Genomic DNA, 70,942 nt, shown 5'->3' with positions numbered 1-70,942 from the left:
GCACGTGGTGTCCCGCACACATCCAGGGGAGCCCCGTTTCCGCCTCCTAGCTCGAGATGAGGGATCCTTTCCTTGTTTCGTAGGGAAAGAATTCCCGACGTTCCCGTCGCATCTCAAGAGGAGGCGCTCTCCACAGGAAAGGCGAGAGGAACTCCAGGGTCATGCCACCATTCCAAGAGTCCCCCAGATGTGTCAGTCCATTGCAGAGGAACCTGTTTTCCCTGCACTGCCTTGACGTTCAAGCCGAGGATCGACTCCCACCACGTGTGCACGTGGGACAGCCCTGTGGGAAAGCCTCGTGGGAAAGCCTCGTGGGAAAGACTCGAGGGAAAACCATAGATCCTTTGATCCACGCGGCGGACTGCGTGACACTGCTGCTACAGCTCTGGAGGAAAGCGCAAGTGCATGCCCGCATTCGAGACGAGGACTGACTCCCCTGGGGAGACTCCAGAATTACCCCAAGATCCATGTCAGCACTGGAGAGGAATCCTCAGGTTCCGGCCCCGACTCCACACAAGGTCTTAGGCCCCGGCATCGACAGGAGAGGAATCCCGAGAGGCCCCCGAGGAACTCGCATGGGGACTGGCCTTTCCTGAGGCCACCAGAGCGGGTCCCTGAGGTCCCCGTCGTAAGTCGAGAGCACCTGCCGCAACTCGAAAAAATCCAGGAGGTTTTGCCCTCCAGGCGCGATGAGGCCCATTTCCGCTGAGGCTTCTCGAGGCTAATCTCGTCTAACCACTGGAACTTCCAAAGGGTGCTTCACACCCTTGCTGCAACTCAAGAAGTTCCCCGACATACCCGTCTCCACTCGAGAGGAAGCACGTGGGTCCCGCACACATCCAGGGGAGCCCCGTTTCCGCCTCCTACCTCGAGATGAGGGATCCTTTCCCTGTTTCGTAGGGAAAGAATTCCCGGCGTTCCCGTCGCATCTCAAGAGGAGGCGCTCTCCACAGGAAAGGCGAGAGGAACTCCAGGGTCGTGCCACCATTCCAAGAGTCCCCCAGATGTGTCAGTCCATTCCAGAGGAACCTGTTTTCCCTGCACTGCCTTGACGTTCAAGCCGAGGATCGACTCCCACCACGTGTGCACGAAGGACATCCCTGTGGGAAAGCCTCCTGGGAAAGCCTCGTGGGAAAGACACGAAGGAAAACCATAGATCCTTTGATCCACGTGGCGGACTGCGTGACACTGCTGCAACCGCTCTGGAGGAAAGCGCAAGTGCATGCCCGCATTCGAGACGAGGACTGACTCCCCTGGGGAGACTCCAGAAGTACCCCAAGATCCATGTCAGCACTGGAGAGGAATCCTCAGGTTCCGGCCCCGACTCCACACAAGGTCTTAGGCACCGGAATCGACGGGAAAAGAATCCCGAGAGGCCCCCGAGGAACTCGCATGGGGACTGGCCTTTCCTGAGGCCACCAGAGCGGGTCCCTGAGGTCCCCGTCGTAAGTCGAGAGCACCTGCCGCAACTCGAGAAAATCGAGGAGGTTTTGCCCTCCAGGCGAGATGAGGCCCATTTCCGCTGAGGCTTCTCGAGGCCAATCACATCTAACCACTGGAACTTCCAAAGGGTCCTTCACACCCTTGCTGCAACTCAAGACGTTCCCCGACATACCCGTCTCCACTCGAGAGGAAGCACGTGGTGTCCCGCACACATCCAGGGGAGCCCCGTTTCCGCCTCCTAGCTTGAGATGAGGGATCCTTTCCCTGTTTCGTAGGGAAAGAATTCCCAGCGTTCCCGTCGCATCTCAAGAGAAGGCGCTCTCCACAGCAAAGGCGAGAGGAACTCCAGGGTCGTGCCACCATTCCAAGAGTCCCCCAGATGTGTCAGTCCATTCCAGAGGAAACTGTTTTCCCTGCACTGCCTTGATGTTCAAGCCGAGGATCGACTCCCACCACGTGTGCACGTGGGACAGCCCTGTGGGAAAGCCTCGTGGGAAAGCCTCATGGGAAAGACTCGAGGGAAAATCATAGATCCTTTGATCCACGCTGCGGACTGCGTGACACTGCTGTTACCGCTCTGGAGGAAAGCGCAAGTGCATGCCCGCATTCGAGACGAGGACTGACTCCCCTGGGGAGACTCTAGAAGTACCCCAAGATCCATGTCAGCACTGGAGAGGAATCCTCAGGTTCCGGCCCCGACTCCACACAAGGTCTTAGGCCCCGGCATCGACGGGAGAGGAATCCCGAGAGGCCCCCGAGGAACTCGCATGGGGACTGGCCTTTCCTGAGGCCACCAGAGCGGGTCCCTGAGGTCCCCGTCATAAGTCGAGAGCACCTGCCGCAACTCCAGAAAATCCAGGAGGTTTTGCCCTCCAGGCGAGATGAGGCCCATTTCCGCTGAGGCTTCTCGAGGCCAATCAAATCTAACCACTGGACCTTCCAAAGGGTCCTTCACACCCTTGCTGCAACTCAAGACGTTCCCCGACATACCCGTCTCCACTCGAGAGGAAGCACGTGGGGTCCCGCACACATCCAGGGGAGCCCCGTTTCCGCCTCCTAGCTCGAGATGAGGGATCCTTTCCCTGTTTCGTAGGGAAAGAATTCCCGGCGTTCCCGTCGCATCTCAAGAGGAGGCGCTCTCCACAGGAAAGGCGAGAGGAACTCCAGGGTCGTGCCACCATTCCAAGAGTCCCCCAGATGTGTCAGTCCATTCCAGAGGAACCTGTTTTCCCTGCACTGCCTTGACGTTCAAGCCGAGGATCGACTCCCACCACGTGTGCACGTGGGACAGCCCTGTGGGAAAGCCTCGTGGGAAAGCCTCGTGGGAAAGACTCGAGGGAAAACCATAGATCCTTTGATCCACGCGGCGGACTGCGTGACACTGCTGCTACAGCTCTGGAGGAAAGCGCAAGTGCATGCCCGCATTCGAGACGAGGACTGACTCCCCTGGGGAGACTCCAGAAGTACCCCAAGATCCATGTCAGCACTGGAGAGGAATCCTCAGGTTCCGGCCCCGACTCCACAGAAGGTCTTAGGCCCCGGCATCGACGGGAGAGGAATCCCGAGAGGCCCCCGAGGAACTCGCATGGGGACTGGCCTTTCCTGAGGCCACCAGAGCGGGTCCCTGAGGTCCCCGTCGTAAGTCGAGAGCACCTGCCGCAACTCGAAAAAATCCAGGAGGTTTTGCCCTCCAGGCGCGATGAGGCCCATTTCCGCTGAGGCTTCTCGAGGCTAATCTCGTCTAACCACTGGAACTTCCAAAGGGTGCTTCACACCCTTGCTGCAACTCAAGAAGTTCCCCGACATACCCGTCTCCACTCGAGAGGAAGCACGTGGGTCCCGCACACATCCAGGGGAGCCCCGTTTCCGCCTCCTAGCTCGAGATGAGGGATCCTTTCCCTGTTTCGTAGGGAAAGAATTCCCGGCGTTCCCGTCGCATCTCAAGAGGAGGCGCTCTCCACAGGAAAGACGAGAGGAACTCCAGGGTCGTGCCACCATTCCAAGAGTCCCCCAGATGTGTCAGTCCATTCCAGAGGAACCTGTTTTCCCTGCACTGCCTTGACGTTCAAGCCGAGGATCGACTCCCACCACGTGTGCACGTGGGACAGCCCTGTGGGAAAGCCTCGTGGGAAAGCCTCGTGGGAAAGACACGAAGGAAAACCATAGATCCTTTGATCCACGCGGCGGACTGCGTGACACTGCTGCAACCGCTCTGGAGGAAAGCGCAAGTGCATGCCCGCATTCGAGACGAGGACTGACTCCCCTGGGGAGACTCCAGAAGTACCCCAAGATCCATGTCAGCACTGGAGAGGAATCCTCAGGTTCCGGCCCCGACTCCACACAAGGTCTTAGGCACCGGAATCAACGGGAAAAGAATCCCGAGAGGCCCCCGAGGAACTCGCATGGGGACTGGCCTTTCCTGAGGCCACCAGAGCGGGTCCCTGAGGTCCCCGTCGTAAGTCGAGAGCACCTGCCGCAACTCGAGAAAATCCAGGAGGTTTTGCCCTCCAGGCGAGATGAGGCCCATTTCCGCTGAGGCTTCTCGAGGCCAATCACATCTAACCACTGGAACTTCCAAAGGGTCCTTCACACCCTTGCTGCAACTCAAGACGTTCCCCGACATAGCGGTCTCCACTCGAGAGGAAGCACGTGGTGTCCCGCACAAATCCAGGGGAGCCCCGTTTCCGCCTCCTAGCTTGAGATGAGGGATCCTTTCCCTGTTTCGTAGGGAAAGAATTCCCAGCGTTCCCGTCGCATCTCAAGAGAAGGCGCTCTCCACAGGAAAGGCGAGAGGAACTCCAGGGTCGTGCCACCATTCCAAGAGTCCCCCAGATGTGTCAGTCCATTCCAGAGGAAACTGTTTTCCCTGCACTGCCTTGACGTTCAAGCCGAGGATCGACTCCCACCACGTGTGCACGTGGGACAGCCCTGTGGGAAAGCCTCGTGGGAAAGCCTCGTGGGAAAGACTCGAGGGAAAACCATAGATCCTTTGATCCACGCTGCGGACTGCGTGACACTGCTGTTACCGCTCTGGAGGAAAGCGCAATGCATGCCCGCATTCGAGACGAGGACTGACTCCCCTGGGGAGACTCCAGAAGTACCCCAAGATCCATGTCAGCACTGGAGAGGAATCCTCAGGTTCCGGCCCCGACTCCACACAAGGTCTTAGGCCCCGGCATCGACGGGAGAGGAATCCCGAGAGGCCCCCGAGGAACTCGCATGGGGACTGGCCTTTCCTGAGGCCACCAGAGCGGGTCCCTGAGGTCCCCGTCGTAAGTCGAGAGCACCTGCCGCAACTCCAGAAAATCCAGGAGGTTTTGCCCTCCAGGCGAGATGAGGCCCATTTCCGCTGAGGCTTCTCGAGGCCAATCAAATCTAACCACTGGACCTTCCAAAGGGTCCTTCACACCCTTGCTGCAACTCAAGACGTTCCCCGACATACCCGTCTCCACTCGAGAGGAAGCACGTGGGGTCCCGCACACATCCAGGGGAGCCCCGTTTCCGCCTCCTAGCTCGAGATGAGGGATCCTTTCCCTGTTTCGTAGGGAAAGAATTCCCGGCGTTCCCGTCGCATCTCAAGAGGAGGCGCTCTCCACAGGAAAGGCGAGAGGAACTCCAGGGTCGTGCCACCATTCCAAGAGTCCCCCAGATGTGTCAGTCCATTCCAGAGGAACCTGTTTTCCCTGCACTGCCTTGACGTTCAAGCCGAGGATCGACTCCCACCACGTGTGCACGTGGGACAGCCCTGTGGGAAAGCCTCGTGGTAAAGCCTCGTGGGAAAGACTCGAGGGAAAACCATAGATCCTTTGATCCACGCGGCGGACTGCGTGACACTGCTGCTACCGCTCTGGAGGAAAGCGCAAGTGCATGCCCGCATTCGAGACGAGGACTGACTCCCCTGGGGAGACTCGAGAAGTACCCCAAGATCCATGTCAGCACTGGAGAGGAATCCTCAGGTTCCGGCCCCGACCCCACACAAGGTCTTAGGCACCGGCATCGACCGGAGAGGAATCCCCAGAGGCCCCCGAGGAACTCGCATGGGGACTGGCCTTTCCTGAGGCCACCAGAGCGGGTCCCTGAGGTCCCCGTCGTAAGTCCAGAGCACCTGCCGCAACTCGAGAAAATCCAGGAGGTTTTGCCCTCCAGGCGAGATGAGGCCCATTTCCGCTAAGGCATCTCGAGGCCAATCACGTCTAACCACTGGAACTTGCAAAGGGTCCTTCACACCCTTGCTGCAACTCAAGAAGTTCTCCGACATACCCGTCTGCACTCGAGAGGAAGCACGTGGTGTCCCGCACACATCCAGGGGAGCCCCGTTTCCGCCTCCTAGCTCGAGATGAGGGATCCTTTCCTTGCTTCGTAGGGAAAGAATTCCTGACGTTCCCGTCGCATCACAAGAGGAGGCGCTCTCCACAGGAAAGGCGAGAGGAACTCCAGGGTCATGCCACCATTCCAAGAGTCCCCCAGATGTGTCAGTCCATTGCAGAGGAACCTGTTTTCCCTGCACTGCCTTGACGTTCAAGCCGAGGATCGACTCCCACCACGTGTGCACGTGGGACAGCCCTGTGGGAAAGCCTCGTGGGAAAGCCTCGTGGGAAAGACTCGAGGGAAAACCATAGATCCTTTGATCCACGCGGCGGACTGCGTGACACTGCTGCTACAGCTCTGGAGGAAAGCGCAAGTGCATGCCCGCATTCGAGACGAGGACTGACTCCCCTGGGGAGACTCCAGAAGTACCCCAAGATCCATGTCAGCACTGGAGAGGAATCCTCAGGTTCCGGCCCCGACTCCACACAAGGTCTTAGGCACCGGAATCGACGGGAAAAGAATCCCGAGAGGCCCTCGAGGAACTCGCATGGGGACTGGCCTTTCCTGAGGCCACCAGAGCGGGTCCCTGAGGTCCCCGTCGTAAGTCGAGAGCACCTGCCGCAACTCGAAAAAATCCAGGAGGTTTTGCCCTCCAGGCGCGATGAGGCCCATTTCCGCTGAGGCTTCTCGAGGCTAATCTCGTCTAACCACTGGAACTTCCAAAGGGTGCTTCACACCCTTGCTGCAACTCAAGAAGTTCCCCGACATACCCGTCTCCACTCGAGAGGAAGCACGTGGGTCCCGCACACATCCAGGGGAGCCCCGTTTCCGCCTCCTAGCTCGAGATGAGGGATCCTTTCCCTGTTTCGTAGGGAAAGAATTCCCGGCGTTCCCGTCGCATCTCAAGAGGAGGCGCTCTCCACAGGAAAGACGAGAGGAACTCCAGGGTCGTGCCACCATTCCAAGAGTCCCCCAGATGTGTCAGTCCATTCCAGAGGAACCTGTTTTCCCTGCACTGCCTTGACGTTCAAGCCGAGGATCGACTCCCACCACGTGTGCACGTGGGACAGCCCTGTGGGAAAGCCTCGTGGGAAAGCCTCGTGGGAAAGACACGAAGGAAAACCATAGATCCTTTGATCCACGCGGCGGACTGCGTGACACTGCTGCAACCGCTCTGGAGGAAAGCGCAAGTGCATGCCCGCATTCGAGACGAGGACTGACTCCCCTGGGGAGACTCCAGAAGTACCCCAAGATCCATGTCAGCACTGGAGAGGAATCCTCAGGTTCCGGCCCCGACTCCACACAAGGTCTTAGGCACCGGAATCAACGGGAAAAGAATCCCGAGAGGCCCCCGAGGAACTCGCATGGGGACTGGCCTTTCCTGAGGCCACCAGAGCGGGTCCCTGAGGTCCCCGTCGTAAGTCGAGAGCACCTGCCGCAACTCGAGAAAATCCAGGAGGTTTTGCCCTCCAGGCGAGATGAGGCCCATTTCCGCTGAGGCTTCTCGAGGCCAATCACATCTAACCACTGGAACTTCCAAAGGGTCCTTCACACCCTTGCTGCAACTCAAGACGTTCCCCGACATAGCGGTCTCCACTCGAGAGGAAGCACGTGGTGTCCCGCACAAATCCAGGGGAGCCCCGTTTCCGCCTCCTAGCTTGAGATGAGGGATCCTTTCCCTGTTTCGTAGGGAAAGAATTCCCAGCGTTCCCGTCGCATCTCAAGAGAAGGCGCTCTCCACAGGAAAGGCGAGAGGAACTCCAGGGTCGTGCCACCATTCCAAGAGTCCCCCAGATGTGTCAGTCCATTCCAGAGGAAACTGTTTTCCCTGCACTGCCTTGACGTTCAAGCCGAGGATCGACTCCCACCACGTGTGCACGTGGGACAGCCCTGTGGGAAAGCCTCGTGGGAAAGCCTCGTGGGAAAGACTCGAGGGAAAACCATAGATCCTTTGATCCACGCGGCGGACTGCGTGACACTGCTGTTACCGCTCTGGAGGAAAGCGCAATGCATGCCCGCATTCGAGACGAGGACTGACTCCCCTGGGGAGACTCCAGAAGTACCCCAAGATCCATGTCAGCACTGGAGAGGAATCCTCAGGTTCCGGCCCCGACTCCACACAAGGTCTTAGGCCCCGGCATCGACGGGAGAGGAATCCCGAGAGGCCCCCGAGGAACTCGCATGGGGACTGGCCTTTCCTGAGGCCACCAGAGCGGGTCCCTGAGGTCCCCGTCGTAAGTCGAGAGCACCTGCCGCAACTCCAGAAAATCCAGGAGGTTTTGCCCTCCAGGCGAGATGAGGCCCATTTCCGCTGAGGCTTCTCGAGGCCAATCAAATCTAACCACTGGACCTTCCAAAGGGTCCTTCACACCCTTGCTGCAACTCAAGACGTTCCCCGACATACCCGTCTCCACTCGAGAGGAAGCACGTGGGGTCCCGCACACATCCAGGGGAGCCCCGTTTCCGCCTCCTAGCTCGAGATGAGGGATCCTTTCCCTGTTTCGTAGGGAAAGAATTCCCGGCGTTCCCGTCGCATCTCAAGAGGAGGCGCTCTCCACAGGAAAGGCGAGAGGAACTCCAGGGTCGTGCCACCATTCCAAGAGTCCCCCAGATGTGTCAGTCCATTCCAGAGGAACCTGTTTTCCCTGCACTGCCTTGACGTTCAAGCCGAGGATCGACTCCCACCACGTGTGCACGTGGGACAGCCCTGTGGGAAAGCCTCGTGGTAAAGCCTCGTGGGAAAGACTCGAGGGAAAACCATAGATCCTTTGATCCACGCGGCGGACTGCGTGACACTGCTGCTACCGCTCTGGAGGAAAGCGCAAGTGCATGCCCGCATTCGAGACGAGGACTGACTCCCCTGGGGAGACTCGAGAAGTACCCCAAGATCCATGTCAGCACTGGAGAGGAATCCTCAGGTTCCGGCCCCGACCCCACACAAGGTCTTAGGCACCGGCATCGACCGGAGAGGAATCCCCAGAGGCCCCCGAGGACCTCGCATGGGGACTGGCCTTTCCTGAGGCCACCAGAGCGGGTCCCTGAGGTCCCCGTCGTAAGTCCAGAGCACCTGCCGCAACTCGAGAAAATCCAGGAGGTTTTGCCCTCCAGGCGAGATGAGGCCCATTTCCGCTAAGGCATCTCGAGGCCAATCACGTCTAACCACTGGAACTTGCAAAGGGTCCTTCACACCCTTGCTGCAACTCAAGAAGTTCTCCGACATACCCGTCTGCACTCGAGAGGAAGCACGTGGTGTCCCGCACACATCCAGGGGAGCCCCGTTTCCGCCTCCTAGCTCGAGATGAGGGATCCTTTCCTTGCTTCGTAGGGAAAGAATTCCTGACGTTCCCGTCGCATCACAAGAGGAGGCGCTCTCCACAGGAAAGGCGAGAGGAACTCCAGGGTCATGCCACCATTCCAAGAGTCCCCCAGATGTGTCAGTCCATTGCAGAGGAACCTGTTTTCCCTGCACTGCCTTGACGTTCAAGCCGAGGATCGACTCCCACCACGTGTGCACGTGGGACAGCCCTGTGGGAAAGCCTCGTGGGAAAGCCTCGTGGGAAAGACTCGAGGGAAAACCATAGATCCTTTGATCCACGCGGCGGACTGCGTGACACTGCTGCTACAGCTCTGGAGGAAAGCGCAAGTGCATGCCCGCATTCGAGACGAGGACTGACTCCCCTGGGGAGACTCCAGAAGTACCCCAAGATCCATGTCAGCACTGGAGAGGAATCCTCAGGTTCCGGCCCCGACTCCACACAAGGTCTTAGGCACCGGAATCGACGGGAAAAGAATCCCGAGAGGCCCTCGAGGAACTCGCATGGGGACTGGCATTCCTTAGGCCACCAGAGCGGGTCCCTGAGGTCCCCGTCGTAAGTTGAGAGCACCTGCCGCAACTCGAGAAAATCCAGGAGGTTTTGCCCTCCAGGCGAGATGAGGCCCATTTCCGCTGAGGCTTCTCGAGGCCAATCACGTCTATCCACTGGACCTTCCAAAGGGTCCTTCACACCCTTGCTGCAACTCAAGAAGTTCCCCGACATACCCGTCTCCACTCGAGAGGAAGCACGTGGTGTCCCGCACACATCCAGGGGAGCCCCGTTTCCGCCTCCTAGCTCGAGATGAGGGATCCTTTCCCTGTTTCGTAGGGAAAGAATTCCCAGCGTTCCCGTCGCATCTCAAGAGAAGGCGCTCTCCACAGGAAAGGCGAGAGGAACTCCAGGGTCGTGCCACCATTCCAAGAGTCCCCCAGATGTGTCAGTCCATTCCAGAGGAAACTGTTTTCCCTGCACTGCCTTGACGTTCAAGCCGAGGATCGACTCCCACCACGTGTGCACGTGGGACAGCCCTGTGGGAAAGCCTCGTGGGAAAGCCTCGTGGGAAAGACTTGTGGGAAAACCATAGATCCTTTGATTCACGCGGCGGACTGCGTGACACTGCTGCTACCGCTCTGGAGGAAAGCGCAATGCATGCCCGCATTCGAGACGAGGACTGACTCCCCTGGAGAGACTCCAGACGTACCCCAAGATCCCTGTCAGCACTGGAGAGGAATCCTCAGGTTCCGGCCCCGACTCCACACAAGGTCTTAGGCCCCGGCATAGAAGGGAGAGGAATCCTGAGACGCCCCCGAGGAACTCGCATGGGGACTGGCCTTTCCTGAGGCCACCAGAGCGGTTCCCTGAGGTCCCCGTCGTAAGTCGAGAGCACCTGCCGCAACTCGAGAAAATCCAGGAGGTTTTGCCCTCCAGGCGAGATGAGGCCCATTTCCTCTGAGGCTTCTCGAGGCCAATCACATCTAACCACTGGAACTTCCAAAGGGTCCTTCACACCCTTGCTGCAACTCAAGAAGTTCCCCGACATACCCGTCTCCACTCGAGAGGAAGCACGTGGGTCCCGCACACATCCAGGGGAGCCCCGTTTCCGCCTCCTAGCTCGAGATGAGGGATCCTTTCCCTGTTTCGTAGGGAAAGAATTCCCGGCGTTCCCGTCGCATCTCAAGAGGAGGCGCTCTCCACAGGAAAGGCGAGAGGAACTCCAGGGTCATGCCACCATTCCAAGAGTCCCCCAGATGTGTCAGTCCATTCCAGAGGAACCTGTTTTCCCTGCACTGCCGTGACGTTCAAGCTGAGGATCGACTCCCACCACGTGTGCACGTGGGACAGCCCTGTGGGAAAGCCTCGTGGGAAAGACTCGTGGGAAAGACTCGAGGGAAAACCATAGATCCTTTGATCCACGCGGCGGACTGCGTGACACTGCTGCTACCGCTCTGGAGGAAAGCGCAAGTGCATGCCCGCATTCGAGACGAGGACTGACTCCCCTGGGGAGACTCCAGAAGTACCTCAAGATCCATGTCAGCACTGGAGAGGAATCCTCAGGTTCCGGCCCCGACTCCACACAAGGTCTTAGGCCCCGGCATCGACGGGAGAGGAATCCCGAGACGCCCCCGAGGAACTCGCATGGGGACTGGCCTTTCCTGAGGCCACCAGAGCGGGTCCCTGAGGTCCCCGTCGTAAGTCGAGAGCACCTGCCGCAACTCGAGAAAATCCAGGAGGTTTTGCCCTCCAGGCGAGATGAGGCCCATTTCCGCTGAGGCTTCTCGAGGCCAATCACATCTAACCACTGGACCTTCCAAAGGGTCCTTCACACCCTTGCTGCAACTCAAGACGTTCCCCGACATACCCGTCTCCACTCGAGAGGAAGCACGTGGGGTCCCGCACACATCCAGGGGAGCCCCGTTTCCGCCTCCTAGCTCGAGATGAGGGATCCTTTCCCTGTTTCGTAGGGAAAGAATTCCCGGCGTTCCCGTCGCATCTCAAGAGGAGGCGCTCTCCACAGGAAAGGCGAGAGGAACTCCAGGGTCGTGCCACCATTCCAAGAGTCCCCCAGATGTGTCAGTCCATTCCAGAGGAACCTGTTTTCCCTGCACTGCCTTGACGTTCAAGCCGAGGATCGACTCCCACCACGTGTGCACCTGGGACAGCCCTGTGGGAAAGCCTCGTGGGAAAGCCTCGTGGGAAAGACTCGAGGGAAAACCATAGATCCTTTGATCCACGCGGCGGACTGCGTGACACTGCTGCTACCGCTCTGGAGGAAAGCGCAAGTGCATGCCCGCATTCGAGACGAGGACTGACTCCCCTGGGGAGACTCCAGAATTACCCCAAGATCCATGTCAGCACTGGAGAGGAATCCTCAGGTTCCGGCCCCGACTCCACACAAGTTCTTAGGCCCCGGCATCGACGGGAGAGGAATCCCGAGACGCCCCCGAGGAACTCGCATGGGGACTGGCCTTTCCTGAGGCCACCAGAGCGGGTCCCTGAGGTCCCCGTCGTAAGTCGAGAGCACCTGCCGCAACTCGAGAAAATCCAGGAGGTTTTGCCCTCCAGGCGAGATGAGGCCCATTTCCGCTGAGGCTTCTCGAGGCCAATCACATCTAACCACTGGAACTTTCAAAGGGTCCTTCACACCCTTGCTGCAACTCAAGAAGTTCCCCGACATACCCGTCTCCACTCGAGAGGAAGCACGTGGGGTCCCGCACACATCCAGGGGAGCCCCGTTTCCGCCTCCTAGCTCGAGATGAGGGATCCTTTCCCTGTTTCGTAGGGAAAGAATTCCCGGCGTTCCCGTCGCATCTCAAGAGGAGGCGCTCTCCACAGGAAAGGCGAGAGGAACTCCAGGGTCATGCCACCATTCCAAGAGTCCCCCAGATGTGTCAGTCCATTCCAGAGGAACCTGTTTTCCCTGCACTGCCTTGACGTTCAAGCCGAGGATCGACTCTCAGCACGTGTGCACGTGGGACAGCCCTGTGGGAAAGTCGCGTGGGAAAGCCTGTTGGGAAAGACTCGAGAGAAAACCATAGATCCTTTGATCCACTCGGCGGACTGCGTGACACTGCTGCTACCGCTCTGGAGGAAAGCGCAAGTGCATGCCCGCATTCGAGACGAGGACTGACTCCCCTGGGGAGACTCCAGAAGTACCCCAAGATCCATGTCAGCACTGGAGAGGAATCCTCAGGTTCCGGCCCCGACTCCACACAAGGTCTTAGGCCCCGGCATCGACGGGAGAGGAATCCCGAGAGGCCCCCGAGGAACTCGCATGGGGACTGGCCTTTCCTGAGGCCACCAGAGCGGGTCCCTGAGGTCCCCGTCGTAAGTTGAGAGCACCTACCGCAACTCGACAAAATCCAGGCGGTTTTGCCCTCCAGGCGAGATGAGGCCCATTTCCGCTGAGGCTTCTCGAGTCCAATCACATGTAACCACTGGAACTTCCAAAGGGTCCTTCACACCCTTGCTGCAACTCAAGAAGTTCCCCGACATACCCGTCTCCACTCTAGAGGAAGCACGTGGTGTCCCACACACATCCAGGGGAGCCCCGTTTCGGCCTCCTAGCTCGAGATGAGGGATCCTTTCCCTGTTTTGTAGGGAAAGAATTCCCGGCGTTCCCGTCGCATCTCAAGAGGAGGCGCTCTCCACAGGAAAGGCGAGAGGAACTGCAGGGTCGAGACACCATTCCAAGAGTCCCCCAGATGTGTCAGTCCATTCCAGAGGAACCTGTTTTCCCTGCACTGCCTTGACGTTCAAGCCGAGGATCGACTCCCACCACGTGTGCACGTGGGACAGCCCTGTGGGAAAGCCTCGTGGGAAATCCTCGTGGGAAAGACTCGAGGGAAAACCATAGATCCTTTGATCCACGGGGCGGACTGCGTGACACTGCTGCTACCGCTCTGGAGGAAAGCGCTAGTGCATGCCCGCATTCGAGACGAGGACTGACTCCCCTGGGGAGACTCCAGAAGTACCCCAAGATCCATGTCAGCACTGGAGAGGAATCCTCAGGTTCCGGCCCCGACTCAACACAAGGTCTCAGGCCCCGGCATCGACGGGAGAGGAATCCCGAGACGCCCCCGAGGAACTCGCATGGGGACTGGCCTTTCCTGAGGCCACCAGAGCGGTTCCCTGAGGTCCCCGTCCTAATTCGAGAGCACCTGCCGCAACTCGAGAAAATCCAGGAGGTTTTGCCCTCCAGGCGAGATTAGGCCCATTTCCGCTGAGGCTTCTCGAGGCCAATCACATCTAACCACTGGAAATGCCAAAGGGTCCTTCACACCATAGCTGCAACTCAAGAAGTTCCCCGACATACCCGTCTCCACTCGAGAGAAAGCACGTGGGGTCCCGCACACATCCAGGGGAGCCCCGTTTCCGCCTCATAGCTCGAGATGAGGGATCCTTTCCCTGTTTCGTAGGGAAAGAATTCCCGGCGTTCCGTCGCATCTCAAGAGGAGGCGCTCTCCACAGGAAAGGGGAGAGGAACTCCAGGGTCGTGCCACCATTCCAAGAGTCCCCCAGATGTGTCAGTCCATTCCAGAGGAACCTGTTTTCCCTGCACTGCCTTGACGTTCAAGCCGAGGATCGACTCCCACCACGTGTGCACGTGGGACAGTCCTGTGGGAAAGCCTCGTGGGAAAGCCTCGTGGGAAAGACTCGAGGGAAAACCATAGATCCTTTGATCCACGCGGCGGACTGCGTGACACTGCTGCTACCGCTCTGGAGGAAAGCGCAAGTGCATGCCCGCATTCGAAACGAGGATTGACTCCCCTGGGGAGACTCCAGAAGTACCCCAAGATCCATGTCAGCACTGGAGAGGAATCCTCAGGTTCCGGCCCCGACTCCACACAAGGTCTTAGGCCCCGGCATCGACGGGAGAGGAATCCCGAGAGGCCCCCGAGGAACTCGCATGGGGACTGGCCTTTCCTGAGGCCACCAGAGCGGGTCCCTGAGGTCCCCGTCGCAAGTCGAGAGCACCTGCCGCAACTCGAGAAAATCCAGGAGGTTTTGCCTCCAGGCGAGATGAGGCCCATTTCCGCTGAGGCTTCTCGAGGCCAATCACATCTAACCACTGGAACTTCCAAAGGGTCCTTCACACCCTTGCTGCAACTCAAGAAGTTCCCCGACATACCCGTCTCCAATCGAGAGGAAGCACGTGGGTCCTGCACACATCCAGGGGAGCCCCGTTTCCGCCTCCTAGCTCGAGATGAGGGATCCTTTCCCTGTTTCGTAGGGAAAGAATTCCCGGCGTTCCCGTCGCATCTCAAGAGGAGGCGCTCTCCACAGGAAAGGCGAGAGGAACTCCATGGTCGTGCCACCATTCCAAGAGTCCCCCAGATGTGTCAGTCCATTCAAGAGGAACCTGTTTTCCCTGCACTGCCTTGACGTTCAAGCCGAGGATCGACTCCCACCACGAGTGCACGTGGTACAGCCCTGTGGGAAAGCCTCGTGGGAAAGCCTCATGGGAAAGACTCGAGGGAAAACCATAGATCCTTTGATCCACGCGGCAGACTGCGTGACACTGCCGCTACCGCTCTGGAGGAAAGCGCAAGTGCATGCCCGCATTCGAGACGAGGAATGACTCCCCTGGGGAGACTCCAGAAGTACCCCAAGATCCATGTCAGCACTGGAGAGGAATCCTCAGGTCCCGGCCCCGACTCCACACAAGGTCTTAGGCCCCGGCATCGACGGGAGAGGAATCCCGAGAGGCCCCCGAGGAACTCGCATGGGGACTGGCCTTTCCTGAGGCCACCAGAGCGGGTCCATGAGGTCCCCGTCGTAAGTCGAGAGCACCTACCGTAACTCGACAAAATCCAGGCGGTTTTGCCTCCAGGCGAGATGAGGCCCAATTCCGCTGAGGCTTCTCGAGGCCAATCACATGTAACGACTGGAACTTCCAAAGGGTCCTTCACACCCTTGCTGCAACTCAAGAAGTTCCCCGACATACCCGTCTCCACTCTAGCGGAAGCACGTGGTGTCCCACACACATCCAGGGGAGCCCCGTTTCGACCTCCTAGCTCGAGATGAGGGATCCTTTCCCTGTTTCGTAGGGAAAGAATTCCCTGCGTTCCCGTCGCATCTCAAGAGGAGGCGCTCTCCACAGGAAAGGCGAGAGGAACTGCAGGGTCGAGACACCATTCCAAGAGTCCCCCAGATGTGTCAGTCCATTCCAGAGGAAACTGTTTTCCCTGCACTGCCTTGACGTTCAAGCCGAGGATCGACTCCCACCACGTGTGCACGTGGGACAGCCCTGTGGGAAAGCCTCGTGGGAAATCCTCGTGGGAAAGACTCGAGGGAAAACCATAGATCCTTTGATCCACGCGGCGGACTGCGTGACACTGCTGCTACCGCTCTGGAGGAAAGTGCTAGTGCATGCCCGCATTCGAGACGAGGACTGACTCCCCTGGGGCGACTCCAGGAGTACCCCAAGATCCATGTCAGCACTGGAGAGGAATCCTCAGGTTCCGGCCCCGACTCCACACAATGTCTTAGGCCCCGGCATCGACGGGAGAGGAATCCCGAGACGCCCCCGAGGAACTCGCATGGGGACTGGCCTTTCCTGAGGCCACCAGAGCGGTTCCCTGAGGTCCCCGTCGTAATTCGAGAGCACCTGCCGCAACTCGAGAAAATCCAGGAGGTTTTGCCCTTCAGGCGAGATGAGGCCCATTTCCGCTGAGGCTTCTCGAGGCCAATCACATCTAACCACTGGAACTTCCAAAGGGTCCTTCACACCATTGCTGCAACTCAAGAAGTTCCCCGACATACCCGTCTCCACTGGAGAGAAAGCAGGTGGGTTCCCGCACACATCCAAGGGCGCCCCGTTTCCGCCTCCTAGCTCGAGATGAGGGATCCTTTCCCTGTTTCGTAGGGAAAGAATTCCCGGCGTTCCCGTCGCATCTCAAGAGGAGGCGCTCTCCACAGGAAAGGCGAGAGGAACTCCAGGGTCGTGACACCATTCCAAGAGTCCCCCAGATGTGTCAGTCCATTCCAGAGGAACCTGTTTTCCCTGCACTGCCTTGACGTTCAAGCCGAGGATCGACTCCCACCACGTGTGCACGTGGGACAGCCCTGTGGGAAAGCCTCGTGGGAAAGCCTCGTGGGAAAGACTCGAGGGAAAACCATAGATCATTTGATCCACGCGGAGGACTGCGTGACACTGCTGCTACCGCTCTGGAGGAAAGCGCAAGTGCATGCCCGCATTCGACACGAGGACTGACTCCCCTGGGGAGACTCCAGAAGTACCCCAAGATCCATGTCAGCACTGGAGAGGAATCCTCAGGTTCCGGCCCCGACTCCACACAAGGTCTTAGGCCCCGGCATCGACGGGAGAGGAATCCCGAGAGGCCCCCGAGGAACTCGCATGGGGACTGGCCTTTCCTGAGGCCACCAGAGCGGTTCCCTGAGGTCCCCGTCGTAAGTCGAGAGCACCTGCCACAACTCGAGAAAATCCAGGAGGTTTTGCCCTCCAGGCGAGATGAGGCCCATTTCCGCTGAGGCTTCTCGAGGCCAATCACATCTAACCACTGGAACTTCCAAAGGGTCCTTCACACCCTTGCTGCAACTCAAGAAGTTCTCCGACATACCCGTCTCCACTCGAGAGGAAGCACGTGGTGTCCCGCACACATCCAGGGGAGCCCCGTTTCCGCCTCCTAGCTCGAGATGAGGGATCCTTTCCCTGTTTCGTAGGGAAAGAATTCCCGGCGTTCCCGTCGCATCTCAAGAGGAGGCGATCTCCACAGGAAAGGCGAGAGGAACTCCAGGGTCGAGACACCATTCCAAGAGTCCCCCAGATGTGTCAGTCCATTCCAGAGGAACCTGTTTTCCCTGCACTGCCTTGACGTTCAAGCCGAGGATCGACTCCCACCACTTGTACACGTGGGACAGCCCTGTGGGAAAGCCTCGTGGGAAAGCCTCGTGGGAAAGACTCGAGGGAAAACCATAGATCCTTTGATCCACGCGGCGGACTGCGTGACACTGCTGCTACCGCTCTGGAGGAAAGCGCAAGTGCATGCCCGCATTCGAGACGAGGACTGACTCCCCTGGGGAGACTCCAGAAGTACCCCAAGATCCATGTCAGCACTGGAGAGGAATCCTCAGGTTCCGGCCCCGACTCAACACAAGGTCTCAGGCCCCGGCATCGACGGGAGAGGAATCCCGAGACGCCCCCGAGGAACTCGCATGGGGACTGGCCTTTCCTGAGGCCACCAGAGCGGTTCCCTGAGGTCCCCGTCGTAATTCGAGAGCACCTGCCGCAACTCGAGAAAATCCAGGAGGTTTTGCCCTCCAGGCGAGATTAGGCCCATTTCCGCTGAGGCTTCTCGAGGCCAATCACATCTAACCACTGGAAATGCCAAAGGGTCCTTCACACCATAGCTGCAACTCAAGAAGTTCCCCGACATACCCGTCTCCACTCGAGAGAAAGCACGTGGGGTCCCGCACACATCCAGGGTAGCCCCGTTTCCGCCTCATAGCTCGAGATGAGGGATCCTTTCCCTGTTTCGTAGGGAAAGAATTCCCGGCGTTCCCGTCGCATCTCAAGAGGAGGCGCTCTCCACAGGAAAGAGGAGAGGAACTCCAGGGTCGTGCCACCATTCCAAGAGTCCCCCAGATGTGTCAGTCCATTCCAGAGGAACCTGTTTTCCCTGCACTGCCTTGACGTTCAAGCCGAGGATCGACTCCCACAACGTGTGCACGTGGGACAGCCCTGTGGGAAAGCCTCGTGGGAAAGCCCCGTGGGAAAGACTCGAGGGAAAACCATAGATCCTTTGATCCACGCGGCGGACTGCGTGACACTGCTGCTACCGCTCTGGAGGAAAGCGCAAGTGCATGCCCGCATTCGAAACGAGGATTGACTCCCCTGGGGAGACTCCAGAAGTACCCCAAGATCCATGTCAGCACTGGAGAGGAATCCTCAGGTTCCGGCCCCGACTCCACACAAGGTCTTAGGCCCCGGCATCGACGGGAGAGGAATCCCGAGAGGCCCCCGAGGAACTCGCATGGGGACTGGCCTTTCCTGAGGCCTCCAGAGCGGGTCCCTGAGGTCCCCGTCGCAAGTCGAGAGCACCTGCCGCAACTCGAGAAAATCCAGGAGGTTTTGCCCTCCAGGCGAGATAAGGCCCATTTCCGCTGAGGCTTCTCGAGGCCAATCACATCTAACGACTGGAACTTCCAAAGGGTCCTTCACACCCTTGCTGCAACTCAAGAAGTTCCCCGACATACCCGTCTCCAATCGAGAGGAAGCACGTGGGTCCTGCACACATCCAGGGGAGCCCCGTTTCCGCCTCCTAGCTCGAGATGAGGGATCCTTTCCCTGTTTCGTAAGGAAAGAATTCCCGGCGTTCCCGTCGCATCTCAAGAGGAGGCGCTCTCCACAGGAAAGGCGAGAGGAACTCCATGGTCGTGCCACCATTCCAAGAGTCCCCCAGATGTGTCAGTCCATTCAAGAGGAACCTGTTTTCCCTGCACTGCCTTGACGTTCAAGCCGAGGATCGACTCCCACCACGTGTGCACGTGGTACAGCCCTGTGGGAAAGCATCGTGGGAAAGCCTCGTGGGAAAGACTCGAGGAAAAACCATAGATCCTTTGATCCACGCGTCAGACTGCGTGACACTGCCGCTACCGCTCTGGAGGAAAGCGCAAGTGCATGCCCGCATTCGAGACGAGGACTGACTCCCCTGGGGAGACTCCAGAAGTACCCCAAGATCCATGTCAGCACTGGAGAGGAATCCTCAGGTTCCGGCCCCGACTCCACACAAGGTCTTAGGCCCCGGCATCGACGGGAGAGGAATCCCGAGAGGCCCCCGAGGAACTCGCATGGGGACTGGCCTTTCCTGAGGCCACCAGAGCGGGTCCATGAGGTCCCCGTCGTAAGTCGAGAGCACCTACCGTAACTCGACAAAATCCAGGCGGTTTTGCCTCCCGGCGAGATGAGGCCCATTTCCGCTGAGGCTTCTCGAGGCCAATCACATGTAACGACTGGAACTTCCAAAGGGTCCTTCACACCCTTGCTGCAACTCAAGAAGTTCCCCGACATACCCGTCTCCACTCTAGCGGAAGCACGTGGTGTCCCACACACATCCAGGGGAGCCCCGTTTCGACCTCCTAGCTCGAGATTAGGGATCCTTTCCCTGTTTCGTAGGGAAAGAATTCCCGGCGTTCCCGTCGCATCTCAAGAGGAGGCGCTCTCCACAGGAAAGGCGAGAGGAACTGCAGGGTCAAGACACCATTCCAAGAGTCCCCCAGATGTGTCAGTCCATTCCAGAGGAAACTGTTTTCCCTGCACTGCCTTGACGTTCAAGCCGAGGATCGACTCCCACCACGTGTGCACGTGGGACAGCCCTGTGGGAAAGCCTCGTGGGAAATCCTCGTGGGAAAGACTCGAGGGAAAACCATAGATCCTTTGATCCACGCGGCGGACTGCGTGACACTGCTGCTACCGCTCTGGAGGAAAGTGCTAGTGCATGCCCGCATTCGAGACGAGGACTGACTCCCCTGGAGCGACTCCAGGAGTACCCCAAGATCCATGTCAGCACTGGAGAGGAATCCTCAGGTTCCGGCCCCGACTCCACACAATGTCTTAGGCCCCGGCATCGACGGGAGAGGAATCCCGAGACTCCCCCGAGGAACTCGCATGGGGACTGGCCTTTCCTGAGGCCACCAGAGCGGTTCCCTGAGGTCCCCGTCGTAATTCGAGAGCACCTGCCGCAACTCGAGTAAATCCAGGAGGTTTTGCCCTTCAGGCGAGATGAGGCCCATTTCCGCTGAGGCTTCTCGAGGCCAATCACATCTAACCACTGGAACTTCCAAAGGGTCCTTCACACCATTGCTGCAACTCAAGAAGTTCCCCGACATACCCGTCTCCACTGGAGAGAAAGCAGGTGGGGTCCCGCACACATCCAAGGGCGCCCCGTTTCCGCCTCCTAGCTCGAGATGAGGGATCCTTTCCCTGTTTCGTAGGGAAAGAATTCCCGGCGTTCCCGTCGCATCTCAAGAGGAGGCGCTCTCCACAGGAAAGGCGAGAGGAACTCCAGGGTCGTGACACCATTCCAAGAGTCCCCCAGATGTGTCAGTCCATTCCAGAGGAACCTGTTTTCCCTGCACTGCCTTGACGTTCAAGCCGAGGATCGACTCCCACCACGTGTGCACGTGGGACAGCCCTGTGGGAAAGCCTCGTGGGAAAGCCTCGTGGGAAAGACTCGAGGGAAAACCATAGATCCTTTGATCCACGCGGAGGACTGCGTGACACTGTTGCTACCGCTCTGGAGGAAAGCGCAAGTGCATGCCCGCATTCGACACGAGGACTGACTCCCCTGGGGAGACTCCAGAAGTACCCCAAGATCCATGTCAGCACTGGAGAGGAATCCTCAGGTTCCGGCCCCGACTCCACACAAGGTCTTAGGCCCCGGCATCGACGGGAGAGGAATCCCGAGAGGCCCCCGAGGAACTCGCATGGGGACTGGCCTTTCCTGAGGCCACCAGAGCGGTTCCCTGAGGTCCCCGTCGTAAGTCGAGAGCACCTGCCACAACTCGAGAAAATCCAGGAGGTTTTGCCCTCCAGGCGAGATGAGGCCCATTTCCGCTGAGGCTTCTCGAGGCCAATCACATCTAACCACTGGAACTTCCAAAGGGTCCTTCACACCCTTGCTGCAACTCAAGAAGTTCTCCGACATACCCGTCTCCACTCGAGAGGAAGCACGTGGTGTCCCGCACACATCCAGGGGAGCCCCGTTTCCGCCTCCTAGCTCGAGATGAGGGATCCTTTCCCTGTTTCGTAGGGAAAGAATTCCCGGCGTTCCCGTCGCATCTCAAGAGGAGGCGCTCTCCACAGGAAAGGCGAGAGGAACTCCAGGGTCGAGACACCATTCCAAGAGTCCCCCAGATGTGTCAGTCCATTCCAGAGGAACCTGTTTTCCCTGCACTGCCTTGACGTTCAAGCCGAGGATCGACTCCCACCACTTGTACACGTGGGACAGCCCTGTGGGAAAGCCTCGTGGGAAAGCCTCGTGGGAAAGACTCGAGGGAAAACCATAGATCCTTTGATCCACGCGGCGGACTGCGTGACACTGCTGCTACCGCTCTGGAGGAAAGCGCAAGTGCATGCCCGCATTCGAGACGAGGACTGACTCCCCTGGGGAGACTCCAGAAGTACCCCAAGATCCATGTCAGCACTGGAGAGGAATCCTCAGGTTCCGGCCCCGAATCCACACAAGGTCTTAGGCCCCGGCATCGACGGGAGAGGAATCCCGAGACGCCCCCGAGGAACTCGCATGGGGACTGGCCTTTCCTGAGGCCACCAGAGCGGGTCCCTGAGGTCCCCGTCGTAAGTCGAGAGCACCTGCCGCAACTCGAGAAAATCCAGGAGGTTTTGCCCTCCAGGCGAGATGAGGCCCATTTCCGCTGAGGCTTCTCGAGGCTAATCACGTCTAACCACTGGAACTTCCAAAGGGTCCTTCACACCCTTGCTGCAACTCAAGAAGTTCCCCGACATACCCGTCTCCACTCGAGAGGAAGCACGTGGGTCCCGCACACATCCAGGGGAGCCCCGTTTCCGCCTCCTAGCTCGAGATGAGGGATCCTTTCCCTGTTTCGTAGGGAAAGAATTCCCGGCGTTCCCGTCGCATCTCAAGAGGAGGTGCTCTCCACAGGAAAGGGGAGAGGAACTCCAGGGTCGTGCCACCATTCCAAGAGTCCCCCAGATGTGTCAGTCCATTCCAGAGGAACCTGTTTTCCTGCACTGCCTTGACGTTCAAGCCGAGGATCGACTCCCACCACGTGTGCACGTGGGACAGCCCTGTGGGAAAGCCTCGTGGGAAAGCCTCGTGGGAAAGACTCGAGGGAAAACCATAGATCCTTTGATCCACGCGGCGGACTGCGTGACACTGCTGCTACCGCTCTGGAGGAAAGCGCAAGTGCATGCCCGCATTCGAGACGAGGACTGACTCCCATGGGGAGACTCCAGAAGTACCCCAAGATCCATGTCAGCACTGGAGAGGAATCCTCAGGTTCCGGCCCCGACTCCACACAAGGTCTTACGCCCCGGCATCGACGGAAGAGGAATCCCGAGACGCCCCGGAGGAACTCGCATGGGGACTGGCCTTTCCTGAGGCCACCAGAGCGGGTCCCTGAGGTCCCCGTCGTAAGTCGAGAGCACCTGCCGCAACTCGAGAAAATCCAGGAGGTTTTGCCCTCCAGGCGAGATGAGGCCCATTTCCGCTGAGGCTTCTCGAGGCCAATCACGTCTAATCACTGGAACTTCCAAAGGGTCCTTCACACCCTTGCTGCAACTCAAGAAGTTCCCCGACATACCCGTCTCCACTCGAGAGAAGCACGTGGGGTCCCGCACACATCCAGGGGAGCCCCGTTACCGCCTCCTAGCTCGAGATGAGGTATCCTCTCCCTGTTTCATAGGGAAAGAATTCCCGGCGTTCCCGTCGCATCTCAAGAGGAGGCGCTCTCCACAGGAAAAGCGAGAGGAACTCCAGGGTCGTGACACCATTCCAAGAGTCCCCCAGATGAGTCAGTCCATTCCAGAGGAACCTGTTTTCCCTGCACTGCCTTGACGTTCAAGCCGAGGATCGACTCCCACCACGTGTGCACGTGGGACAGCCCTGTGGGAAAGCCTCGTGGGAAAGCCTCGTGGGAAAGACTCGAGGGAAAACCATAGATCCTTTGATCCACGCGGCGGACTGCGTGACACTGCTGCTACCGCTCTGGAGGAAAGCGCAAGTGCATGCCCGCATTCGAGACGAGGACTGACTCCCCTGGGGAGACTCCAGAAGTACCCCAAGATCCATGTCTGCACTGGAGAGGAATCCTCAGGTTCCGGCCCCGACTCCACACAAGGTCTTAGGCCCCGGCATCGACGGGAGAGGAATCCCGAGACGCCCCCGAGGAACTCGCATGGGGACTGGCCTTTCCTGAGGCCACCAGAGCGGGTCCCTGAGGTTCCCGTCGTATGTCGAGAGCACCTGCCGCAACTCGAGAAAATCCAGGAGGTTTTGCCCTCCAGGCGAGATGAGGCCCATTTCCGCTGAGGCTTCTCGAGGCCAATCACATCTAACCACTGGAACTTCCAAAGGGTCCTTCACACCCTTGCTGCAACTCAAGAAGATCCCCGACATACCGGTCTGCACTCGAGAGGAAGCACGTGGGGTCCCGCACACATCCAGGGGAGCCCCGTTTCCGCCTCCTAGCTAGAGATAAGGGATCCTTTCCCTGTTTCGTAGGGAAAGAATTCCCGGCGTTCCCGTCGCATCTCAAGAGGAGGCGCTCTCCACAGGAAAGGCGAGAGGAACTCCAGGGTCGTGCCACCATTCCAATAGTCCCCCAGATGTGTCAGTCCATTCCAGAGGAACCTGTTTTCCCTGCACTGCCTTGACGTTCAAGCCGAGGATCGACTCCCACCACGTGTGCACCTGGGACAGCCCTGTGGGAAAGCCTCGTGGGAAAGCCTCGTGGGAAAGACTCGAGGGAAAACCATAGATCCTTTGATCCACACGGCGGACTGCGTGACACTGCTGCTACCGCTCTGGAGGAAAGCGCAAGTGCATGCCCGCATTCGAGACGAGGACTGACTCCCCTGGGGAGACTCCAGAAGTACCCCAAGATCCATGTCAGCACTGGAGAGGAATCCTCAGGTTCCGGCCCCGACTCCACACAAGGTCTTAGGCACCGGCATCGACGGGAGAAAAATCCCGAGAGGCCCCCGAGGAACTCGCATGGGGACTGGCCTTTCCTGAGGCCACCAGAGCGGGTCCCTGAGGTCCCCGTCGTAAGTCAAGAGCACCTGCCGCAACTCGAGAAAATCCAGGAGGTTTTGCCCTCCAGGCGAGATGAGGCCCATTTCCGCTGAGGCTTCTCGAGGCAAATCACATCTAACCACTGGAACTTCCAAAGGGTCCTTCACACCCTTGCTGCAACTCAAGAAGTTCCCCGACATACCCGTCTGCACTCGAGAGGAAGCACGTGGTGTCCCGCACACATCCAGGGGAGCCCCGTTTCCGCCTCCTAGCTCGAGATGAGGGATCCTTTCCCTGTTTCGTAGGGAAAGAATTCCCGGCGTTCCCGTCGCATCTCAAGAGGAGGCGCTCACAACAGGAAAGGCGAGAGGAACTCCAGGGTCGTGCCACCATTCCAAGAGTCCCCCAGATGTGTCAGTCCATTCCAGAGGAAACTTTTTTCCCTGCACTGCCTTGACGTTCAAGCCGAGGATCGACTCCCACCACGTGTGCACGTGGGACAGCCCTGTGGGAAAGCCTCGTGGGAAAGCCTCGTGGGAAAGACTCGAGGGAAAACCATAGATCCTTTGATCCACGCGGCGGACTGCGTGACACTGCTGCTACCGCTCTGGAGGAAAGCGCAAGTGCATGCCCGCATTCGAGACGAAGACTGACTCCCCTGGGGAGACTCCAGACGTACCCCAAGATCCATGTCAGCACTGGAGAGGAATCCTCAGGTTCCGGCCCCGACTCCACACAAGGTCTTAGGCCCCGGAATCGACGGGAGAGGAATCCCGAGACGCCCCCGAGGAACTCGCATGGGGACTGGCCTTTCCTGAGGCCACCAGAGCGGGTCCCTGAGGTCCCCGTCGTAAGTCGAGAGCACCTGCCGCAACTCGAGAAAATCCAGGAGGTTTTGCCCTCCAGGCGAGATGAGGCCCATTTCCGCTGAGGCTTCTCTAGGCCAATCACGTCTAATCACTGGAACTTCCAAAGGGTCCTTCACACCCTTGCTGCAACTCAAGAAGTTCCCCGACATACCCGTCTCCACTCGAGAGGAAGCACGTGGGGTCCCGCACACATCCAGGGGAGCCCCGTTTCCGCCTCCTAGCTCGAGATGAGGGATCCTTTCCCTGTTTCGTAGGGAAAGAATTCCCGGCGTTCCCGTCGCATCTCAAGAGGAGGCGCTCTCCACAGGAAAGGCGAGAGGAACTCCAGGGTCGTGCCACCATTCCAAGAGTCCCCAAGATGTGTCATTCCATTCCAGGAGAAACTGTTTTCCCTGCACTGCCTTGACGTTCAAGCCGAGGATCGACTCCCACCACGTGTGCACGTGGGACAGCCCTGTCGGAAAGCCTCGTGGGAAAGCCTCGTGGGAAAGACTCGAGGGAAAACCATAGATCCTTTGATCCACGCGGCGGACTGCGTGACACTGCTGCTACCACTCTGGAGGAAAGCGCAATGCATGCCCGCATTCGAGACGAGGACTGACTCCCCTCGGGAGACTCCAGAAGTACACCAAGATCCATGTCAGCACTGGAGAGGAATCCTCAGGTTCCGGCCCCGACTCCACACAAGGTCTTAGGCCCCGGCATCGATGGGAGAGGAATCCAGAGTCGCCCCCGAGGAACTCGCATGGGGACTGGCCTTTCCTGAGGCCACCAGAGCGGTTCCCTGAGGTCCCCGTCGTAAGTCGAGAGCACCTGCCGCAACTCGAGAAAATCCAGGAGGTTTTGCCCTCCAGGCGAGATGAGGCCCATTTCCGCTGAGGCTTCTCGAGGCCAATCACATCTAACCACTGGAACTTCCAAAGGGTCCTTCACACCCTTGCTGCAACTCAAGAAGTTCCCCGACATACCCGTCTCCACTCGAGAGGAAGCACGTGGGGTCCCGCACTCATCCAGGGGAGCCCCGTTTCCGCCTCCTATCTCGAGATGAGGGATCCTTTCCCTGTTTCGTAGGGAAAGAATTCCCGGCGTTCCCGTCGCATCTCAAGAGGAGGCTCTCTCCACAGGAAAGGCGAGAGGAACTCCAGGGTCGTGCCACCATTCCAAGAGTCCCCCAGATGTGTCAGTCCATTCCAGAGGAACCTGTTTTCCCTGCACTGCCGTGACCTTCAAGCCGAGGATCGACTCCCACCACGTGTACACGTGGGACAGCCCTGTGGGAAAGCCTCGTGGGAAAGCCTCGTGGGTAAGACTCGAGGGAAAACCATAGATCCTTTGATCCACGCGGCGGACTGCGTGACACTGCTGCTACCGCTCTGGAGGAAAGTGCAATGCATGCCCGCATTCGAGACGAGGACTGACTCCCCTCGGGAGACTCCAGACGTACCCCAAGATCCCTGTCAGCACTGGAGAGGAATCCTCAGGTTCCGGCCCCGACTCCACACAAGGTCTTAGGCCCCGGCATCGACGGGAGAGGAATCCCGAGGCGCCCCGGAGGAACTCGCATGGGGACTGGCCTTTCCTGAGGCCAACAGAGCGGGTCCCTGAGGTCCCCGTCGTAAGTCGAGAGCACCTGCCGCAACTCGAGAAAATCCAGGAGGTTTTGTCCTCCAGGCGAGATGAGGCCCATTTCCGCTGAGGCTTCTCGAGGCCAATCACATCTAACCACTGGAACTTTCAAAGGGTCCTTCACACCATTGCTGCAACTCAAGAAGTTCCCCGACATACCCGTCTCCACTCGAGAGGAAGCACGTGGGGTCCCGCACACATCCAGGGGAGCCCCGTTTCCGCCTCCTAGCTCGAGATGAGGGATCCTTTCCCTGTTTCGTAGGGAAAGAATTCCCGGCGTTCCCGTCGCATCTCAAGAGGAGGCGCTCTCCACAGGAAAGGCGAGAGGAACTCCAGGGTCGTGCCACCATTCCAAGAGTCCCCCAGATGTGTCAGTCCATTCCAGAGGAAACTGTTTTCCCTGCACTTCCTTGACGTTCAAGCCGAGGATCGACTCCCACCACGTGTGCACGTGGGACAGCCCTGTGGGAAAGCCTCGTGGGAAAGCCTCGTGGGAAAGACTCGAGGGAAAACCATAGATCCTTTGATCCACGCGGCGGACTGCGTGACACTGCTGCTACCGCTCTGGAGGAAAGCGCAAGTGCATGCCCGCATTCGAGACGAGGACTGACTACCCTGGGGACACTCCAGAAGTACCCCAAGATCCATGTCAGCACTGGAGAGGAATCCTCATGTTCCGGCCCCGACTCCACACAAGGTCTTAGGCCCCGGCATCGACGGGAGAGGAATCCCCAGAGGCCCCCGAGGAACTCGCATGGGGACTGGCCTTTCCTGAGGCCACCAGAGCGGGTCCCTGAGGTCCCCGTCGTAAGACGAGAGCACCTGTCGCAACTCTAGAAAATCCAGGAGGTTTTGCCCTCCAGGCGAGATGAGGCCCATTTCCGCTGAGGCTTCTCGAGGCTAATCACGTCTAACCACTGGAACTTCCAAAGGGTCCTTCACACCATTGCTGCAACTCAAGAAGTTCCCTGACATACCCGTCTCCACTCGAGAGGAAGCACGTGGTGTCCCGCACACATCCAGGGGAGCCCCGCTTCCGCCTCCTAGCTCGAGATGAGGGATCCTTTCCCTGTTTCGTAGGGAAAGAATTCCCGGCGTTCCCGTCGCATCTCAAGAGGAGGCGCTCTCCACAGGAAAGGCGAGAGGAACTCCAGGGTCGTGCCACCATTCCAAGAGTCCCCCAGATGTGTCAGTCCATTCCAGAGGAACCTGTTTTCCCTGCACTGCCTTGACGTTCAAGCCGAGGATCGACTCCCACCACGTGTGCACGTGGGACAGCCCTGTGGGAAAGCCTCGTGGGAAAGCCTCGTGGGAAAGACACGAAGGAAAACCATAGATCCTTTGATCCACGCGGCGGACTGCGTGACACTGCTGCAACCGCTCTGGAGGAAAGCGCAAGTGCATGCCCGCATTCGAGACGAGGACTGACTCCCCTGGGGAGACTCCAGAAGTACCCCAAGATCCATGTCAGCACTGGAGAGGAATCCTCAGGTTCCGGCCCCGACTCCACACAAGGTCTTAGGCACCGGAATCGACGGGAAAAGAATCCCGAGAGGCCCCCGAGGAACTCGCATGGGGACTGGCCTTTCCTGAGGCCACCAGAGCGGGTCCCTGAGGTCCCCGTCGTAAGTCGAGAGCACCTGCCGCAACTCGAGAAAATCCAGGAGGTTTTGCCCTCCAGGCGAGATGAGGCCCATTTCCGCTGAGGCTTCTCGAGGCCAATCACGTCTAACCACTGGACCTTCCAAAGGGTCCTTCACACCCTTGCTGCAACTCAAGAAGTTCCCCGACATACCCGTCTCCACTCGAGAGGAAGCACGTGGTGTCCCGCACACATCCAGGGGAGCCCCGCTTCCGCCTCCTAGCTCGAGATGAGGGATCCTTTCCCTGTTTCGTAGGGAAAGAATTCCCGGCGTTCCCGTCGCATCTCAAGAGGAGGCGCTCTCCACAGGAAAGGCGAGAGGAACTCCAGGGTCGTGCCACCATTCCAAGAGTCCCCCAGATGTGTCAGTCCATTCCAGAGGAACCTGTTTTCCCTGCACTGCCTTGACGTTCAAGCCGAGGATCGACTCCCACCACGTGTGCACGTGGGACAGCCCTGTGGGAAAGCCTCGTGGGAAAGCCTCGTGGGAAAGACACGAAGGAAAACCATAGATCCTTTGATCCACGCGGCGGACTGCGTGACACTGCTGCAACCGCTCTGGAGGAAAGCGCAAGTGCATGCCCGCATTCGAGACGAGGACTGACTCCCCTGGGGAGACTCCAGAAGTACCCCAAGATCCATGTCAGCACTGGAGAGGAATCCTCAGGTTCCGGCCCCGACTCCACACAAGGTCTTAGGCACCGGAATCGACGGGAAAAGAATCCCGAGAGGCCCCCGAGGAACTCGCATGGGGACTGGCCTTTCCTGAGGCCACCAGAGCGGGTCCCTGAGGTCCCCGTCGTAAGTCGAGAGCACCTGCCGCAACTCGAGAAAATCCAGGAGGTTTTGCCCTCCAGGCGAGATGAGGCCCATTTCCGCTGAGGCTTCTCGAGGCCAATCACGTCTAACCACTGGACCTTCCAAAGGGTCCTTCACACCCTTGCTGCAACTCAAGAAGTTCCCCGACATACCCGTCTCCACTCGAGAGGAAGCACGTGGTGTCCCGCACACATCCAGGGGAGCCCCGTTTCCGCCTCCTAGCTCGAGATGAGGGATCCTTTCCCTGTTTCGTAGGGAAAGAATTCCCGGCGTTCCCGTCGCATCTCAAGAGAAGGCGCTCTCCACAGGAAAGGCGAGAGGAACTCCAGGGTCGTGCCACCATTCCAAGAGTCCCCCAGATGTGTCAGTCCATTCCAGAGGAAACTGTTTTCCCTGCACTTCCTTGACGTTCAAGCCGAGGATCGACTCCCACCACGTGTGCACGTGGGACAGCCCTGTGGGAAAGCCTCGTGGGAAAGCCTCGTGGGAAAGACTTGAGGGAAAACCATAGATCCTTTGATTCACGCGGCGGACTGCGTGACACTGCTGCTACCGCTCTGGAGGAAAGCGCAATGCATGCCCGCATTCGAGACGAGGACTGACTCCCCTGGAGAGACTCCAGACGTACCCCAAGATCCCTGTCAGCACTGGAGAGGAATCCTCAGGTTCCGGCCCCGACTCCACACAAGGTCTTAGGCCCCGGCATAGACGGGAGAGGAATCCTGAGACGCCCCCGAGGAACTCGCATGGGGACTGGCCTTTCCTGAGGCCACCAGAGCGGTTCCCTGAGGTCCCCGTCGTAAGTCGAGAGCACCTGCCGCAACTCGAGAAAATCCAGGAGGTTTTGCCCTCCAGGCGAGATGAGGCCCATTTCCGCTGAGGCTTCTCGAGGCCAATCACATCTAACCACTGGAACTTCCAAAGGGTCCTTCACACCCTTGCTGCAACTCAAGAAGTTCCCCGACATACCCGTCTCCACTCGAGAGGAAGCACGTGGGTCCCGCACACATCCAGGGGAGCCCCGTTTCCGCCTCCTAGCTCGAGATGAGGGATCCTTTCCCTGTTTCGTAGGGAAAGAATTCCCGGCGTTCCCGTCGCATCTCAAGAGGAGGCGCTCTCCACAGGAAAGGCGAGAGGAACTCCAGGGTCGTGCCACCATTCCAAGAGTCCCCCAGATGTGTCAGTCCATTCCAGAGGAACCTGTTTTCCCTGCACTGCCTTGACGTTCAAGCCGAGGATCGACTCCCACCACGTGTGCACGTATGACAGCCCTGTGGGAAAGCCTCGTGGGAAAGCCTCGTGGGAAAGACTCGAGGGAAAACCATAGATCCTTTGATCCACGCGGCGGACTGCGTGACACTGCTGCTACCGCTCTGGAGGAAAGCGCAAGTGCATGCCCGCATTCGAGACGAGGACTGACTCCCCTGGGGAGACTCCAGAATTACCCCAAGATCCATGTCAGCACTGGAGAGGAATCCTCAGGTTCCGGCCCCGACTCCACACAAGGTCTTAGGCCCTGGCATCGACGGGAGAGGAATCCCGAGACGCCCCCGAGGAACTCGCATGGGGACTGGCCTTTCCTGAGGCCACCAGAGCGGGTCCCTGAGGTCCCCGTCGTAAGTCGAGAGCACCTGCCGCAACTCGAGAAAATCCAGGAGGTTTTGCCCTCCAGGCGAGATGAGGCCCATTTCCGCTGAGGCTTCTCGAGGCCAATCACATCTAACCACTGGAACTTCCAAAGGGTCCTTCACACCCTTGCTGCAACTCAAGAAGTTCCCCGACATACCCGTCTCCACTCGAGAGGAAGCACGTGGGTCCCGCACACATCCAGGGGAGCCCCGTTTCCGCCTCCTAGCTCGAGATGAGGGATCCTTTCCCTGTTTCGTAGGGAAAGAATTCCCGGCGTTCCCGTCGCATCTCAAGAGGAGGCGCTCTCCACAGGAAAGGCGAGAGGAACTCCAGGGTCGTGCCACCATTCCAAGAGTCCCCCAGATGTGTCAGTCCATTCCAGAGGAACCTGTTTTCCCTGCACTGCCTTGACGATCAAGCCGAGGATCGACTCCCACCACGTGTGCACGTGGGACAGCCCTGTGGGAAAGCCTCGTGGGAAAGCCTCGTGGGAAAGACTCGAGGGAAAACCATAGATCCTTTGATCCACGCGGCGGACTGCGTGACACTGCTGCTACCGCTCTGGAGGAAAGCGCAAGTGCATGCCCGCATTCGAGATGAGGACTGACTCCCCTGGGGAGACTCCAGAATTACCCCAAGATCCATGTCAGCACTGGAGAGGAATCCTCAGGTTCCGGCCCCGACTCCACACAAGGTCTTAGGCCCTGGCATCGACGGGAGAGGAATCCCGAGACGCCCCCGAGGAACTCGCATGGGGACTGGCCTTTCTTGAGGCCACCAGAGCGGGTCCCTGAGGTCCCCGTCGTAAGTCGAGAGCACCTGCCGCAACTCGAGAAAATCCAGGAGGTTTTGCCCTCCAGGCGAGATGAGGCCCATTTCCGCTGAGGCTTCTCGAGGCCAATCACATCTAACCACTGGAACTTCCAAAGGGTCCTTCACACCCTTGCTGCAACTCAAGAAGTTCCCCGACATACCCGTCTGCACTCGAGAGGAAGCACGTGGTGTCCCGCACACATCCAGGGGAGCCCCGTTTCCGCCTCCTATCTCGAGATGAGGGATCCTTTCCCTGTTTCGTAGGGAAAGAATTCCCGGCGTTCCCGTCGCATCTCAAGAGGAGGCGCTCTCCACAGGAAAGGCGAGAGGAACTCCAGGGTCGTGCCACCATTCCAAGAGTCCCCCAGATGTGTCAGTCCATTCCAGAGGAACCAGTTTTCCCTGCACTGCCTTGACGTTCAAGCCGAGGATCGACTCCCACCACGTGTGCACGTGGGACAGCCCTGTGGGAAAGCCTCGTGGGAAAGCCTCGTGGGAAAGACTCGAGGGAAAACCATAGATCCTTTGATCCACATGGCGGACTGCGTGACACTGCTGCTACCGCTCTGGAGGAAAGTGCAAGTGCATGCCCGCATTCGAGACGAGGACTGACTCCGCTGGGGAGACTCCAGAAGTACCCCAAGATCCATGTCAGCACTGGAGAGGAATCCTCAGGTTCCGGCCCCGACTCCACACAAGGTCTTAGGCACCGGCATCGACGGGAGAAAAATCCCGAGAGGCCCCCGAGGAACTCGCATGGGGACTGGCCTTTCCTGAGGCCACCAGAGCGGGTCCCTGAGGTCCCCGTCGTAAGTCGAGAGCACCTGCCGCAACTCGAGAAAATCCAGGAGGTTTTGCCCTCCAGGCGAGATGAGGCCCATTTCCGCTGAGGCTTCTCGAGGCCAATCACGTGTAACAACTGGAACTTCCAAAGGGTCCTTCACACCCTTGCTGCAACTCAAGAAGTTCCCCGACATACCCGTCTCCACTCGAGAGGAAGCACGTGGGGCCCCGCACACATCCAGGGGAGCCCCGTTTCCGCCTCATAGCTCGAGATGAGGGATCCTTTCCCTGTTTCGTAGGGAAAGAATTCCCGGCGTTCCCGTCGCATCTCAAGAGGAGGCGCTCTCCACAGGAAAGGCGAGAGGAACTGCAGGGTCGTGCCACCATTCCAAGAGTCCCCCAGATGTGTCAGTCCATTCCAGAGGAACCTGTTTTCCCTGCACTGCCTTGACGTTCAAGCCGAGGATCGACTCCCACCACGTGTGCACGTGGGACAGCCCTGTGGGAAAGCCTCGTGGGAAAGCCTCGTGGGAAAGACTCGAGGGAAAACCATAGATCCTTTGATCCACGCGGCGGACTGCGTGACACTGCTGCTACCGCTCTGGAGGAAAGCGCAAGTGCATGCCCGCAATCGAGACGAGGACTGACACCCCTGGGGAGACTCCAGAAGTACCCCAAGATCCATGTCAGCACTGGAGAGGAATCCTCAGGTTCTGGCCCCGACTCCACACAAGGTCTTAGGCCCCGGCATCGACGGGAGAGGAATCCCGAGAGGCCCCCGAGGAACTCGCATGGGGACTGGCCTTTCCTGAGGCCACCAGAGCGGGTCCCTGAGGTCCCCGTCGTAAGTCGAGAGCACCTGCCGCAACTCGAGAAAATCCAGGAGGTTTTGCCCTCCAGGCGAGATGAGGCCCATTTCCGCTGAGGCTTCTCGAGGCCAATCACATCTAACCACTGGAACTTCCAAAGGGTCCTTCACACCCTTGCTGCAACTCAAGAAGTTCCCCGACATACTCGACTGCACTCGAGAGGAAGCACGTGGTGTCCCGCATACATCCAGGGGAGCCCCGTTTCCGCCTCCTAGCTCGAGATGAGGGATCCTTTCCCTGTTTCGTAGGGAAAGAATTCCCGGCGTTCCCGTCGCATCGCAAGAGGAGGCGCTCTCCACAGGAAAGGCGAGAGGAACTCCAGGGTCATGCCACCATTCCAAGAGTCCCCCAGATGTGTCAGTCCATTCCAGAGGAACCTGTTTTCCCTGCACTGCCTTGACGTTCAAGCCGAGGATCGACTCCCACCACGTGTGCACGTGGGACAGCCCTGTGGGAAAGCCTCGTGGGAAAGCCTCGTGGGAAAGACTCGAGGGAAAACCATAGATCCTTTGATCCACGCGGCGGACTGCGTGACACTGCTGCTACCGCTCTGGAGGAAAGCGCAAGTGCATGCCCGCATTCGAGACGAGGACTGACTCCCCTGGGGAGACTCCAGGAGTACCCCAAGATCCATGTCAGCACTGGAGATGAATCCTCAGGTTCCGGCCCCGACTCCACACAAGGTCTTAGACCCCGGCATCGACGGGAGAGGAATCCCGAGAGGCCCCCGAGGAACTCGCATGGGGACTGGCCTTTCCTGAGGCCACCAGAGCGGGTCCCTGAGGTCCCCGTCGTAAGTCGAGAGCACCTGCCGCAACTCGAGAAAATCCAGGAGGTTTTGCCCTCCAGGCGAGATGAGGCCCATTTCCGCTGAGGCTTCTCGAGGCAAATCACATCTAACCACTGGAACTTCCAAAGGGTCCTTCACACCCTTGCTGCAACTCAAGAAGTTCCCCGACATACCCGTCTCCAATCGAGAGGAAGTACGTGGGTCCTGCACACATCCAGGGGAGCCCCGTTTCCGCCTCCTAGCTCGAGATGAGGGATCCTTTCCCTGTTTCGTAGGGAAAGAATTCCCGGCGTTCCCGTCGCATCTCAAGAGGAGGCGCTCTGCACAGGAAAGGCGAGAGGAACTCCATGGTCGTGCCACCATTCCAAGAGTCCCCCAGATGTGTCAGTCCATTCCAGAGGAACCTGTTTTCCCTGCACTGCCTTGACGTTCAAGCCGAGGATCGACTCCCACCACGTGTGCACGTGGTACAGCCCTGTGGGAAAGCCTCGTGAGAAAGCCTCATGGGAAAGACTCGAGGGAAAACCATAGATCCTTTGATCCACGCGGCAGACTGCGTGACACTGCTGCTACCGTTCTGGAGGAAAGCGCAAGTGCATGCCCGCATTCGAGACGAGGACTGACTCCCCTGGGGAGACTCCAGAAGTACCCCAAGATCCATGTCAGCACTGGAGAGGAATCCTCAGGTTCCGGCCCCGACTCCACACAAGGTCTTAGGCCCCGGCATCGACGGGAGAGGAATCCCGAGAGGCCCCCGAGGAACTCGCATGGGGACTGGCCTTTCCTGAGGCCACCAGAGCGGGTCCATGAGGTCCCCGTCGTAAGTCGAGAGCACCTACCGTAACTCGACAAAATCCAGGCGGTTTTGCCTCCAGGCGAGATGAGGCCCATTTCCGCTGAGGCTTCTCGAGGCCAATCACATGTAACGACTGGAACTTCCAAAGGGTCCTTCACACCCTTGCTGCAACTCAAGAAGTTCCCCGACATACCCGTCTCCACTCTAGCGGAAGCACGTGGTGTCCCAAACACATCCAGGGGAGCCCCGTTTCGACCTCCTAGCTCGAGATGAGGGATCCTTTCCCTGTTTCGTAGGGAAAGAATTCCCGGCGTTCCCGTCGCATCTCAAGAGGAGGCGCTCTCCACAGGAAAGGCGAGAGGAACTGCAGGGTCGAGACACCATTCCAAGAGTCCCCCAGATGTGTCAGTCCATTCCAGAGGAAACTGTTTTCCCTGCACTGCCTTGACGTTCAAGCCGAGGATCGACTCCCACCACGTGTGCACGTGGGACAGCCCTGTGGGAAAGCCTCGTGGGAAATCCTCGTGGGAAAGACTCGAGGGAAAACCATAGATCCTTTGATCCACGCGGCGGACTGCGTGACACTGCTGCTACCGCTCTGGAGGAAAGTGCTAGTGCATGCCCGCATTCGAGACGAGGACTGACTCCCCTGGGGCGACTCCAGGAGTACCCCAAGATCCATGTCAGCACTGGAGAGGAATCCTCAGGTTCCGGCCCCGACTCCACACAATGTCTTAGGCCCCGGCATCGACGGGAGAGGAATCCCGAGACGCCCCCGAGGAACTCGCATGGGGACTGGCCTTTCCTGAGGCCACCAGAGCGGTTCCCTGAGGTCCCCGTCGTAATTCGAGAGCACCTGCCGCAACTCGAGAAAATCCAGGAGGTTTTTCCCTTCAGGCGAGATGAGGCCCATTTCCGCTGAGGCTTCTCGAGGCCAATCACATCTAACCACTGGAACTTCCAAAGGGTCCTTCACACCATTGCTGCAACTCAAGAAGTTCCCCGACATACCCGTCTCCACTGGAGAGAAAGCAGGTGGGGTCCCGCACACATCCAAGGGCGCCCCGTTTCCGCCTCCTAGCTCGAGATGAGGGATCCTTTCCCTGTTTCGTAGGGAAAGAATTCCCGGCGTTCCCGTCGCATCTCAAGAGGAGGCGCTCTCCACAGGAAAGGCGAGAGGAACTCCAGGGTCGTGCCACCATTCCAAGAGTCCCCCAGATGTGTCAGTCCATTCCAGAGGAACCTGTTTTCCCTGCACTGCCTTGACGTTCAAGCCGAGGATCGACTCCCACCACGTGTGCACGTGGGACAGCCCTGTGGGAAAGCCTCGTGGGAAAGCCTCGTGGGAAAGACTCGAGGGAAAACCATAGATCCTTTGATCCACGCGGAGGACTGCGTGACACTGCTGCTACCGCTCTGGAGGAAAGCGCAAGTGCATGCCCGCGTTCGACACGAGGACTGACTCCCCTGGGGAGACTCCAGAAGTACCCCAAGATCCATGTCAGCACTGGAGAGGAATCCTCAGGTTCCGGCCCCGACTCCACACAAGGTCTTAGGCCCCGGCATCGACGGGAGAGGAATCCCGAGAGGCCCCCGAGGAACTCGCATGGGGACTGGCCTTTCCTGAGGCCACCAGAGCGGTTCCCTGAGGTCCCCGTCGTAAGTCGAGAGCACCTGCCGCAACTCGAGAAAATCCAGGAGGTTTTGCCCTCCAGGCGAGATGAGGCCCATTTCCGCTGAGGCTTCTCGAGGCCAATCACATCTAACCACTGGAACTTCCAAAGGGTCCTTCACACCCTTGCTGCAACTCAAGAAGTTCTCCGACATACCCGTCTCCACTCGAGAGGAAGCACGTGGTGTCCCGCACACATCCAGGGGAGCCCAGTTTCCGCCTCCTAGCTCGAGATGAGGGATCCTTTCCCTGTTTCGTAGGGAAAGAATTCCCGGCGTTCCCGTCGCATCTCAAGAGGAGGCGCTCTCCACAGGAAAGGCGAGAGGAACTCCAGGGTCGAGACACCATTCCAAGAGTCCCCCAGATGTGTCAGTCCATTCCAGAGGAACCTGTTTTCCCTGCACTGCCTTGACGTTCAAGCCGAGGATCGACTCCCACCACTTGTACACGTGGGACAGCCCTGTGGGAAAGCCTCGTGGGAAAGCCTCGTGGGAAAGACTCGAGGGAAAACCATAGATCCTTTGATCCACGCGGCGGACTGCGTGACACTGCTGCTACCGCTCTGGAGGAAAGCGAAAGTGCATGCCCGCATTCGAGACGAGGACTGACTCCCCTGGGGAGACTCCAGAAGTACCCCAAGATCCATGTCAGCACTGGAGAGGAATCCTCAGGTTCCGGCCCCGAATCCACACAAGGTCTTAGGCCCCGGCATCGACGGGAGAGGAATCCCGAGACGCCCCCGAGGAACTCGCATGGGGACTGGCCTTTCCTGAGGCCACCAGAGCGGGTCCCTGAGGTCCCCGTCGTAAGTCGAGAGCACCTGCCGCAACTCGAGAAAATCCAGGAGGTTTTGCCCTCCAGGCGAGATGAGGCCCATTTCCGCTGAGGCTTCTCGAGGCTAATCACGTCTAACCACTGGAACTTCCAAAGGGTCCTTCACACCCTTGCTGCAACTCAAGAAGTTCCCCGACATACCCGTCTCCACTCGAGAGGAAGCACGTGGGTCCCGCACACATCCAGGGGAGCCCCGTTTCCGCCTCCTAGCTCGAGATGAGGGATCCTTTCCCTGTTTCGTAGGGAAAGAATTCCCGGCGTTCCCGTCGCATCTCAAGAGGAGGTGCTCTCCACAGGAAAGGGGAGAGGAACTCCAGGGTCGTGCCACCATTCCAAGAGTCCCCCAGATGTGTCAGTCCATTCCAGAGGAACCTGTTTTCCTGCACTGCCTTGACGTTCAAGCCGAGGATCGACTCCCACCACGTGTGCACGTGGGACAGCCCTGTGGGAAAGCCTCGTGGGAAAGCCTCGTGGGAAAGACTCGAGGGAAAACCATAGATCCTTTGATCCACGCGGCGGACTGCGTGACACTGCTGCTACCGCTCTGGAGGAAAGCGCAAGTGCATGCCCGCATTCGAGACGAGGACTGACTCCCATGGGGAGACTCCAGAAGTACCCCAAGATCCATGTCAGCACTGGAGAGGAATCCTCAGGTTCCGGCCCCGACTCCACACAAGGTCTTACGCCCCCGCATCGACGGAAGAGGAATCCCGAGACGCCCCGGAGGAACTCGCATGGGGACTGGCCTTTCCTGAGGCCACCAGAGCGGTTCCCTGAGGTCCCCGTCGTAAGTCGAGAGCACCTGCCGCAACTCGAGAAAATCCAGGAGGTTTTGCCCTCCAGGCGAGATGAGGCCCATTTCCGCTGAGGCTTCTCGAGGCCAATCACGTCTAATCACTGGAACTTCCAAAGGGTCCTTCACACCCTTGCTGCAACTCAAGAAGTTCCCCGACATACCCGTCTGCACTCGAGAGGAAGCACGTGGGGTCCCGCACACATCCAGGGGAGCCCCGTTTCCGCCTCCTATCTCGAGATGAGGGATCCTTTCCCTGTTTCTTAGGGAAAGAATTCCCGGCGTTCCCGTCGCATCTCAAGAGGAGGCTCTCTCCACAGGAAAGGCGAGAGGAACTCCAGGGTCGTGCCACCATTCCAAGAGTCCACCAGATGTGTCAGTCCATTCCAGAGGAACCTGTTTTCCCTGCACTGCCGTGACGTTCAAGCCGAGGATCGACTCCCACCACGTGTGCACGTGGGACAGCCCTGTGGGAAAGCCTCGTGGGAAAGCCTCGTGGGTAAGACTCGAGGGAAAACCATAGATCCTTTGATCCACGCGGCGGACTGCGTGACACTGCTGCTACCGCTCTGGAGGAAAGTGCAATGCATGCCGCATTCGAGACGAGGACTGACTCCCCTCGGGAGACTCCAGACGTACCCCAAGATCCCTGTCAGCACTGGAGAGGAATCCTCAGGTTCCGGCCCCGACTCCACACAAGGTCTTAGGCCCCGGCATCGACGGGAGAGGAATCCCGAGACGCCCCGGAGGAACTCGCATGGGGACTGGCCTTTCCTGAGGCCAACAGAGCGGGTCCCTGAGGTCCCCGTCGTAAGTCGAGAGCACCTGCCGCAACTCGAGAAAATCCAGGAGGTTTTGTCCTCCAGGCGAGATGAGGCCCATTTCCGCTGAGGCTTCTCGAGGCCAATCACGTCTAATCACTGGAACTTCCAAAGGGTCCTTCACACCCTTGCTGCAACTCAAGAAGTTCCCCGACATACCCGTCTCCACTCGAGAGGAAGAACGTGGGTCCCGCACACATCCAGGGGAGCCCCGTTTCCGCCTCCTATCTCGAGATGAGGGATCCTTTCCCTGTTTCGTAGGGAAAGAATTCCCGGCGTTCCCGTCGCATCTCAAGAGGAGGCGCTCTCCACAGGAAAGGCGAGAGGAACTCCAGGGTCGTGACACCATTCCAAGAGTCCCCCAGATGTGTCAGTCCATTCCAGAGGAACCTGTTTTCCCTGCACTTCCTTGACGTTCAAGCCGAGGATCGACTCCCACCACGTGTGCACGTGGGACAGCCCTGTGGGAAAGCCTCGTGGGAAAGCCTCGTGGGAAAGACTCGAGGGAAAACCATAGATCCTTTGATCCACGCGGCGGACTGCGTGACACTGCTGCTACCGCTCTGGAGGAAAGCGCAAGTGCATGCCCGCATTCGAGACGAGGACTGACTCCCCTGGGGACACTCCAGAAGTACCCCAAGATCCATGTCAGCACTGGAGAGGAATCCTCATGTTCCGGCCCCGACTCCACACAAGGTCTTAGGCCCCGGCATCGACGGGAGAGGAATCCCCAGAGGCCCCCGAGGAACTCTCATGGGGACTGGCCTTTCCTGAGGCCACCAGAGCGGGTCCCTGAGGTCCCCGTCGTAAGTCGAGAGCACCTGTCGCAACTCTAGAAAATCCAGGAGGTTTTGCCCTCCAGGCGAGATGAGGCCCATTTCCGCTGAGGCTTCTCGAGGCTAATCACGTCTAACCACTGGAACTTCCAAAGGGTCCTTCACACCATTGCTGCAACTCAAGAAGTTCCCTGACATACCCGTCTCCACTCGAGAGGAAGCACGTGGTGTCCCGCACACATCCAGGGGAGCCCCGCTTCCGCCTCCTAGCTCGAGATGAGGGATCCTTTCCCTGTTTCGTAGGGAAAGAATTCCCGGCGTTCCCGTCGCATCTCAAGAGGAGGCGCTCTCCACAGGAAAGGCGAGAGGAACTCCAGGGTCGTGCCACCATTCCAAGAGTCCCCCAGATGTGTCAGTCCATTCCAGAGGAACCTGTTTTCCCTGCACTGCCTGACGTTCAAGCCGAGGATCGACTCCCACCACGTGTGCACGTGGGACAGCCCTGTGGGAAAGCCTCGTGGGAAAGCCTCGTGGGAAAGACACGAAGGAAAACCATAGATCCTTTGATCCACGCGGCGGACTGCGTGACACTGCTGCAACCGCTCTGGAGGAAAGCGCAAGTGCATGCCCGCATTCGAGACGAGGACTGACTCCCCTGGGGAGACTCCAGAAGTACCCCAAGATCCATGTCAGCACTGGAGAGGAATCCTCAGGTTTCGGCCCCGACTCCACACAAGGTCTTAGGCACCGGAATCGACGGGAAAAGAATCCCGAGAGGCCCCCGAGGAACTCGCATGGGGACTGGCCTTTCCTGAGGCCACCAGAGCGGGTCCCTGAGGTCCCCGTCGTACGTCGAGAGCACCTGCCGCAACTCGAGAAAATCCAGGAGGTTTTGCCCTCCAGGCGAGATGAGGCCCATTTCCGCTGAGGCTTCTCGAGGCCAATCACGTCTAACCACTGGACCTTCCAAAGGGTCCTTCACACCCTTGCTGCAACTCAAGAAGTTCCCCGACATACCCGTCTCCACTCGAGAGGAAGCACGTGGTGTCCCGCACACATCCAGGGGAGCCCCGCTTCCGCCTCCTAGCTCGAGATGAGGGATCCTTTCCCTGTTTCGTAGGGAAAGAATTCCCGGCGTTCCCGTCGCATCTCAAGAGGAGGCGCTCTCCACAGGAAAGGCGAGAGGAACTCCAGGGTCGTGCCACCATTCCAAGAGTCCCCCAGATGTGTCAGTCCATTCCAGAGGAACCTGTTTTCCCTGCACTGCCTTGACGGTCAAGCCGAGGATCGACTCCCACCACGTGTGCACGTGGGACAGCCCTGTGGGAAAGCCTCGTGGGAAAGCCTCGTGGGAAAGACACGAAGGAAAACCATAGATCCTTTGATCCACGCGGCGGACTGCGTGACACTGCTGCAACCGCTCTGGAGGAAAGCGCAAGTGCATGCCCGCATTCGAGACGAGGACTGACTCCCCTGGGGAGACTCCAGAAGTACCCCAAGATCCATGTCAGCACTGGAGAGGAATCCTCAGGTTCCGGCCCCGACTCCACACAAGGTCTTAGGCACCGGAATCGACGGGAAAAGAATCCCGAGAGGCCCCCGAGGAACTCGCATGGGGACTGGCCTTTCCTGAGGCCACCAGAGCGGGTCCCTGAGGTCCCCGTCGTAAGTCGAGAGCACCTGCCGCAACTCGAGAAAATCCAGGAGGTTTTGCCCTCCAGGCGAGATGAGGCCCATTTCCGCTGAGGCTTCTCGAGGCCAATCACGTCTAACCACTGGACCTTCCAAAGGGTCCTTCACACCCTTGCTGCAACTCAAGAAGTTCCCCGACATACCCGTCTCCACTCGAGAGGAAGCACGTGGGGTCCCGCACACATCCAGGGGAGCCCCGTTTCCGCCTCCTAGCTCGAGATGAGGGATCCTTTCCCTGTTTCGTAGGGAAAGAATTCCCGGCGTTCCCGTCGCATCTCAAGAGAAGGCGCTCTCCACAGGAAAGGCGAGAGGAACTCCAGGGTCGTGCCACCATTCCAAGAGTCCCCCAGATGTGTCAGTCCATTCCAGAGGAAACTGTTTTCCCTGCACTGCCTTGACGTTCAAGCCGAGGATCGACTCCCACCACGTGTGCACGTGGGACAGCCCTGTGGGAAAGCCTCGTGGGAAAGCCTCGTGGGGAAGACTTGAGGGAAAACCATAGATCCTTTGATTCACGCGGCGGACTGCGTGACACTGCTGCTACCGCTCTGGAGGAAAGCGCAATGCATGCCCGCATTCGAGACGAGGACTGACTCCCCTGGAGAGACTCCAGACGTACCCCAAGATCCCTGTCAGCACTGGAGAGGAATCCTCAGGTTCCGGCCCCGACTCCACACAAGGTCTTAGGCCCCGGCATAGACGGGAGAGGAATCCTGAGACGCCCCCGAGGAACTCGCATGGGGACTGGCCTTTCCTGAGGCCACCAGAGCGGTTCCCTGAGGTCCCCGTCGTAAGTCGAGAGCACCTGCCGCAACTCGAGAAAATCCAGGAGGTTTTGCCCTCCAGGCGAGATGAGGCCCATTTCCGCTGAGGCTTCTCGAGGCCAATCACATCTAACCACTGGAACTTCCAAAGGGTCCTTCACACCCTTGCTGCAACTCAAGAAGTTCCCCGACATACCCGTCTCCAATCGAGAGGAAGCACGTGGGTCCCGCACACATCCAGGGGAGCCCCGTTTCCGCCTCCTAGCTCGAGATGAGGGATCCTTTCCCTGTTTCGTAGGGAAAGAATTCCCGGCGTTCCCGTCGCATCTCAAGAGGAGGCGCTCTCCACAGGAAAGGCGAGAGGAACTCCAGGGTCGTGCCACCATTCCAAGAGTCCCCCAGATGTGTCAGTCCATTCCAGAGGAAACTGTTTTCCCTGCACTGCCTTGACGTTCAAGCCGAGGATCGACTGCCACCACGTGTGCACGTGGGACAGCCCTGTGGGAAAGCCTCGTGGGAAAGCCTCGTGGGAAAGACTCGAGGGAAAACCATAGATCCTTTGATCCACGCTGCGGACTGCGTGACACTGCTGTTACCGCTCTGGAGGAAAGCGCAATGCATGCCCGCATTCGAGACGAGGACTGACTCCCCTGGGGAGACTCCAGACGTACCTCAAGATCCATGTCAGCACTGGAGAGGAATCCTCAGGTTCCGGCCCCGACTCCACACAAGGTCTTAGGCCCGGCATCGACGGGAGAGGAATCCCGAGAGGCCCCCGAGGAACTGGCATGGGGACTGGCCTTTCCTGAGGCCACCAGAGCGGTTCCCTGAGGTCCCCGTCGTAAGTCGAGAGCACCTGCCGCAACTCGAGAAAATCCAGGAGGTTTTGCCCTCCAGGCGCGATGAGGCCCATTTCCGCTGAGGCTTCTCGAGGCCAATCACATCTAACCACTGGAACTTCCAAAGGGTCCTTCACACCCTTGCTGCAACTCAAGAAGTTCCCCGACATACCCGTCTCCACTCGAGAGGAAGCACGTGGGGTCCCGCACACATCCAGGGGAGCCCCGTTTCCGCCTCCTATCTCGAGATGAGGGATCCTTTCCCTGTTTCTTAGGGAAAGAATTCCCGGCGTTCCCGTCGCATCTCAAGAGGAGGCTCTCTCCACAGGAAAGGCGAGAGGAACTCCAGGGTCGTGCCACCATTCCAAGAGTCCCCCAGATGTGTCAGTCCATTCCAGAGGAACCTGTTTTCCCTGCACTGCCGTGACGTTCAAGCCGAGGATCGACTCCCACCACGTGTGCACGTGGGACAGCCCTGTGGGAAAGCCTCGTGGGAAAGCCTCGTGGGTAAGACTCGAGGGAAAACCATAGATCCTTTGATCCACGCGGCGGACTGCGTGACACTGCTGCTACCGCTCTGGAGGAAAGTGCAATGCATGCCCGCATTCGAGACGAGGACTGACTCCCCTCGGGAGACTCCAGACGTACCCCAAGATCCCTGTCAGCACTGGAGAGGAATCCTCAGGTTCCGGCCCCGACTCCACACAAGGTCTTAGGCCCCGGCATCGACGGGAGAGGAATCCCGAGACGCCCCGGAGGAACTCGCATGGGGACTGGCCTTTCCTGAGGCCAACAGAGCGGGTCCCTGAGGTCCCCGTCGTAAGTCGAGAGCACCTGCCGCAACTCGAGAAAATCCAGGAGGTTTTGTCCTCCAGGCGAGATGAGGCCCATTTCCGCTGAGGCTTCTCGAGGCCAATCACATCTAACCACTGGAACTTTCAAAGGGTCCTTCACACCATTGCTGCAACTCAAGAAGTTCCCCGACATACCCGTCTCCACTCGAGAGGAAGCACGTGGGGTCCCGCACACATCCAGGGGAGCCCCGTTTCCGCCTCCTAGCTCGAGATGAGGGATCCTTTCCCTGTTTCGTAGGGAAAGAATTCCCGGCGTTCCCGTCGCATCTCAAGAGGAGGCGCTCTCCACAGGAAAGGCGAGAGGAACTCCAGGGTCGTGACACCATTCCAAGAGTCCCCCAGATGTGTCAGTCCATTCCAGAGGAACCTGTTTTCCCTGCACTTCCTTGACGTTCAAGCCGAGGATCGACTCCCACCACGTGTGCACGTGGGACAGCCCTGTGGGAAAGCCTCGTGGGAAAGCCTCGTGGGAAAGACTCGAGGGAAAACCATAGATCCTTTGATCCACGCGGCGGACTGCGTGACACTGCTGCTACCGCTCTGGAGGAAAGCGCAAGTGCATGCCCGCATTCGAGACGAGGACTGACTCCCCTGGGGACACTCCAGAAGAACCCCAAGATCCATGTCAGCACTGGAGAGGAATCCTCATGTTCCGGCCCCGACTCCACACAAGGTCTTAGGCCCCGGCATCGACGGGAGAGGAATCCCCAGAGGCCCCCGAGGAACTCGCATGGGGACTGGCCTTTCCTGAGGCCACCAGAGCGGGTCCCTGAGGTCCCCGTCGTAAGTCGAGAGCACCTGTTGCAACTCTAGAAAATCCAGGAGGTTTTGCCCTCCAGGCGAGATGAGGCCCATTTCCGCTGAGGCTTCTCGAGGCTAATCACGTCTAACCACTGGAACTTCCAAAGGGTCCTTCACACCATTGCTGCAACTCAAGAAGTTCCCTGACATACCCGTCTCCACTCGAGAGGAAGCACGTGGTGTCCCGCACACATCCAGGGGAGCCCCGCTTCCGCCTCCTAGCTCGAGATGAGGGATCCTTTCCCTGTTTCGTAGGGAAAGAATTCCCGGCGTTCCCGTCGCATCTCAAGAGGAGGCGCTCTCCACAGGAAAGGCGAGAGGAACTCCAGGGTCGTGCCACCATTCCAAGAGTCCCCCAGATGTGTCAGTCCATTCCAGAGGAACCTGTTTTCCCTGCACTGCCTTGACGTTCAAGCCGAGGATCGACTCCCACCACGTGTGCACGTGGGACAGCCCTGTGGGAAAGCCTCGTGGGAAAGCCTCGTGGGAAAGACACGAAGGAAAACCATAGATCCTTTGATCCACGCGGCGGACTGCGTGACACTGCTGCAACCGCTCTGGAGGAAAGCGCAAGTGCATGCCCGCATTCGAGACGAGGACTGACTCCCCTGGGGAGACTCCAGAAGTACCCCAAGATCCATGTCAGCACTGGAGAGGAATCCTCAGGTTTCGGCCCCGACTCCACACAAGGTCTTAGGCAACGGAATCGACGGGAAAAGAATCCCGAGAGGCCCCCGAGGAACTCGCATGGGGACTGGCCTTTCCTGAGGCCACCAGAGCGGGTCCCTGAGGTCCCCGTCGTAAGTCGAGAGCACCTGCCGCAACTCGAGAAAATCCAGGAGGTTTTGCCCTCCAGGCGAGATGAGGCCCATTTCCGCTGAGGCTTCTCGAGGCTAATCACGTCTAACCACTGGAACTTCCAAAGGGTCCTTCACACCCTTGCTGCAACTCAAGAAGTTCCCCGACATACCCGTCTCCACTCGAGAGGAAGCACGTGGGTCCCGCACACATCCAGGGGAGCCCCGTTTCCGCCTCCTAGCTCGAGATGAGGGATCCTTTCCCTGTTTCGTAGGGAAAGAATTCCCGGCGTTCCCGTCGCATCTCAAGAGGAGGTGCTCTCCACAGGAAAGGGGAGAGGAACTCCAGGGTCGTGCCACCATTCCAAGAGTCCCCCAGATGTGTCAGTCCATTCCAGAGGAACCTGATTTCCTGCACTGCCTTGACGTTCAAGCCGAGGATCGACTCCCACCACGTGTGCACGTGGGACAGCCCTGTGGGAAAGCCTCGTGGGAAAGCCTCGTGGGAAAGACTCGAGGGAAAACCATAGATCCTTTGATCCACGCGGCGGACTGCGTGACACTGCTGCTACCGCTCTGGAGGAAAGCGCAAGTGCATGCCCGCATTCGAGACGAGGACTGACTCCCATGGGGAGACTCCAGAAGTACCCCAAGATCCATGTCAGCACTGGAGAGGAATCCTCAGGTTCCGGCCGCGACTCCACACAAGGTCTTACGCCCCGGCATCGACGGAAGAGGAATCCCGAGACGCCCCGGAGGAACTCGCATGGGGACTGGCCTTTCCTGAGGCCACCAGAGCGGGTCCCTGAGGTCCCCGTCGTAAGTCGAGAGCACCTGCCGCAACTCGAGAAAATCCAGGAGGTTTTGCCCTCCAGGCGAGATGAGGCCCATTTCCGCTGAGGCTTCTCGAGGCCAATCACGTCTAATCACTGGAACTTCCAAAGGGTCCTTCACACCCTTGCTGCAACTCAAGAAGTTCCCCGACATACCCGTCTCCACTCGAGAGGAAGCACGTGGGGTCCCGCACACATCCAGGGGAGCCCCGTTACCGCCTCCTAGCTCGAGATGAGGGATCCTCTCCCTGTTTCGTAGGGAAAGAATTCCCGGCGTTCCCGTCGCATCTCAAGAGGAGGCGCTCTCCACAGGAAAAGCGAGAGGAACTCCAGGGTCGTGACACCATTCCAAGAGTCCCCCAGATGAGTCAGTCCATTCCAGAGGAACCTGTTTTCCCTGCACTGCCTTGACGTTCAAGCCGAGGATCGACTCCCACCACGTGTGCACGTGGGACAGCCCTGTGGGAAAGCCTCGTGGGAAAGCCTCGTGGGAAAGACTCGAGGGAAAACCATAGATCCTTTGATCCACGCGGCGGACTGCGTGACACTGCTGCTACCGCTCTGGAGGAAAGCGCAAGTGCATGCCCGCATTCGAGACGAGGACTGACTCCCCTGGGGAGACTCCAGAAGTACCCCAAGATCCATGTCAGCACTGGAGAGGAATCCTCAGGTTCCGGCCCCGACTCCACACAAGGTCTTAGGCCCCGGCATCGACGGGAGAGGAATCCCGAGACGCCCCCGAGGAACTCGCATGGGGACTGGCCTCTCCTGAGGCCACCAGAGCGGGTCCCTGAGGTTCCCGTCGTATGTCGAGAGCACCTGCCGCAACTCGAGAAAATCCAGGAGGTTTTGCCCTCCAGGCGAGATGAGGCCCATTTCCGCTGAGGCTTCTCGAGGCCAATCACATCTAACCACTGGAACTTCCAAAGGGTCCTTCACACCCTTGCTGCAACTCAAGAAGATCCCCGACATACCCGTCTGCACTCGAGAGGAAGCACGTGGGGTCCCGCACACATCCAGGGGAGCCCCGTTTCCGCCTCCTAGCTACAGATGAGGGATCCTTTCCCTGTTTCGTAGGGAAAGAATTCCCGGCGTTCCCGTCGCAACTCAAGAGGAGGCGCTCTCCACAGGAAAGGCGAGAGGAACTCCAGGGTCGTGCCACCATTCCAATAGTCCCCCAGATGAGTCAGTCCATTCCAGAGGAACCTGTTTTCCCTGCACTGCCTTGACGTTCAAGCCGAGGATCGACTCCCACCACGTGTGCACGTGGGACAGCCCTGTGGGAAAGCCTCGTGGGAAAGCCTCGTGGGAAAGACTCGAGGGAAAACCATAGATCCTTTGATCCACACGGCGGACTGCGTGACACTGCTGCTACCGCTCTGGAGGAAAGCGCAAGTGCATGCCCGCATTCGAGACGAGGACTGACTCCCCTGGGGAGACTCCAGAAGTACCCCAAGATCCATGTCAGCACTGGAGAGGAATCCTCAGGTTCCGGCCCCGACTCCACACAAGGTCTTAGGCACCGGCATCGACGGGAGAAAAATCCCGAGAGGCCCCCGAGGAACTCGCATGGGGACTGGCCTTTCCTGAGGCCACCAGAGCGGGTCCCTGAGGTCCCCGTCGTAAGTCAAGAGCACCTGCCGCAACTCGAGAAAATCCAGGAGGTTTTGCCCTCCAGGCGAGATGAGGCCCATTTCCGCTGAGGCTTCTCGAGGCAAATCACATCTAACCACTAGAACTTCCAAAGGGTCCTTCACACCCTTGCTGCAACTCAAGAAGTTCCCCGACATACCCGTCTGCACTCGAGAGGAAGCACGTGGTGTCCCGCACACATCCAGGGGAGCCCCGTTTCCGCCTCCTAGCTCGAGATGAGGGATCCTTTCCCTGTTTCGTAGGGAAAGAATTCCCGGCGTTCCCGTCGCATCTCAAGAGGAGGCGCTCACAACAGGAAAGGCGAGAGGAACTCCAGGGTCGTGCCACCATTCCAAGAGTCCCCCAGATGTGTCAGTCCATTCCAGAGGAAACTGTTTTCCCTGCACTGCCTTGACGTTCAAGCCGAGGATCGACTCCCACCACGTGTGCACGTGGGACAGCCCTGTGGGAAAGCCTCGTGGGAAAGCCTCGTGGGCAAGACTCGAGGGAAAACCATAGATCCTTTGATCCACGCGGCGGACTGCGTGACACTGCTGCTACCACTCTGGAGGAAAGCGCAATGCATGCCCGCATTCGAGACGAGGACTGACTCCCCTCGGGAGACTCCAGACGTACCCCAAGATCCATGTCAGCACTGGAGAGGAATCCTCAGGTTCCGGCCCCGACTCCACACAAGGTCTTAGGCCCCGGCATCGATGGGAGAGGAATCCAGAGACGCCCCCGAGGAACTCGCATGGGGACTGGCCTTTCCTGAGGCCACCAGAGCGGTTCCCTGAGGTCCCCGTCGTAAGTCGAGAGCACCTGCCGCAACTCGAGAAAATCCAGGAGGTTTTGCCCTCCAGGCGAGATGAGGCCCATTTCCGCTGAGGCTTCTCGAGGCCAATCACATCTAACCACTGGAACTTCCAAAGGGTACTTCACACCATTGCTGCAACTCAAGAAGTTCTCCGACATACCCGTCTCCACTCGAGAGGAAGCACGTGGGGTCCCGCACACATCCAGGGGAGCCCCGTTTCCGCCTCCTAGCTCGAGATGAGGTATCCTCTCCCTGTTTCGTAGGGAAAGAATTCCCGGCGTTCCCGTCGCATCTCAAGAGGAGGCGCTCTCCACAGGAAAGGCGAGAGGAACTCCAGGGTCGTGACACCATTCCAAGAGTCCCCCATATGAGTCAGTCCATTCCAGAGGAACCTGTTTTCCCTGCACTGCCTTGACGTTCAAGCCGAGGATCGACTCCCACCACGTGTGCACGTGGGACAGCCCTGTGGGAAAGCCTCGTGGGAAAGCCTCGTGGGAAAGACTCGAGGGAAAACCATAGATCCTTTGATCCACGCGGCGGACTGCGTGACACTGCTGCTACCGCTCTGGAGGAAAGCGCAAGTGCATGCCCGCATTCGAGACGAGGACTGACTCCCCTGGGGAGACTCCAGAAGTACCCCAAGATCCATGTCAGCACTGGAGAGGAATCCTCAGGTTCCGGCCCCGACTCCACAAAAGGACTTAGGCCCCGGCATCGACGGGAGAGGAATCCCCAGAGGCCCCCGAGGAACTCGCATGGGGACTGGCCTTTCCTGAGGCCACCAGAGCGGGTCCCTGAGGTCCCCGTCGTAAGTCGAGAGCACCTGCCGCAACTCGAGAAAATCCAGGAGGTTTTGCCCTCCAGGCGAGATGAGGCCCATTTCCGCTGAGGGTTCTGGAGGCTAATCACGTCTAACCACTGGAACTTCCAAAGGGTCCTTCACACCCTTGCTGCAACTCAAGAAGTTCCCCGACATACCCGTCTCCACTCGAGAGGAAGCACGTGGGGTCCCGCACACATCCAGGGGAGCCCGTTTCCGCCTCCTAGCTCGAGATGAGGGATCCTTTCCCTGTTTCGTAGGGAAAGAATTCCCGGCGTTCCCGTCGCATCTCAAGAGGAGGCGCTCTCCACAGGAAAGGGGAGAGGAACTCCAGGGTCGTGCCATCATTCCAAGAGACCCCCAGATGTGTCAGTCCATTACAGAGGAACCTGTTTTCCCTGAACTGCCTTGACGTTCAAGCCGAGGATCGAGTCCCAACACGTGTGCACGTGGGACAGCCCTGAGGGAAAGCCTCATGGGAAAGCCTCCTGGGAAAGACTCGAGGGAAAACCATAAATCCTTTGATCCACGCGGCGGACTGCGTGACACTGCTACTACCGCTCTGGAGGAAAGCGCAAGTGCATGCCCGCATTCGAGACGAGAACTGACTCCCCTGGGGAGACTCCATAAGTACCCCAAGATCCATGTCAGCACTGGAGAGGAATCCTCAGGTTCCGGCCCCGACTCCACACAAGGTCTTAGGCCCCGGCATCGACGGGAGAGGAATCCCGAGAGGCCCCCAAGGAACTCGCATGGGGACTGGCCTTTCCTGAGGCCACCAGAGCGGGTCCCTGTGGTCCCCGTCGTAAGTCGAGAGCACCTGCCGCAACTCGAGAAAATCCAGGAGGTTTTGCACTCCAGGCGAGATGAGGCCCATTTCCGCTGAGGATTCTCGAGGCTAATCACGTCTAACCACTGGAACTTCCAAAGGGTCCTTCACACCCTTGCTGCAACTCAAGAACTTCCCCGACATACCCGTCTCCACTCGAGAGGAAGCACGTGGGGTCCCGCACACATCCAGGGGAGCCCCGTTTCCGCCTCCTAGCTCGAGATGAGGGATCCTTTCCCTGTTTCGTAGGGAAAGAATTCCCGGCGTTCCCGTCGCATCTCAAGAGGAGGCGCTCTCCACAGGAAAGGGGAGAGGAACTCCAGGGTCGTGCCACCATTCCAAGAGACCCCCAGATGTGTCAGTCCATTCCAGAGGAACCTGTTTTCCCTGCACTGCCTTGACGTTCAAGCCGAGGATCGAGTCCCACCACGTGTGCACGTGGGACAGCCCTGAGGGAAAGCCTCGTGGGAAAGCCTCATGGGAAAGCCTCGTGGGAAAGACTCGAGGGAAAACCATAGATCCTTTGATCCACGCGGCGGACTGCGTGACTGTTGCTACCGCTCTGGAGGAAAGCGCAAGTGCATGCCCGCATTCGAGACGAGGACTGACTCCCCTGGGGAGACTCCAGAAGTACCCCAAGATCCATGTCAGCACTGGAGAGGAATCCTCAGGTTCCGGCCCCGATTCCACACAAGGTCTTAGGCCCCGGCATCGACGGGAGAGGAATCCCGAGAGGCCCCGGAGGAACTCGCATGGGGACTGGCCTTTCCTGAGGCCACCAGAGCGGGTCCCTGAGGTCCCCGTCGTAAGACGAGAGCACCTGCCGCAACTCGAGAAAATCCAGGAGGTTTTGCCCTCCAGGCGCGATGAGGCCCATTTCCGCTGAGGCTTCTCGAGGCCAATCACATCTAACCACTGGAACTTCCAAAGGGTCCTTCACACCATTGCTGCAACTCAAGAAGTTCCCCGACATACCCGTCTCCACTCGAGAGGAAGCACGTGGGGTCCCGCACACATCCAGGGGAGCCCCGTTTCCGCCTCCTAGCTCGAGATGAGGGATCCTTTCATTGTTTCGTAGGGAAAGAATTCCCGGCGTTCCCGTCGCATCTCAAGAGGAGGCGCTCTCCACAGGAAAGGCGAGAGGAACTCCAGGGTCGTGCCACCATTCCAAGAGTCCCCCAGATGTGTCAGTCCATTCCAGAGGAACCTGTTTTCCCTGCACTGCCTTGACGTTCAAGCCGAGGATCGACTCCCACCACGTGTGCACGTGGGACAGCCCTGTGGGAAAGCCTCGGGGGAAAGCCTCCTGGGAAAGACTCGAGGGAAAACCATAGATCCTTTGATCCACGCGGCGGACTGCGTGACACTGCTGCTACCGCTCTGGAGGAAAGCGAAGTGCATGCCCGCATTCGAGACGAGGACTGACTCCCCTGGAGAGACTCCAGAAGTACCCCAAGATCCATGTCAGCACTGGAGAGGAATCCTCAGGTTCCGGCCCCGACTCCACACAAGGTCTTAGGCCCCGGCATCGACGGGAGAGGAATCCCGAGAGGCCAACCGAGGAACTCGCATGGGGACTGGCCTCTCCTGAGGCCACCAGAGCGGGTCCCTGAGGTCCCCGTCGTAAGTCGAGAGCACCTGCCGCAACTCGAGAAAATCCAGGAGGTTTTGCCCTCCAGGCGAGATGAGGCCCATTTCCGCTGAGGCTTCTCGAGGCTAATCACGTCTAACCACTGGAACTTCCAAAGGGTCCTTCACACCCTTGCTGCAACTCAAGAAGTTCCCCGACATACCCGTCTGCACTCGAGAGGAAGAACGTGGGTCCCGCACACATCCAGGGGAGCCCCGTTTCCGCCTCCTAGCTCGAGATGAGGGATCCTTTCCCTGTTTCATAGGGAAAGAATTCCCGGCGTTCCCGTCGCATCTCAAGAGGAGGCGCTCTCCACAGGAAAGGCGAGAGGAACTCCAGGGTCGTGCCACCATTCCAAGAGTCCCCCAGATGTGTCAGTCCATTCCAGAGGAACCTGTTTTCCCTGAACTGCCTTGACGTTCAAGCCGAGGATCGACTCCCACCACGTGTGCACGTGGGACAGCCCTGTGGGAAAGCCTCGTGGGAAAGCCTCGTGGGAAAGACTCGAGGGAAAACCATAGATCCTTTGATCCACGCGGGGGACTGCGTGACACTGCTGCTACCGCTCTGGAGGAAAGCGCAAGTGCATGCCCGCATTCGAGACGAGGACTGACTCCCCTGGGGAGACTCCAGAAGTACCCCAAGATCCATGTCAGCACTGGAGATGAATCCTCAGGTTCCGGCCCCGACTCCACACAAGGTCTTAGGCCCCGGCATCGACGGGAGAGGAATCCCGAGACGCCCCCGAGGAACTCGCATGGGGACTGGCCTTTCCTGAGGCCACCAGAGCGGGTCCCTGAGGTCCCCGCCGTAAGTCGAGAGCACCTGCCGCAACTCGAGAAAATCCAGGAGGTTTTGCCCTCCAGGCGAGATGAGGCCCATTTCCGCTGAGGCTTCTCGAGGCCAATCACATCTAACCACTGGAACTTCCAAAGGGTCCTTCACACCATTGCTGCAACTCAAGAAGTTCCCCGACATACCCGTCTGCACTCGAGAGGAAGCACGTGGGGTCCCGCACACATCCAGGGGAGCCCCGTTTCCGCCTCCTAGCTCGAGATGAGGGATCCTTTCCCTGTTTCGTAGGGAAAGAATTCCCGGCGTTCCAGTCGCATCTCAAGAGGAGGCGCTCTCCACAGGAAAGGCGAGAGGAACTCCAGGGTCGTGCCACCATTCCAAGAGTCCCCCAGATGTGTCAGTCCATTCCAGAGGAACCTGTTTTCCCTGCACTGCCTTGACGTTCAAACGAGGATCGACTCCCACCACGTGTGCACGTGGGACAGCCCTGTGGGAAAGCCTCGTGGGAAAGCCTCGTGGGAAAGACTCGAGGGAAAACCATAGATCCTTTGATCCACGCGGCGGACTGCGTGACACTGCTGCTACCGCTCTGGAGGAAAGCGCAAGTGCATGCCCGCATTCGAGACAAGGACTGACTCCCCTGGGGAGACTCCAGACGTACCCCAAGATCCATGTCAGCACTGGAGAGGAATCCTCAGGTTCCGGCCCCGACTCCACACAAGGTCTTAGGCCCTGGCATCGACGGGAGAGGAATACCGAGACGCCCCCGAGGAACTCGCATGGGGACTGGCCTTTCCTGAGGCCACCAGAGCGGGTCCCTGAGGTCCCCGTCGTAAGTAGAGAGCACCTGCCGCAACTCGAGAAAATCCAGGAGGTTTTGCCCTACAGGCGAGATGAGGCCCATTTCCGCTGAGGCTTCTCGAGGCCAATCACATCTAACCACTGGAACTTCCAAAGGGTCCTTCACACCATTGCTGCAACTCAAGAAGTTCCCCGACATACCCGTCTCCACTCGAGAGGAAGCACGTGGTGTCCCGCACACATCCAGGGGAGCCCCGTTTCCGCCTCCTAGCTCGAGATGAGGGATCCTTTCCCTGTTTCGTAGCGAAAGAATTCCCGGCGTTCCCGTCGCATCTCAAGAGGAGGCGCTCTCCACAGGAAAGGCGAGAGGAACTCCAGGGTCGTGCCACCATTCCAAGAGTCCCCAAGATGTGTCAGTCCATTCCAGAGGAACCTGTTTTCCCTGCACTGCCTTGACGTTCAAGCCGAGGATCGAATCCCACCACGTGTGCACGTGGGACAGCCCTGTGGGAAATCCTCGTGGGAAAGCCTCGTGGGAAAGACTCGAGGGAAAACCATAGATCCTTTGATCCACGCGACGGACTGCGTGACACTGCTGCTACCGCTCTGGAGGAAAGCGCAAGTGCATGCCCGCATTCGAGACGAGGACTGACTCCCCTGGGGAGACTCCAGAAGTACCCCAAGATCCATGTCAGCACTGGAGAGGAATCCTCAGGTTCCGGCCCCGATTCCACACAAGGTCTTAGGCCCCGGCATCGACGGGAGAGGAATCCCGAGAGGCCCCCGAGGAACTCGCATGGGGACTGGCCTTTCCTGAGGCCACCAGAGCGTGTCCCTGAGGTCCCCGTCGTAAGTCGAGAGCACCTGCCGCAACTCGAGAAAATCCAGGAGGTTTTGCCCTCCAGGCGCGATGAGGCCCATTTCCGCTGAGGCTTCTCGAGGCCAATCACATCTAACCACTGGAACTTCCAAAGGGTCCTTCACACCATTGCTGCAACTCAAGAAGTTCCCCGACATACCCGTCTCCACTTGAAAGGAAGCACGTGGGGTCCCGCACACATCCAGGGGAGCCCCGTTTCCGCCTCCTAGCTCGAGATGAGGGATCCTTTCATTGTTTCGTAGGGAAAGAATTCCCGGCGTTCCCGTCGCATCTCAAGAGGAGGCGCTCTCCACAGGAAAGGCGAGAGGAACTCCAGGGTCGTGACACCATTCCAAGAGTCCCCCAGATGTGTCAGTCCATTCCAGAGGAACCTGTTTTCCCTGCACTGCCTTGACGTTCAAGCCGAGGATCGACTCCCACCACGTGTGCACGTGGGACAGCCCTGTGGGAAAGCCTCGTGGGAAAGCCTCGTGGGAAAGACTCGAGGGAAAACCATAGATCCTTTGATCCACGCGGCGGACTGCGTGACACTGCTGCTACCGCTCTGGAGGAAAGCGCAATGCATGCCCGCATTGGAGACGAGGACTGACTCCCCTGGGGAGACTCCAGACGTACCCCAAGATCCATGTCAGCACTGGAGAGGAATCCTCAGGTTCCGGCCCCGACTCCACACAAGGTCTTAGGCCCCGGCATCGACGGGAGAGGAATCCCGAGACGCCCCCGAGGAACTCGCATGGGGACTGGCCTTTCCTGAGGCCACCAGAGCGGGTCCCTGAGGTCCCCGTCGTAAGTCGAGAGCACCTGCCGCAACTCGAGAAAATCCAGGAGGTTTTGCCCTACAGGCGAGATGAGGCCCAATTCCGCTGAGGCTTCTCGAGGCCAATCACATCTAACCACTGGAACTTCCAAAGGGTCCTTCACACCCTTGCTGCAACTCAAGAAGTTCCCCGACATACCCGTCTCCACTCGAGAGGAAGCACGTGGTTTCCCGCACACATCCAGGGGAGCCCCGTTTCCGCCTCCTAGCTCGAGATGAGGGATCCTTTCCGTTTCGTAGGGAAAGAATTCCCGGCGTTCCCGTCGCATCTCAAGAGGAGGCGCTCTCCACAGGAAAGGCGAGAGGAACTCCAGGTTCGTGCCACCATTCCAAGAGTCCCCCAGATGAGTCAGTCCATTCCAGAGGAACCTGTTTTCCCTGCACTGCCTTGACGTTCAAGCCGAGGATCGACTCCCACCACGTGTGCACGTGGGACAGCCCTGTGGGAAAGCCTCGTGGGAAAGCCTCGTGGGAAAGACTCGAGGGAAAACCATAGATTCTTTGATCCACGCGGCGTACTGCGTGACACTGCTGCTACCGCTCTGGAGGAAAGAGCAATGCATGCCCGCATTCGAGACGAGGACTGACTCCCCTGGGGAGACTCCAGAAGTACCCCAAGATCCATGTCAGCACTGGAGAGGAATCCTCAGGTTCCGGCCCCGACTCCACACAAGGTCTTAGGCCCCGGCATCGACGGGAGAGGAATCCCGAGAGGCCCCCGAGGAACTCTCATGGGGACTGGCCTTTCCTGAGGCCACCAGATCGGTTCCCTGAGGTCCCCGTCGTAAGTCGAGAGCACCTGCCGCAACTCGAGAAAATCCAGGAGGTTTTGCCCTCCAGGTGAGATGAGGCCCATTTCCGCTGAGGCTTCTCGAGGCCAATGACATCTAACCACTGGAACTTCCAAAGGGTCCTTCACACCATTGCTGCAACTCAAGAAGTTCCCCGACATAGCCGTCTCCACTCGAGAGGAAGCACATGGTGTCCCGCACACATCCAGGGGAGCCCCGTTTCCGCCTCCTAGCTCGAGATGAGGGATCCTTTCCCTGTTTCGTAGGGAAAGAATTCCCGGCGTTCCCGTCGCATCTCAAGAGGAGGCGCTCTCCACAGGAAAGGCGAGAGGAACTCCAGGGTCGTGCCACCATTCCAAGAGTCCCCCAGATGTGTCAGTCCATTCCAGAGGAACCTGTTTTCCCTGCACTGCCTTGACGTTCAAGCCGAGGATCGACTCCCACCACGTGTGCACGTGGGACAGCCCTGTGGGAAAGCTTCGTGGGAAAGCCTCGTGGGAAAGACTCGAGGGAAAACCATAGATCCTTTGATCCACGCGGCGGACTGCGTTACACTGCTGCTACCGCTCTGGAGGAAAGCGCAAGTGCATGCCCGCATTCGAGACGAGGACTGACTCCCCTGGGGAGACTCCAGAAGTACCCCAAGATCCATGTCAGCACTGGAGAGGAATCCTCAGGTTCCGGCCCCGACTCCACACAAGGTCTTAGGCCCCGGCATCGACTGGAGAGGAATCCCGAGACGCCCCCGAGGAACTCGCATGGGGACTGGCCTTTCCTGAGGCCACCAGAGCGGGTCCCTGAGGTCCCCGTCGTAAGTAGAGAGCACCTGCCGCAACTCGAGAAAATCCAGGAGGTTTTGCCCTCCAGGCGAGATGAGGCCCATTTCCGCTGAGGCTTCTCGAGGCCAATCACATCTAACCACTGGAACTTCCAAAGGGTCCTTCACACCATTGCTGCAACTCAAGAAGTTCCCCGACATACCCGTCTCCACACGAGAGGAAGCACGTGGGGTCCCGCAAACATCCAGGGGAGCCCCGTTTCCGCCTCCTAGCTCGAGATGAGGGATCCTTTCCCTGTTTCGTAGGGAAAGAATTCCCGGCGTGCCCGTCGCATCTCAAGAGGAGGCGCTTTCCACAGGAAAGGCGAGAGGAACTCCAGGGTCGTGCCACCATTCCAAGAGTCCCCCAGATGTGTCAGTCCATTCCAGAGGAACCTGTTTTCCCTGCACTCCCTTGACGTTCAAGCCGAGGATCGACTCCCAACACGTGTGCACGTGGGACAGCCCTGTGGGAAAGCCTCGTGGGAAAGCCTCGTGGGAAAGACTCGAGGGAAAACCATAGATCCTTTGATCCACGCGGCGGACTGCGTGACACTGCTGCTACCGCTCTGGAGGAAAGCGCAATGCATGCCCGCATTCGAGACGAGGACTGACTCCCCTGGGGAGACTCCAGAAGTACCCCAAGATCCATGTCAGCACTGGAGAGGAATCCTCAGGTTCCGGCCCCGACTCCACACAAGGTCTTAGGCCCCGGCATCGACGGGAGAGGAATCCCGAGACGCCCCCGAGGAACTCGCATGGGGACTGGCCTTTCCTGAGGCCACCAGAGCGGGTCCCTGAGGTCCCCGTCGTAAGTCGAGAGCACCTGCCGCAACTCGAGAAAATCCAGGAGGTTTTGCCCTCCAGGCGAGATGAGGCCCATTTCCGCTGAGGCTTCTCGAGGCCAATCATATCTAACCACTGGAACTTCCAAAGGGTCCTTCACACCATTGCTGCAACTCAAGAAGTTCCCCGACATACCCGTCTCCACTCGAGAGGAAGCACGTGGGGTCCCGCAAACATCCAGGGGAGCCCCGTTTCCGCCTCCTAGCTCGAGATGAGGGATCCTTTCCCTGTTTCGTAGGGAAAGAATTCCCGGCGTGCCCGTCGCATCTCAAGAGGAGGCGCTCTCCACAGGAAAGGCGAGAGGAACTCCAGGGTCGTGCCACCATTCCAAGAGTCCCCCAGATGTGTCAGTCCATTCCAGAGGAACCTGTTTTCCCTGCACTGCCTTGACGTTCAAGCCGAGGATCGACTCCCACCACGTGTGCACGTGGGACAGCCCTGTGGGAAAGCCTCGTGGGAAAGCCTCGTGGGAAAGACTCGAGGGAAAACCATAGATCCTTTGATCCACGAGGCGGACTGCGTGACACTGCTGCTACCGCTCTGGAGGAAAGCGCAAGTGCATGCCCGCATTCGAGACGAGGACTGACGCCCCTGGGGAGACTCCAGAAGTACCCCAAGATCCATGTCAGCACTGGAGAGGAATCCTCAGGTTCCGGCCCCGACTCCACGCAAGGTCTTAGGACCCGGCATCTACGGGAGAGGAATCCCGAGACGCCCCCGAGGAACTCGCTTGGGGACTGGCCTTTCCTGAGGCCACCAGAGCGGGTCCCTGAGGTCCCCGTCGCAAGTCGAGAGCACCTGCCGCAACTCGAGAAAATCCAAGAGGTTTTGCCCTCCAGGCGAAATGAGGCCCATTTCCGCTGAGGCTTCTCGAGGCCAATCACATCTAACCACTGGAACTTCCAAAGGGTCCTTCACACCATTGCTGCAACTCAAGAAGTTCCCCGATATACCCGTCTCCACTCGAGAGGAAGCACGTGGGGTCCCGCACACATCCAGGGGAGACCCGTTTCCGCCTCCTAGCTCGAGATGAGGGATCCTTTCCCTGTTTCGTAGGGAAAGAATTCCCGGCGTTCCCGTCGCATCTCAAGAGGAGGCGCTCTCCACAGGAAAGGCGAGAGGAACTCCAGGGTCGTGACACCATTCCAAGAGTCCCCCAGATGTGTCAGTCCCTTCCAGAGGAACCTGTTTTCCCTGCACTGCCTTGACGTTCAAGCCGAGGATCGACTCCCACGACGTGTGCACGTGGGACAGCCCTGTGGGAAAGCCTCGTGGGAAAGCCTCGTGGGAAAGACTCGAGGGAAAACCATAGATACTTTGATCCACGCGGCGGACTGCGTGACACTGCTGCTACCGCTCTGGAGGAAAGCGCAATGCATGCCCGCATTCGAGACGAGGACTGACTCCCCTGGGGAGACTCCAGACGTACCCCAAGATCCATGTCAGCACTGGAGAGGAATCCTCAGGTTCCGGCCCCGACTCCACACAAGGTCTTAGGCCCCGGCATCGACGGGAGAGGAATCCCGAGACGCCCCCGAGGAACGCGCATGGGGACTGGCCTTTCCTGAGGCCACCAGAGCGGTTCCCTGAGGTCCCCGTCGTAAGTCGAAAGCACCTGCCGCAACTCGAGAAAATCCAGGAGGTTTTGCCCGCCAGGCGAGATGAGGCCCATTTCTGATGAGGCTTCTCGAGGCAAATCACATCTAACCACTGGAACTTCCAAAGGGTCCTTCACACCATTGCTGCAACTCAAGAAGTTCCCCGACATACCCGTCTCCACTCGAGAGGAAGCACGTGGGGTCCCGCACACATCCAGGGGAGCCCCGTTTCCGCCTCCTAGCTCGAGATGAGGGATCCTTTCCCTGTTTCGTAGGGAAAGAATTCCCGGCATTCCCGTCGCATCTCAAGAGGAGGCGCTCTCCACAGGAAATGCGAGAGGAACTCCAGGGTCGTGCCACCATTCCAAGAGTCCCTCAGATGTGTCAGTCCATTCCAGAGGAACCTGTTTTCCCTGCACTGCCTTGACGTTCAAGCCGAGGATCGACTCCCACCACGTGTGCACGTGGGACAGCCCTGTGGGAAAGCCTCGTGGGAAAGCCTCGTGGGAAAGACTCGAGGGAAATCCATAGATCCTTTGATCCACGCGGCGGACTGCGTGACACTGCTGCTACCGCTCTGGAGGAAAGCGCAAGTGCATGCCCGCATTCGAGACGAGGACTGACTCCCCTGGGGAGACTCCAGAAGTACCCCAAGATCCATGTCAGCACTGGAGAGGAATCCTCAGGTTCCGGCCCCGACTCCACACAAGGTCTTAGGCCCCGGCATCGACGAGAGAGAAATCCCGAGAGGCCCCCGAGGAACTCGCATGGGGACTGGCCTTTCCTGAGGCCACCAGAGCGGGTCCCTGAGGTCCCCGTCGTAAGTCGAGAGCACCTGCCGCAACTCGAGAAAATCCAGGAGGTTTTGCCCTACAGGCGAGATGAGGCCCATTTCCGCTGAGGCTTCTCGAGGCCAATCACATCTAACCACTGGAACTTCCAAAGGGTCCTTCACACCATTGCTGCAACTCAAGAAGTTCCCCGACATACCCGTCTCCACTCGAGAGGAAGCACGTGGTGTCCCGCACACATCCAGGGGAGCCCCGTTTCCGCCTCCTAGCTCGAGATGAGGGATCCTTTCCCTGTTTCGTAGCGAAAGAATTCCCGGCGTTCCCGTCGCATCTCAAGAGGAGGCGCTCTCCACAGGAAAGGCAAGAGGAACTCCAGGGTCGTGCCACCATTCCAAGAGTCCCCAAGATGTGTCAGTCCATTCCAGAGGAACCTGTTTTCCCTGCACTGCCTTGACGTTCAAGCCGAGGATCGACTCCCACCACGTGTGCACGTGGGACAGCCCTGTGGGAAATCCTCGTGGGAAAGCCTCGTGGGAAAGACTCGAGGGAAAACCATAGATCCTTTGATCCACGCGGCGGACTGCGTGACACTGCTGCTACCGCTCTGGAGGAAAGTGCAATGCATGCCCGCATTCGAGACGAGGACTGACTCCCCTCGGGAGACTCCAGACGTACCCCAAGATCCCTGTCAGCACTGGAGAGGAATCCTCAGGTTCCGGCCGCGACTCCACACAAGGTCTTACGCCCCGGCATCGACGGAAGAGGAATCCCGAGACGCCCCGGAGGAACTCGCATGGGGACTGGCCTTTCCTGAGGCCACCAGAGCGGGTCCCTGAGGTCCCCGTCGTAAGTCGAGAGCACCTGCCGCAACTCGAGAAAATCCAGGAGGTTTTGCCCTCCAGGCGAGATGAGGCCCATTTCCGCTGAGGCTTCTCGAGGCCAATCACGTCTAATCACTGGAACTTCCAAAGGGTCCTTCACACCCTTGCTGCAACTCAAGAAGTTCCCCGACATACCCGTCTCCACTCGAGAGGAAGCACGTGGGGTCCCGCACACATCCAGGGGAGCCCCGTTACCGCCTCCTAGCTCGAGATGAGGGATCCTCTCCCTGTTTCGTAGGGAAAGAATTCCCGGCGTTCCCGTCGCATCTCAAGAGGAGGCGCTCTCCACAGGAAAAGCGAGAGGAACTCCAGGGTCGTGACACCATTCCAAGAGTCCCCCAGATGAGTCAGTCCATTCCAGAGGAACCTGTTTTCCCTGCACTGCCTTGACGTTCAAGCCGAGGATCGACTCCCACCACGTGTGCACGTGGGACAGCCCTGTGGGAAAGCCTCGTGGGAAAGCCTCGTGGGAAAGACTCGAGGGAAAACCATAGATCCTTTGATCCACGCGGCGGACTGCGTGACACTGCTGCTACCGCTCTGGAGGAAAGCGCAAGTGCATGCCCGCATTCGAGACGAGGACTGACTCCCCTGGGGAGACTCCAGAAGTACCCCAAGATCCATGTCAGCACTGGAGAGGAATCCTCAGGTTCCGGCCCCGACTCCACACAAGGTCTTAGGCCCCGGCATCGACGGGAGAGGAATCCCGAGACGCCCCCGAGGAACTCGCATGGGGACTGGCCTCTCCTGAGGCCACCAGAGCGGGTCCCTGAGGTTCCCGTCGTATGTCGAGAGCACCTGCCGCAACTCGAGAAAATCCAGGAGGTTTTGCCCTCCAGGCGAGATGAGGCCCATTTCCGCTGAGGCTTCTCGAGGCCAATCACATCTAACCACTGGAACTTCCAAAGGGTCCTTCACACCCTTGCTGCAACTCAAGAAGATCCCCGACATACCCGTCTGCACTCGAGAGGAAGCACGTGGGGTCCCGCACACATCCAGGGGAGCCCCGTTTCCGCCTCCTAGCTACAGATGAGGGATCCTTTCCCTGTTTCGTAGGGAAAGAATTCCCGGCGTTCCCGTCGCAACTCAAGAGGAGGCGCTCTCCACAGGAAAGGCGAGAGGAACTCCAGGGTCGTGCCACCATTCCAATAGTCCCCCAGATGTGTCAGTCCATTCCAGAGGAACCTGTTTTCCCTGCACTGCCTTGACGTTCAAGCCGAGGATCGACTCCCACCACGTGTGCACGTGGGACAGCCCTGTGGGAAAGCCTCGTGGGAAAGCCTCGTGGGAAAGACTCGAGGGAAAACCATAGATCCTTTGATCCACACGGCGGACTGCGTGACACTGCTGCTACCGCTCTGGAGGAAAGCGCAAGTGCATGCCCGCATTCGAGACGAGGACTGACTCCCCTGGGGAGACTCCAGAAGTACCCCAAGATCCATGTCAGCACTGGAGAGGAATCCTCAGGTTCCGGCCCCGACTCCACACAAGGTCTTAGGCACCGGCATCGACGGGAGAAAAATCCCGAGAGGCCCCCGAGGAACTCGCATGGGGACTGGCCTTTCCTGAGGCCACCAGAGCGGGTCCCTGAGGTCCCCGTCGTAAGTCAAGAGCACCTGCCGCAACTCGAGAAAATCCAGGAGGTTTTGCCCTCCAGGCGAGATGAGGCCCATTTCCGCTGAGGCTTCTCGAGGCAAATCACATCTAACCACTAGAACTTCCAAAGGGTCCTTCACACCCTTGCTGCAACTCAAGAAGTTCCCCGACATACCCGTCTGCACTCGAGAGGAAGCACGTGGTGTCCCGCACACATCCAGGGGAGCCCCGTTTCCGCCTCCTAGCTCGAGATGAGGGATCCTTTCCCTGTTTCGTAGGGAAAGAATTCCCGGCGTTCCCGTCGCATCTCAAGAGGAGGCGCTCACAACAGGAAAGGCGAGAGGAACTCCAGGGTCGTGCCACCATTCCAAGAGTCCCCCAGATGTGTCAGTCCATTCCAGAGGAAACTGTTTTCCCTGCACTGCCTTGACGTTCAAGCCGAGGATCGACTCCCACCACGTGTGCACGTGGGACAGCCCTGTGGGAAAGCCTCGTGGGAAAGCCTCGTGGGCAAGACTCGAGGGAAAACCATAGATCCTTTGATCCACGCGGCGGACTGCGTGACACTGCTGCTACCACTCTGGAGGAAAGCGCAATGCATGCCCGCATTCGAGACGAGGACTGACTCCCCTCGGGAGACTCCAGACGTACCCCAAGATCCATGTCAGCACTGGAGAGGAATCCTCAGGTTCCGGCCCCGACTCCACACAAGGTCTTAGGCCCCGGCATCGATGGGAGAGGAATCCAGAGACGCCCCCGAGGAACTCGCATGGGGACTGGCCTTTCCTGAGGCCACCAGAGCGGTTCCCTGAGGTCCCCGTCGTAAGTCGAGAGCACCTGCCGCAACTCGAGAAAATCCAGGAGGTTTTGCCCTCCAGGCGAGATGAGGCCCATTTCCGCTGAGGCTTCTCGAGGCCAATCACATCTAACCACTGGAACTTCCAAAGGGTACTTCACACCATTGCTGCAACTCAAGAAGTTCTCCGACATACCCGTCTCCACTCGAGAGGAAGCACGTGGGGTCCCGCACACATCCAGGGGAGCCCCGTTTCCGCCTCCTAGCTTGAGATGAGGTATCCTCTCCCTGTTTCGTAGGGAAAGAATTCCCGGCGTTCCCGTCGCATCTCAAGAGGAGGCGCTCTCCACAGGAAAGGCGAGAGGAACTCCAGGGTCGTGACACCATTCCAAGAGTCCCCCATATGAGTCAGTCCATTCCAGAGGAACCTGTTTTCCCTGCACTGCCTTGACGTTCAAGCCGAGGATCGACTCCCACCACGTGTGCACGTGGGACAGCCCTGTGGGAAAGCCTCGTGGGAAAGCCTCGTGGGAAAGACTCGAGGGAAAACCATAGATCCTTTGATCCACGCGGCGGACTGCGTGACACTGCTGCTACCGCTCTGGAGGAAAGCGCAAGTGCATGCCCGCATTCGAGACGAGGACTGACTCCCCTGGGGAGACTCCAGAAGTACCCCAAGATCCATGTCAGCACTGGAGAGGAATCCTCAGGTTCCGGCCCCGACTCCACAAAAGGACTTAGGCCCCGGCATCGACGGGAGAGGAATCCCCAGAGGCCCCCGAGGAACTCGCATGGGGACTGGCCTTTCCTGAGGCCACCAGAGCGGGTCCCTGAGGTCCCCGTCGTAAGTCGAGAGCACCTGCCGCAACTCGAGAAAATCCAGGAGGTTTTGCCCTCCAGGCGAGATGAGGCCCATTTCCGCTGAGGGTTCTGGAGGCTAATCACGTCTAACCACTGGAACTTCCAAAGGGTCCTTCACACCCTTGCTGCAACTCAAGAAGTTCCCCGACATACCCGTCTCCACTCGAGAGGAAGCACGTGGGGTCCCGCACACATCCAGGGGAGCCCGTTTCCGCCTCCTAGCTCGAGATGAGGGATCCTTTCCCTGTTTCGTAGGGAAAGAATTCCCGGCGTTCCCGTCGCATCTCAAGAGGAGGCGCTCTCCACAGGAAAGGGGAGAGGAACTCCAGGGTCGTGCCATCATTCCAAGAGACCCCCAGATGTGTCAGTCCATTACAGAGGAACCTGTTTTCCCTGAACTGCCTTGACGTTCAAGCCGAGGATCGAGTCCCAACACGTGTGCACGTGGGACAGCCCTGAGGGAAAGCCTCATGGGAAAGCCTCCTGGGAAAGACTCGAGGGAAAACCATAAATCCTTTGATCCACGCGGCGGACTGCGTGACACTGCTACTACCGCTCTGGAGGAAAGCGCAAGTGCATGCCCGCATTCGAGACGAGAACTGACTCCCCTGGGGAGACTCCATAAGTACCCCAAGATCCATGTCAGCACTGGAGAGGAATCCTCAGGTTCCGGCCCCGACTCCACACAAGGTCTTAGGCCCCGGCATCGACGGGAGAGGAATCCCGAGAGGCCCCCAAGGAACTCGCATGGGGACTGGCCTTTCCTGAGGCCACCAGAGCGGGTCCCTGAGGGCCCCGTCGTAAGTCGAGAGCACCTGCCGCAACTCGAGAAAATCCAGGAGGTTTTGCACTCCAGGCGAGATGAGGCCCATTTCCGCTGAGGATTCTCGAGGCTAATCACGTCTAACCACTGGAACTTCCAAAGGGTCCTTCACACCCTTGCTGCAACTCAAGAACTTCCCCGACATACCCGTCTCCACTCGAGAGGAAGCACGTGGGGTCCCGCACACATCCAGGGGAGCCCCGTTTCCGCCTCCTAGCTCGAGATGAGGGATCCTTTCCCTGTTTCGTAGGGAAAGAATTCCCGGCGTTCCCGTCGCATCTCAAGAGGAGGCGCTCTCCACAGGAAAGGGGAGAGGAACTCCAGGGTCGTGCCACCATTCCAAGAGACCCCCAGATGTGTCAGTCCATTCCAGAGGAACCTGTTTTCCCTGCACTGCCTTGACGTTCAAGCCGAGGATCGAGTCCCACCACGTGTGCACGTGGGACAGCCCTGAGGGAAAGCCTCGTGGGAAAGCCTCATGGGAAAGCCTCGTGGGAAAGACTCGAGGGAAAACCATAGATCCTTTGATCCACGCGGCGGACTGCGTGACTGTTGCTACCGCTCTGGAGGAAAGCGCAAGTGCATGCCCGCATTCGAGACGAGGACTGACTCCCCTGGGGAGACTCCAGAAGTACCCCAAGATCCATGTCAGCACTGGAGAGGAATCCTCAGGTTCCGGCCCCGATTCCACACAAGGTCTTAGGCCCCGGCATCGACGGGAGAGGAATCCCGAGAGGCCCCGGAGGAACTCGCATGGGGACTGGCCTTTCCTGAGGCCACCAGAGCGGGTCCCTGAGGTCCCCGTCGTAAGACGAGAGCACCTGCCGCAACTCGAGAAAATCCAGGAGGTTTTGCCCTCCAGGCGCGATGAGGCCCATTTCCGCTGAGGCTTCTCGAGGCCAATCACATCTAACCACTGGAACTTCCAAAGGGTCCTTCACACCATTGCTGCAACTCAAGAAGTTCCCCGACATACCCGTCTCCACTCGAGAGGAAGCACGTGGGGTCCCGCACACATCCAGGGGAGCCCCGTTTCCGCCTCCTAGCTCGAGATGAGGGATCCTTTCATTGTTTCGTAGGGAAAGAATTCCCGGCGTTCCCGTCGCATCTCAAGAGGAGGCGCTCTCCACAGGAAAGGCGAGAGGAACTCCAGGGTCGTGCCACCATTCCAAGAGTCCCCCAGATGTGTCAGTCCATTCCAGAGGAACCTGTTTTCCCTGCACTGCCTTGACGTTCAAGCCGAGGATCGACTCCCACCACGTGTGCACGTGGGACAGCCCTGTGGGAAAGCCTCGGGGGAAAGCCTCCTGGGAAAGACTCGAGGGAAAACCATAGATCCTTTGATCCACGCGGCGGACTGCGTGACACTGCTGCTACCGCTCTGGAGGAAAGCGAAGTGCATGCCCGCATTCGAGACGAGGACTGACTCCCCTGGAGAGACTCCAGAAGTACCCCAAGATCCATGTCAGCACTGGAGAGGAATCCTCAGGTTCCGGCCCCGACTCCACACAAGGTCTTAGGCCCCGGCATCGACGGGAGAGGAATCCCGAGAGGCCAACCGAGGAACTCGCATGGGGACTGGCCTCTCCTGAGGCCACCAGAGCGGGTCCCTGAGGTCCCCGTCGTAAGTCGAGAGCACCTGCCGCAACTCGAGAAAATCCAGGAGGTTTTGCCCTCCAGGCGAGATGAGGCCCATTTCCGCTGAGGCTTCTCGAGGCTAATCACGTCTAACCACTGGAACTTCCAAAGGGTCCTTCACACCCTTGCTGCAACTCAAGAAGTTCCCCGACATACCCGTCTGCACTCGAGAGGAAGAACGTGGGTCCCGCACACATCCAGGGGAGCCCCGTTTCCGCCTCCTAGCTCGAGATGAGGGATCCTTTCCCTGTTTCATAGGGAAAGAATTCCCGGCGTTCCCGTCGCATCTCAAGAGGAGGCGCTCTCCACAGGAAAGGCGAGAGGAACTCCAGGGTCGTGCCACCATTCCAAGAGTCCCCCAGATGTGTCAGTCCATTCCAGAGGAACCTGTTTTCCCTGAACTGCCTTGACGTTCAAGCCGAGGATCGACTCCCACCACGTGTGCACGTGGGACAGCCCTGTGGGAAAGCCTCGTGGGAAAGCCTCGTGGGAAAGACTCGAGGGAAAACCATAGATCCTTTGATCCACGCGGGGGACTGCGTGACACTGCTGCTACCGCTCTGGAGGAAAGCGCAAGTGCATGCCCGCATTCGAGACGAGGACTGACTCCCCTGGGGAGACTCCAGAAGTACCCCAAGATCCATGTCAGCACTGGAGATGAATCCTCAGGTTCCGGCCCCGACTCCACACAAGGTCTTAGGCCCCGGCATCGACGGGAGAGGAATCCCGAGACGCCCCCGAGGAACTCGCATGGGGACTGGCCTTTCCTGAGGCCACCAGAGCGGGTCCCTGAGGTCCCCGCCGTAAGTCGAGAGCACCTGCCGCAACTCGAGAAAATCCAGGAGGTTTTGCCCTCCAGGCGAGATGAGGCCCATTTCCGCTGAGGCTTCTCGAGGCCAATCACATCTAACCACTGGAACTTCCAAAGGGTCCTTCACACCATTGCTGCAACTCAAGAAGTTCCCCGACATACCCGTCTGCACTCGAGAGGAAGCACGTGGGGTCCCGCACACATCCAGGGGAGCCCCGTTTCCGCCTCCTAGCTCGAGATGAGGGATCCTTTCCCTGTTTCGTAGGGAAAGAATTCCCGGCGTTCCAGTCGCATCTCAAGAGGAGGCGCTCTCCACAGGAAAGGCGAGAGGAACTCCAGGGTCGTGCCACCATTCCAAGAGTCCCCCAGATGTGTCAGTCCATTCCAGAGGAACCTGTTTTCCCTGCACTGCCTTGACGTTCAAACGAGGATCGACTCCCACCACGTGTGCACGTGGGACAGCCCTGTGGGAAAGCCTCGTGGGAAAGCCTCGTGGGAAAGACTCGAGGGAAAACCATAGATCCTTTGATCCACGCGGCGGACTGCGTGACACTGCTGCTACCGCTCTGGAGGAAAGCGCAAGTGCATGCCCGCATTCGAGACAAGGACTGACTCCCCTGGGGAGACTCCAGACGTACCCCAAGATCCATGTCAGCACTGGAGAGGAATCCTCAGGTTCCGGCCCCGACTCCACACAAGGTCTTAGGCCCTGGCATCGACGGGAGAGGAATACCGAGACGCCCCCGAGGAACTCGCATGGGGACTGGCCTTTCCTGAGGCCACCAGAGCGGGTCCCTGAGGTCCCCGTCGTAAGTAGAGAGCACCTGCCGCAACTCGAGAAAATCCAGGAGGTTTTGCCCTACAGGCGAGATGAGGCCCATTTCCGCTGAGGCTTCTCGAGGCCAATCACATCTAACCACTGGAACTTCCAAAGGGTCCTTCACACCATTGCTGCAACTCAAGAAGTTCCCCGACATACCCGTCTCCACTCGAGAGGAAGCACGTGGTGTCCCGCACACATCCAGGGGAGCCCCGTTTCCGCCTCCTAGCTCGAGATGAGGGATCCTTTCCCTGTTTCGTAGCGAAAGAATTCCCGGCGTTCCCGTCGCATCTCAAGAGGAGGCGCTCTCCACAGGAAAGGCGAGAGGAACTCCAGGGTCGTGCCACCATTCCAAGAGTCCCCAAGATGTGTCAGTCCATTCCAGAGGAACCTGTTTTCCCTGCACTGCCTTGACGTTCAAGCCGAGGATCGAATCCCACCACGTGTGCACGTGGGACAGCCCTGTGGGAAATCCTCGTGGGAAAGCCTCGTGGGAAAGACTCGAGGGAAAACCATAGATCCTTTGATCCACGCGACGGACTGCGTGACACTGCTGCTACCGCTCTGGAGGAAAGCGCAAGTGCATGCCCGCATTCGAGACGAGGACTGACTCCCCTGGGGAGACTCCAGAAGTACCCCAAGATCCATGTCAGCACTGGAGAGGAATCCTCAGGTTCCGGCCCCGATTCCACACAAGGTCTTAGGCCCCGGCATCGACGGGAGAGGAATCCCGAGAGGCCCCCGAGGAACTCGCATGGGGACTGGCCTTTCCTGAGGCCACCAGAGCGTGTCCCTGAGGTCCCCGTCGTAAGTCGAGAGCACCTGCCGCAACTCGAGAAAATCCAGGAGGTTTTGCCCTCCAGGCGCGATGAGGCCCATTTCCGCTGAGGCTTCTCGAGGCCAATCACATCTAACCACTGGAACTTCCAAAGGGTCCTTCACACCATTGCTGCAACTCAAGAAGTTCCCCGACATACCCGTCTCCACTTGAAAGGAAGCACGTGGGGTCCCGCACACATCCAGGGGAGCCCCGTTTCCGCCTCCTAGCTCGAGATGAGGGATCCTTTCATTGTTTCGTAGGGAAAGAATTCCCGGCGTTCCCGTCGCATCTCAAGAGGAGGCGCTCTCCACAGGAAAGGCGAGAGGAACTCCAGGGTCGTGACACCATTCCAAGAGTCCCCCAGATGTGTCAGTCCATTCCAGAGGAACCTGTTTTCCCTGCACTGCCTTGACGTTCAAGCCGAGGATCGACTCCCACCACGTGTGCACGTGGGACAGCCCTGTGGGAAAGCCTCGTGGGAAAGCCTCGTGGGAAAGACTCGAGGGAAAACCATAGATCCTTTGATCCACGCGGCGGACTGCGTGACACTGCTGCTACCGCTCTGGAGGAAAGCGCAATGCATGCCCGCATTGGAGACGAGGACTGACTCCCCTGGGGAGACTCCAGACGTACCCCAAGATCCATGTCAGCACTGGAGAGGAATCCTCAGGTTCCGGCCCCGACTCCACACAAGGTCTTAGGCCCCGGCATCGACGGGAGAGGAATCCCGAGACGCCCCCGAGGAACTCGCATGGGGACTGGCCTTTCCTGAGGCCACCAGAGCGGGTCCCTGAGGTCCCCGTCGTAAGTCGAGAGCACCTGCCGCAACTCGAGAAAATCCAGGAGGTTTTGCCCTACAGGCGAGATGAGGCCCAATTCCGCTGAGGCTTCTCGAGGCCAATCACATCTAACCACTGGAACTTCCAAAGGGTCCTTCACACCCTTGCTGCAACTCAAGAAGTTCCCCGACATACCCGTCTCCACTCGAGAGGAAGCACGTGGTTTCCCGCACACATCCAGGGGAGCCCCGTTTCCGCCTCCTAGCTCGAGATGAGGGATCCTTTCCGTTTCGTAGGGAAAGAATTCCCGGCGTTCCCGTCGCATCTCAAGAGGAGGCGCTCTCCACAGGAAAGGCGAGAGGAACTCCAGGTTCGTGCCACCATTCCAAGAGTCCCCCAGATGAGTCAGTCCATTCCAGAGGAACCTGTTTTCCCTGCACTGCCTTGACGTTCAAGCCGAGGATCGACTCCCACCACGTGTGCACGTGGGACAGCCCTGTGGGAAAGCCTCGTGGGAAAGCCTCGTGGGAAAGACTCGAGGGAAAACCATAGATTCTTTGATCCACGCGGCGTACTGCGTGACACTGCTGCTACCGCTCTGGAGGAAAGAGCAATGCATGCCCGCATTCGAGACGAGGACTGACTCCCCTGGGGAGACTCCAGAAGTACCCCAAGATCCATGTCAGCACTGGAGAGGAATCCTCAGGTTCCGGCCCCGACTCCACACAAGGTCTTAGGCCCCGGCATCGACGGGAGAGGAATCCCGAGAGGCCCCCGAGGAACTCTCATGGGGACTGGCCTTTCCTGAGGCCACCAGATCGGTTCCCTGAGGTCCCCGTC

Source organism: Ovis canadensis, chromosome 7 (genome assembly GCF_042477335.2).
Source record: "Ovis canadensis isolate MfBH-ARS-UI-01 breed Bighorn chromosome 7, ARS-UI_OviCan_v2, whole genome shotgun sequence".
Classification (NCBI taxonomy): Eukaryota; Metazoa; Chordata; class Mammalia; order Artiodactyla; family Bovidae; genus Ovis; species Ovis canadensis.
The sequence above is the reverse complement of the archived record's forward strand: the minus strand, read 5'-3'. Positions refer to the sequence as shown.